At 33.5% G+C, this 70110-nt stretch overlaps 10 protein-coding genes and 1 pseudogene across 10 annotated transcripts in view; 6 read left to right on the forward strand and 5 right to left on the reverse strand.

Annotated features, from left to right (window-relative positions):
* The first annotated feature begins 1837 nt into the window (after positions 1-1837).
* LOC145561815 (cytochrome P450 97B2, chloroplastic-like) lies at positions 1838-11971 on the forward strand. The gene is made up of 14 exons (XM_081621935.1): positions 1838-2091; positions 3007-3184; positions 3680-3787; positions 4833-4917; positions 6333-6565; positions 8988-9161; positions 9486-9533; positions 9654-9713; positions 10007-10093; positions 10211-10299; positions 10382-10473; positions 10823-10884; positions 11332-11481; positions 11566-11971. Exons 1-14 carry the CDS (start codon positions 1952-1954, stop codon positions 11788-11790), a joined length of 1731 nt encoding a protein of 576 aa, XP_081478061.1. The 5' UTR covers positions 1838-1951; the 3' UTR covers positions 11791-11971.
* Positions 11972-15158: 3187 nt separating this feature from the next.
* Positions 15159-19820, reverse strand: LOC145561824 (uncharacterized). Its single transcript, XM_081621946.1, has 10 exons — positions 19728-19820; positions 18529-19539; positions 18077-18161; positions 17820-17915; positions 17570-17722; positions 17154-17261; positions 16955-17074; positions 16687-16812; positions 16489-16572; positions 15159-15477 (listed from the first exon to the last, which is right to left on the reverse strand). Exons 2-10 carry the CDS (start codon positions 19491-19493, stop codon positions 15352-15354), a joined length of 1863 nt encoding a protein of 620 aa, XP_081478072.1. The 5' UTR covers positions 19494-19539; positions 19728-19820; the 3' UTR covers positions 15159-15351.
* A 3840-nt stretch (positions 19821-23660) lies between these two features.
* LOC145625225 (bidirectional sugar transporter SWEET7b-like) lies at positions 23661-25282 on the reverse strand (annotated as a pseudogene).
* Positions 25283-35768: 10486 nt separating this feature from the next.
* On the forward strand, positions 35769-39010 carry LOC145638485 (patatin-like protein 1). Its single transcript, XM_081689461.1, has 7 exons — positions 35769-35921; positions 36743-36924; positions 37053-37227; positions 37355-37504; positions 37746-38039; positions 38331-38506; positions 38935-39010. Exons 1-7 carry the CDS (start codon positions 35769-35771, stop codon positions 39008-39010), a joined length of 1206 nt encoding a protein of 401 aa, XP_081545587.1.
* LOC145625232 (pentatricopeptide repeat-containing protein At3g22150, chloroplastic-like) lies at positions 39003-44238 on the reverse strand. Its single transcript, XM_081678303.1, has 6 exons — positions 41505-44238; positions 41234-41424; positions 40782-40864; positions 40367-40502; positions 40196-40265; positions 39003-39466 (listed from the first exon to the last, which is right to left on the reverse strand). Exon 1 carries the CDS (start codon positions 44093-44095, stop codon positions 41615-41617), a length of 2481 nt encoding a protein of 826 aa, XP_081534429.1. The 5' UTR covers positions 44096-44238; the 3' UTR covers positions 39003-39466; positions 40196-40265; positions 40367-40502; positions 40782-40864; positions 41234-41424; positions 41505-41614.
* Positions 44239-44970: 732 nt separating this feature from the next.
* On the forward strand, positions 44971-47058 carry LOC145625241 (uncharacterized). The gene has a single exon (XM_081678310.1). It carries the CDS (start codon positions 45262-45264, stop codon positions 46759-46761), a length of 1500 nt encoding a protein of 499 aa, XP_081534436.1. The 5' UTR covers positions 44971-45261; the 3' UTR covers positions 46762-47058.
* Positions 47059-47764: 706 nt separating this feature from the next.
* Positions 47765-48876, reverse strand: LOC145625248 (uncharacterized). The gene is made up of 2 exons (XM_081678317.1): positions 48220-48876; positions 47765-48046 (listed from the first exon to the last, which is right to left on the reverse strand). Exons 1-2 carry the CDS (start codon positions 48592-48594, stop codon positions 47927-47929), a joined length of 495 nt encoding a protein of 164 aa, XP_081534443.1. The 5' UTR covers positions 48595-48876; the 3' UTR covers positions 47765-47926.
* Positions 48877-49809: 933 nt separating this feature from the next.
* Positions 49810-51231, forward strand: LOC145625255 (uncharacterized). Its single transcript, XM_081678321.1, has 3 exons — positions 49810-50022; positions 50269-50853; positions 50954-51231. The coding sequence occupies exons 1-3, from the start codon at positions 49923-49925 to the stop codon at positions 50983-50985; spliced, it is 717 nt and encodes a 238-aa protein (XP_081534447.1). The 5' UTR covers positions 49810-49922; the 3' UTR covers positions 50986-51231.
* A 4197-nt stretch (positions 51232-55428) lies between these two features.
* Positions 55429-56982, forward strand: LOC145561834 (uncharacterized). The gene has a single exon (XM_081621956.1). The coding sequence runs from the start codon at positions 55442-55444 to the stop codon at positions 56903-56905; it is 1464 nt and encodes a 487-aa protein (XP_081478082.1). The 5' UTR covers positions 55429-55441; the 3' UTR covers positions 56906-56982.
* A 2828-nt stretch (positions 56983-59810) lies between these two features.
* LOC145561853 (succinate--CoA ligase [ADP-forming] subunit beta, mitochondrial) lies at positions 59811-66615 on the forward strand. The gene is made up of 12 exons (XM_081621972.1): positions 59811-60046; positions 60588-60698; positions 61350-61461; positions 62031-62095; positions 63111-63188; positions 63334-63408; positions 63495-63647; positions 63731-63865; positions 64672-64836; positions 65027-65149; positions 65981-66052; positions 66165-66615. Exons 1-12 carry the CDS (start codon positions 59939-59941, stop codon positions 66240-66242), a joined length of 1275 nt encoding a protein of 424 aa, XP_081478098.1. The 5' UTR covers positions 59811-59938; the 3' UTR covers positions 66243-66615.
* A 577-nt stretch (positions 66616-67192) lies between these two features.
* The window catches only part of LOC145561843 (RCC1 domain-containing protein RUG3, mitochondrial-like), a 4804-nt gene continuing 1886 nt past the window's right edge, over positions 67193-70110 (reverse strand). The window contains exons 3-6 of the mRNA XM_081621965.1: positions 69591-69785; positions 68692-68820; positions 68430-68585; positions 67193-67817 (exon numbers count right to left, since the gene is read on the reverse strand). Of these exons, the coding sequence (XP_081478091.1) occupies positions 67618-67817; positions 68430-68585; positions 68692-68820; positions 69591-69785 (680 nt within the window). The 3' untranslated portion in view covers positions 67193-67617. The remainder of the gene's footprint in view (positions 67818-68429; positions 68586-68691; positions 68821-69590; positions 69786-70110) is intronic.

Consider the following 70110-nt stretch of genomic DNA (forward strand, 5'->3'; position numbering starts at 1 on the left):
ACCGGTTTACAACTTGCACGGATTTCATTAACTCAAGCCTACTACGAACATTTATGACAATATATAATGATCATATATGGTTCCAAACGGCATTATATGACCCCGAGATGTATCCCCTAAAATTTTAAGACTTTTCGACACCGGCCTTCGAAATCTCCAAAATTTCTCAAAAAGAGTGGATATTAGCCTTTAATTTTGGAAATTATTGACTTTTTTTCGCCCGAAAATAAAAATTGCCGAAATGTTTACAATGGTCCCTAATGTCCTTCGGGAGTCCAATTAGGTGTGTGGAACCATTGAATTTGCTTTTAAATGACCAATTTACCGGTTTACAACTTGCACCGATTTACCGGTTTACAATGGCCAATTTAATTAACTTGCACCGAACCCGACTTGAACCGAAATTGACCCAAACTCGTTTTAACCCGTCAAAACCCGAATTTAACCCGACTTGTTACTATCCTGACCTGTCAACCCGACCGGATTTTAACCTAACCTTTTATAAATCCGACCCGAAATCAACCCGACTTGTTATTAACTTGACCCAAATTCAACCCGACTTGTTGTTGATCCGACCCGAATTTTACCATATCTATTACTTAGTACTTACCCAACCCAAAAATTGAACCCATTTTTTTACTAACCCAACTCGAAATTTACACGACTTGTTATTAACTTGACCTAAATTCAACCCAAATTGTTCCCGACCCGAATTCAAATCACCTAAAATGCAATTTAGACCATCTTATTATTGTTGATCAAAGAATTTTGTATGTCTTGGGAGACCAAGTCGGTCCAGTCCAGCAAAAGAAAGGAGCATAATCCTCAAATTTAAGAGTTAAATATAGTATATATTTGTTGTATGGTCAAAGGAGATAATTATCTTCTTAAATTATAGACTATAGTTCCCTAGTATATTGCCATATATATTATAGTCGAAGGAAATAATTAGCTTGATAAAAATGATAATTATCTATTTATAGTTAGTTGAACCCGAATATGACCTGGCTTAAAAATGACCCGACCTGATTGTAGCCTGCAACTTATTGACTTGAACATAACCCGACTTGAATCCGAGAATGAGCCGACTTGGAAATGATGACCCAACCTGATTATAACTTGCAAATTATTGACTTGAACCGAACCCGACTTGAACCCAAGAATGACCCGACTTGAAAATGACCCGGCCTGATTATAATCCGCAAATTATTAACTTGAACTGAACCCGACTCAAACCCGAGAATGCCCCGACCTGATTCTAACCCGCAAATTATTGACTTGAACCGAACTCGACTCGAACCCGAGAATTACCCTAACCTTTTTTAACCTGTGAAAGTCCGAATTAAACCCGACCTATTGTTCACCTGACCCAAATGTAACCTGACCTGTTATTAACCCGACCTAAACCCGACCCAAACCCGATAAGAAGTATGACCCGATGTGACCCGACTCAAGCATGACCCAACCTAAACCCAACCCGCATAGGTTATGGAATTTATCTGAATTGACCCGACCCACTCTTACTCGAGCCATTTACTTGAATTGACAGCTCTACTATAATCCATACCTTCTAACAATATTATTATTTAAAAAAATAAAATAATGGACAACACGTGGCATGACATCGTCCCTTAATTGTGGTTTACATAATCACATCTTCATAATTTCCCTCCATTTCCAACGGTTACTCAATAATCATGCTCAAAATCTTCTTTAATCAACAATTAAACAAGCATTTCACCAAATAATACACTTCCCACTTCCTTCCAAATTCTCCATTTAACACACCAAAATAAATAAATAATTTTTTTTTAAAAAAAAAACACACTCACAAATACTCCAAAAACACTCACCATCTCAACAGAATTTCCATATCTTAGTATTATTTTTTTATTTTTATTTTTTGGGATTGGATTAATTTTATTTTTATTTTTTGCGGGTGGAGTTGCTAATGGCTTCCACCGCCGTCGCCGTCTCCTTCGCCGGCGCCTCAGTGGTGGAGTTTAATTCCGATTTGTGTTCAAAGCTCAAACCTTTTCTCTCTCCTCTCACTTGTTCGCCTACTTCCACTTACAAACGTCGTCGTTTCATGTACTTCTTCTCCTTTTTCTCTCTCCTCCTTCACCCTTTTAATATTGCTTTATTATTATTTGCTTTACTTTTTGTTATGGGATTATTAATCTTTTACTACTTGGAATTTTGTTATTGATATTTTTTTTTTTTGAATTAGATGTTTATATGCAAATTGTTTGATGATATTTGTTGTATTGAATAGTTTGTAATCTTTGTATGTTGATTGGTGTTACATGCAAGATTCATTTTATGCCGTAGATTTATTTTTTTAGCTCATGCATAAGACTGTCGCTTTAGGTACACCCGGGTGTATAATAAATTGTCTCGGTGTACTGTCACCCCAATTTACTTTATATGGAGTATGTTTACAAGAAGAAATCTATCTGATACCCTTCTCAGTTTCCTGGAAACAGTGATTACTCTGACAAATTTTCCAAAAGAAGAGAAATTATATTTCTTAATGTACCCTTTTATGGTATTTGTGTTATTTAATTCTACCATCACAAATGTTAAGTGTGATATCTTAGAAATTCTCAACCATATTAAGGAGATTTTTTTTTTTTTTTTTTGGAGGGGATATGAAGGAGAATTTAAAATGGCCAATATTGGCATATATTAGTGGTGTTGTGCTTGGATTGCACAGTGTAGTAATAATCTTTTAGGACAGTCAGTTTTAAGCATTGCAAGAAAGTAAGTAGGTGATTGATTGAAATGCATCGAGTATACTGTATATTTGTTGTTGCCCTTAGATGTAAGAGTATTTTATATGATCATATCTTAAATAATTGGCGATTGGGGAATGTGGTTTTGACCTGTATCATAAAGGGTTTCGAAATCAAGAATGTAATTAGTTTTATTAATGTGCTTATCAGAACTTGGTACATATTTTTGGGATTCTAGCAACTTTATAAGGGGACTCTACTTGAAATGTAGATGCCAATCCACTAGTACTGAAAAACCCAAGTCAAGGAACGTTTTGGATAATGCAAGCAACTTATTGACAAATTTCTTGAGTGGAGGAAACCTCGGGTCTATGCCAACAGCTGAAGGAGCAGTCTCAGATTTGTTCGGTCGGCCTCTCTTTTTTTCTCTGTATGATTGGTTCTTAGAGGTACTTCCCTCATTGCATTATGATATGTTTTGTTTCATGCATTAAATAATGTGTATATACTTTGCTACTTGGATTTGCAAAGAGTTTGTCTAAAAAAACTTAATTTGAGTATGGTGTGATACCACAATGATAAGGATGCATGTGGATTTTGTGCTCTGAATATCCTTTGCTAGGACTTACATGAATTGAAGGAATAAACCAATTCATACTAGAAGCTTTATTAGGTTTGTAAGTGTTTTAATCTCCTTGAGGTTCTTAGTGGCAGTACATAGACTAAAGGGTAAGGTTGGGCACATGGTACATGTGAACACATGATTTTAAATAAATGTTTGGCGCTGTAATTTGGTTGGTCAGTGTGAGGGCTAATATGAAATATTGGTAAGGATCTTATGGTTGCTCATTGAGATTGATCTTCATTTTAATTGTACAAATCTTTGTACTATTATTATTACTCTCTTATGCTCGTTTCTTCATCTGTGTTATTTAACCATGCAGCATGGATCTGTATATAAACTTGCTTTCGGACCAAAAGCCTTTGTCGTCGTGTCAGATCCTATTGTGGCAAGGCATATTCTTAGAGAGAATGCATTTTCTTATGACAAGGTAAATAAGGCTTCGTGCCCTTGACCCTTTAATATTTGCATTGTGTTCATGCAGCTAGGATTAGATTTGTTGCAAGAATGGGTTTGAATCTTCTTAAGAAGATTGTAGAATGGATCTTAACTGTATGTCTTTTGACGTACAACTTCAAATATGTCTCTGTATAGGTGATCAAGCAACCCACATAAGAATGTGGTTTAGCAATTTGCTGCTTCCAGTTAACAACCTTGAATTATAGTTTGATTGCTTATTTAATGTTTCTCATCACCTTTCCTCTCAAAAATTCTTTCTCATCACAATTTGCTGCTTCCAGTTAACAAATATGTATGCTAATTACTATACAGATTACAGAATCACAACTCTGGAAGCAAGAATTGATATTGTAGAAAACTAGATCTTGGAATCATTACAGACATGAGAAACTATGAAGGGAAGCAATCATGAAACAATTCTGAGCTTGACAATTCTGTCTTATAACAAGAACTGAACACTTCAATGACTCAAACCTATTTATCATTATCATTCTCGACTGAAACAGCTCTGGCAAAGTAGATTGTTCTTTGCCTTTGACATAAAGAAGAAAAATTTGTGAATGAAAAATATGTACTCCTGAAGCAGGATCATAAGAAGGTTAATAGCAGGAAAGCCTGCATTCAGTTTCTTAATGTGGACATCCAAGATTAGCTTTGGCATGGTGAAGGAAGTGAAAATTATACTAAAATTTCAGTTTTGATCCAAGTCTACTAGTTTTGTTATCTACCACATGCTCTTGTAATTTGTATCTTTAGTATATATGAAGAGGTAAATTCTATCATTGTAGAATGACCATTGAATTTATGAGGATATCTATTTGTTTGCTTCTGTAGTTCACCTGAGATGGATGTATAACCATGCGCTTGATTTATGTTTTCTTTTATTTCCTGCTTCTGGATTTGCTCTGATTGATATGAAACTTGAAAGAAATTCCATTAGATTAGTGTTAATAAAAGTATTTAACTCATTGACTCTGTCTTTCTGATTTCTTTGCTTTAATTCCAACTATCCATAGGGAGTTCTTGCTGAAATTCTTGAACCAATAATGGGTAAAGGATTAATACCTGCCGACCTTGATACTTGGAAGCAAAGAAGAAGAGGCAAGCATTCAACTTTTTTCTCTCTTAATTTTCATCATCATATTACATTCAGGCCTTAGGGTCTTATGTGTTCTGTAGCATGATTAGCATCTATGGTTTGAATGGTAAATGTAGAGCTTGGTTGATTTGTATATTTGTGTGGCAGTCATAGAAACTTTGTATAGATTCATATAAGTCTTTCAGCAGCTATTGGTAATTGATATTGAGGTTTCATTTATGGCCTTGAGCCCTTGATAGCATAGGTAAACCTGCTCTGCTATTACCTTCATTAGTCTGGCAGTGTAGAGTTTTAGACTTTTCGTTACTGTTTAAGGTTTTCGGAATTTCAGGCCATGTGATATTGTGATTCTTGAAAAAATTGCCTTGGCATATGATTATGTGCATGTGTGGGCACTTATAAGATAATCGTATTGAATGGCATGTATTAGATTATTAGATATATGGAGATGTCTTATGAGAAAGAATTCATGGATCAAAATATTCAGCCACATACATAACATAATAATAGGATATCAATAGCCTCAGACTTGTATAGTTATTGATGCCTGTTTGCATAGCAATATTTTAGAGGAAATGCAGCAATAGTATTGTAACACACCTTTTTAGTGGGGCTGGATTGTCCATTTAACAAAAAGTTGAAAGAACTTTTTAGGGAACAAGAAGCGGCTATATTCATTTTATACTTAACTACCATGCCCAAGTGAGTAATGGTGTAGATAAAGGCATCACGTGATACCTGTGACACAATGAGTAGCTTGCTTGGTCTAAAATTATGTTCAGAAAAACATATTTTGATGACTTATAGTTTTTCTGCATCTTCTTTCCTTTTAAGTTTGTTTCATGTGCCATCAACTAGCATTATTAGCAAATTCATTGCATAAGACTGCCTGTTTTAGCTTTTAGTTGTCGTCTAAGGTTATATACAAGAATTTAGGTGGTTTTGATATTATTGGCATATTTCTGAAATGAATTCTACACACCTCTTCATTTCTTTTTCTTTTTTTTTTTCATTGCATTGAAAAATTGAAATAGCAAGTGACAGATAATATTGAATGTACAGATTTGGCTGAATGATCGAATAATATGAAATGAGGGACTAAGGCTGTTTTGTTGTTTATCGAATAAATATGAAATGACAGGATTAATTACACTTATAACTATTCTTACAAGATACTTGGGTTTTCAATTTTGAGTTCAGGATGGATGTTGACACGTAATATATATTTATGCAATTTAGATAAAAAAAAAATGTATGTAAACTTTGTTCTTTGTGATTCAATGCATTCTCTTATCTTTATGATCTCTCTAATGAACTATAAGCGGAAAGATTGAGAAGCACCTCTGGTGGTCGTTTGTGAAAGTATAGTATAATTTTGTGATCGATCTCTTCAAAGTTTGCTTTTAACATTTTGCAGTCATTGCTCCTGGGTTTCATGCCTTATACCTGGAAGCCATGGTTAAGGTTTTCACTGACTGCTCAGAGAGAACAACATTGAAATTTGAAAAATTGCTTGAAGATATACAAGCGCAGGATACAATTGAGCTGGATCTTGAAGCAGAATTTTCAAGTTTGGCACTTGATATTATTGGACTTGGTGTCTTCAACTATGACTTCGGTTCAATTTCCAAAGAGTCTCCAGTCATAAAGGTTTGTAATGCTTTTAATTGCTTTAGGCCTTGTTTGGTTTGATGTAAAACACTTTCAATGAGAAAATAGTTTTTCATGGAAACATATTCAAGGACAACCACAATTGCAAATTAGTTTTCCTTTATCTGGTTCATCAAGAAAAGATTTAGAGAAATTAAAAATAGGGGTGGAAATGTGAGGAAGGACGAGAGGAAAGTAAAAAAGGAGGTAAGTAGGAGGGAAGTAAAATGTGGCTTCCCTTGTTTTATAAAGGAAAATGTTTTCCACCATAAAGGACATAATTTTCCACCATTGAGAAAATTGTTCTCCACCCCTCCACAAACCAAACAAAGGAAAATGAGAAAGATTGGGAAAATCTTTTACCATAAAAACATTTTGCATCAAACCAAACACGGCCTTAATTGATAAACAGATGTCAATCTCTTTATTTGCTCACTATTATTGTTGTGTTTTTATTTTAAATCTTGGATCATTGTTGGTGAATAGATAAACTCCGTGCCTTTTCTCATTATTTTCCTCTGGCAGTCGCAACTTCAGATAATTAGTTCAAGGGGTTTCCTGATGATTTGCTTAAGTATCAATAAGATAATGAAAGAACATAGTTACAATGATACAATATGTAGTATACTAGTATGTACCCTTAGCTGGTTTTAATTAGAAAAAGTCACAAACTTCTACGTTACTTTGTTAGAACATGTTACTATGTGAAATGCACTGCCGAATAATCTAGATTTAACATCTTGACATTAATGTTTCTCTTGTAAAGTAACATTTATAGGTATCTAATGACCGATGATTGTGCTTAAAATTTGTTTGCATGTTTACAAAAAGTTAATTCATTATGTAAAATTTAACTGTTTGGTTGACTCAACATATTGTGGAATTTACAAATGTTTGATTTGACTATTATAGTATGTGAATGGCCGTCAATCTTAGTCCTGGTAGTTCTTCAAAAAAAAAAAAAAATTCTCAATCCTGGTTATTAGATTTTGGAGTGGTCTTGGCTGCAACCATTGATCTGTATATGAAACTAAGTTAAGAGGGTGTTTCATGTATGCTTGACATTTGTGTGGCATATGATATTGTCACTTTGAACTATCTGTTGTGTTCTGGAGTGAAGACACAGTAAATTTGGTTCAGAGTCTCTACTGTGCCTGGTCAATCTTGGAAACTGGAGAATCTTCAAGTTTCTGTGGCTATCACTAGAGGTTACAATATGATATTGACAGTTTAAAGGCTAAGTGGATAGTTTCAACCACCTAAATGACCTCACGGGGTGTCCTAGGGTCCATGCAAAGAACCCCAACAACTTTTTTTTTTCCGAGTTTAAAAAGTCCAAAATTGTTCGAAACTGAAGGTTATTATTTACACCTTAGGACCAAATTTAGAGAATTTGGGACCCGGTGGCGAAAAACATCGGGATTGTAAGGGATGCATATCGGGGTCATATAATATTGTTTGAATCCATATATGACCACTAGTCGGTCATAAAGTCCCGTGGTAGCCTTAAGTTAATGAAGGGGGCATAAGTTGTAAACGAATAAATTGATAGTTTAAAGGAAAAATGGACAATTGCAACCATCCAAATGGACTCCCTAGGTATCTTGGGATCGGTGGGAAGTACCCCGATTGGTTTCCTTTCCGGGCCTAAAGAGGTTGAATATGTTCAAAATTGAAGCAATCCACGCTTTCAAGCCATTTATGGAGATTTTTTTCCAAATTTGAAGTGAATGCATGGGAGGCCATATAAGTTAGGTTTGGAACCATAAGAGGCCTATCAATAAGTCTATAAAGTCCCAAATATGAGTTTGGTTCAATTACATGGGTATTTTAGGATTATGTTGCATTGGTAGTGAAAAGTTGCAACACTTGCAAGAGATGGTTCTAATAATAACGAACATGGCCTCCTGGGGTTCTATTAAATTCTATGGAGTCCTTCATCTTCATTGGTGGTGTTGATTATTCCCAAATTTATTACTTACGATAACATTCCATCATGATGTTGATTTAATATTAAACCATAACATTATTGGAACAAAAGCTTTCTAATCTCAAGATGGAAAGTGTATAACTGCATGGTCAACATCCCTTTTATTTCAATAACACGAATATTATATACACATGTTGTATAACTATAATATTGGAAGCCTTTGTATTTTAAGATAGTAAAAGAGTATATACATATGTTATTATGTTATATTATAAATTGATTGATTTCAGATTGATTTCGATGATCAAATTTTGTTAATCTTAACCTCTTTTAAAATTGTAATAACAGTGAAGTTCGGCTATTCTCTCCCTATATTGATTCCGCTTTCTCTCCCTATGTAGGTTATAATGATACGCGAAGAGAGATTTTTTTTTCTTTTTACATGTTTTGACTTCATGTGATCCAGACTGACTTTCAGCTTGTTTACCCCAGGCAGTTTATGGGACACTTTTTGAAGCTGAGCATAGATCAACTTTCTACATTCCTTACTGGAAGTTTCCTCTTGCAAGCTGGATAGTACCAAGGCAGCGGAAGTTCCAATATGACCTAAAGGTCATCAATGACTGTCTTGATGGACTCATAAAAAATGCCAAAGAGACTAGACAGGTAAAAACGAAGCTGCAGATCAAAAGTGCTGTTTTGTCAAATCCTTAATTTCCTGGCTCTTCTATTTTTTTTTTCCTGTGTTTTTGTTTTTTTCTTTTTTCTTTTTAATTACTTTGATATAGAAGGTGAAATTTAATAATCCATCTAAAATTCTGCAAGAGAATGAAACACTTCTGCAGATCTGCTTTGTGATGTAGGCTGTTTGGGTTAAATGCTTCTGCCGTTTGCCTGCTTTAATGTAACCTGCAGTCAGGCATTATATATGATCTCTGTGAATAAATTAAACATACTCACCCTTGACATTGGGATTGTTTGGTGTGGCAGGAGACGGATGTTGAGAAACTGCAGCAAAGGGATTATGCAAATCTTAAGGTGGGTCGAATGGTGTTAGTTAGATTACACGAATTCTGTTTTCTTGTTAATTTAATACACTTTGAATTGTAAACTATATTTGTTCTCTACAAGATTTAAAATGAACACTAAAATTGGCAGGATGCTAGTCTTTTGCGCTTTTTCGTTGACATGCGAGGTGCTGATGTTGATGACCGCCAGGTAATTTTAAAGCTTGATTATTTATTATTTCTTAATTTCTCAATTTTCAGAATTTGAATCAATCCAAGGCCCATGCATTTATGCAACCCAAGTTCATTTGGGTGGTTCATATTTCAAACTGGCATATGACCTAGTTATGTCTGTGCACTGTTCCTTGAATGAGCATTTTTTTGATACTGCTGATAGCTTAAGATCAATATCATCTGTTAATCTTAGGATTCTACAAATATTTAGTTCAGGAAAGTAGGTTTGAGGAATCCTTCAGTACATGTTTGCTTTATCTGTTTTCACAGCTTAGGGATGACCTGATGACGATGCTAATCGCTGGACATGAAACTACAGCTGCTGTTCTTACTTGGTCTATTTTCCTTCTTTCTCAGGTATGATTAACCTATATAATCTTCCAGGGGTAAAAAAATTTTGAAACTGGATCCTAGTCTTGTTTTTGTTCCTTTTCTTTGCCATTGGTGCTGGTCTTAATTTTGGTTTTGGTGCAGAATCCTTCCAAAATGAAGAAGGCTCAAGCTGAAATAGATGCAGTATTAGGCAAGGGAAGAGTAACCTTTGACTCCCTTAAAAAATTGGAGTATGTACCAAGTCACCCTCTTATACATGTCCCACCTGGGTGATTGGAACTTGATACAGTTTACTGCGTTCTATGATATCAGGTACATCAGACTTATTGTTGTAGAATCTCTTCGGTTGTATCCTCAACCTCCTTTGCTCATCAGACGATCTCTTAAACCAGATACATTGCCAGGTACTTCTGTTAAGTGCTTGTATGAAAATTGAAAAGTGAAGTAGCTAGCTCCCAAAAATTTTACTTTTCCCAATTCTTGTCACTGATGAGGTATAGGTTGTAGTGTCCAATACATATTATGTATTATCAAATAGATACTAGTGAAGTATAATCTTCTAGCCACTATTCTGTTCTAACATTGCTGCTACAGATAATCACATTTAGTAAAAGCATGTAATTTACCCTGCTTTGGGAATGTGGCTTTGATGATTATCGCCCCAGGTTCTAGAGTATCTCTTTGAAAAGAAGCTAAGAAAGGCCTCAAAATTATCGAATTTAGCTGTACTGAAAACAATTTCTGGTTGTGCAGGAGGCTACAAGGGTCAAAAAGATGGATACAAGATTCCCACTGGGACTGATATCTTTATTTCCGAAAGTGGGTCAACTTATCCTCATAATGTTTGTGAAATATGAAATGTCTTTACATGGAAGTTTCGATAGCTTAAAACCTTTTGAAGTCTCTATAGCTGGTATGAAGTTAATCGTTACTAGTTAATCATATGCTATAATTGCTAATCTACAAATGTAGGTTAGGCTTAACCCACGTCAATACTTCTTTACCTGATCATATTAGTGGCTGCCCGTCTTTAGCACAGCAGACTTTTACTCTCTTCATCAAGGGTTACATAACTTGCATATATTACTTAAATGTCTCGCAAAGTACTTGTCCAAATTTTCTCAGTACCTTTCACTCTCTATCTCTACTTCATTACTCAATGAAACTTAATGAAACTTAACTACTAGTAAAATATATTAAGGGACCTGATGAATTTAAACTTAAATATATTGACTATATATGCATAAAAACTTTCCGTGCAGGTATATAATCTTCATAGATCTCCATATTTCTGGGATAAACCTGATCAATTTGAACCAGAGAGATTTTTAGTCCAGAGAAAAAGTGAAGATATAGAAGGATGGAATGGCTTTGATCCATCTCGGAGTCCTGGAGCTCTGTATCCTAATGAGGTAACTTGATGTTGTTGGATCGTCAAGTCCATTCATTTTTCTCTAGAGCATCACTAATTAATCGTTTGCGCTTGTAAATATCAGATTGTAGCAGATTTTGCGTTCTTGCCTTTTGGTGGTGGACCAAGAAAGTGTGTGGGAGACCAGTTTGCTCTAATGGAATCTACAATTGCTTTGGCCATGTTGCTTCAGAAGTTTGATGTTGAATTGAAAGGTTCGCCAGATGCAGTGGAACTTGTGACAGGGGCAACAATTCACACCAAGAATGGACTTTGGTGCAAACTGAGAAAGAGAGCTAATGTACAATAAATTTCGAGTAACGACCCATATAATGCACCTTGCATCTTCTAATGAGATATTTTGTAAAAGTAGTGTACATCATAGCCTTGATATTTACTATCATAAGATCATGGATTTTGTTGCTGGAAATCAAAATCGAAATTGAAATAACAGGTTTGATTTTAAGCATAATGGCTTGCTAGTGTATTCATCTTATAAATCGCAACATTTCAGCACTTTCAGATCATGGCACTGCCTTCATTGGTATACATGAGTACACGCTCACGGTAAATATGGTATAATACTTCCTATATAAGAAGATATTTTACTATCTAAGACAATGTTTTGTAACTATTACTCCTTCCGTTTCATAATGTCATTTTCAGTTACGTATATTGATATAAATATTTAAACGCAAATATCTTTATCTAGGTTAAAACCCATACATTGTTTTTAAATATTTTTGACAATATTACAAAATATAAAGTATATAAAAGATATTCAAAAATATTTCATTTGAGTATATATGAAATATGATTGTCAAATTAGAAATAAAATACAGTATAAATAGTTTATATAAAGATTTTACAATAAATAAATAAATAAATAAATACGAAAAAGGTGGGAAAATTTTTCACAAAATTATGACAAGTGTTATAGAATGATTTACTTTTAGTATAGGTTAATAATTAAAATTAAACTTTAAAGACTTGATCTTGATTTTATGTAATTAAAAAGAAAAAAATTGAAACTTCTAGTAAAAGGTAACACAGAAATATGGTATGTGGCGTATCCAATTTGTGATTTTTAAATATTAAGGATTTATATAAAATAAAAAATTACATGAAACTTTATAATTAATAAATTACGTGAAAATATATATATATATATATATATATATATATATTCAGTATTGGAATCAACCTAAGGATGATGTTTTGATTCAAAAGTTTCCTTATATTGCAATGTATAGTTTAAATCCATTCAAGTTAAAGGGGATAAAAGAGTTAAGATATATGAAGTTAAGTTCATATATGATCTTGACTCCAAATGTTTTGTAAATTTAAAAAGAGTTGAATCTAGTGATGATGATAAAGTGTTTCCTATGAATTAGAGATTGAGATGTGATGCACTCATGCACTGATACCTAAACTTTTGAATTTATACTAAATTGAAATTTGATGATGTTAGTTGAGATTTGATAATAATAATAATAATAATAATAATAATAATAATAATAACAATAATTTACGATCATGCATTAAAGAGGTACAAAATTGCCTAATCTTTATAATGTAAAATCTGGAAATTGCATGCTAAAATCAAATATTGGTAAAAACAATTATTTTGAATTTACTTTTGTTTTAATACTACCCGATCATGGGTTTTGTAGATTATAGAAAATTTGCGTGTAATCGATGAGTCACCGGTATAAGTTTTCGTGGAATACATTTTAATACGCAGTTCTCATTTCAAGAGATTGTCACTTTCACACTCTTATACTTATGTTTTAAAATATGACTAAGTTTGAAATTAGTTTCCTCATTCATATATCACTTTATATTACGTATTATTTGGGCGGTTATTTTTTTTAATTTTAATCTTTCATTTTATTTTTATTTTTTTTAATCTTTTATCACTAACTACTTGATGAGATTATACAATGCCTACAGTGTAATTTGACAACTTTTGACGAAAAAAGTACAATATTTTCTACAAAAGACAATTGTATAAAGTAAGTTGAGAATATCAAAACCAAGTTTTTTTTATTAATAAAACAAACTTCTAAATTTTTTTATGTCAAAAATTACTATTTGGTTGATGTGTTTGGAAAAACTAAATAAGAAATTAATTTTCATTAAGTTATGTTCGATTGTTCGGTCATTACCAAATTTTTTAAATGAACATATATGTATACGCTGATCACACATAACATAAAATTTTAATATCCAATTGGTACGGTTATTTGTCAAACAATATACTATTTAAATTTTCTTTTAATACCAAAATTTAGATTAAATTTATTAGTTGATAATTGCTAAATTAGCATTAAACTTATGCGACTCAAAAAAAAAAAAAAAAAATCAATCCTTTTTCAGTACGAGTAAATAGTAATTGCCATAATTTATATTGTTTTTATCTCACACTATGTGCCGTCGTTTTTACTAATATTCACCTACTATTAAAGCAGACATAAAAAAAAAATGACATGTTTCAATTTTTACTTCGTATATTATTATTATTTTTATATTTATGTTAGCTATTATCTAGGAAAGTTTATATTATGTATGGTTAGAATCTAGATTAAATATATCATGACCTAGCTGCAGTAGCATATTGACAAGTCTTTATGTTTGGATATCAAGTCTTTAACAAAAAAAAAATAATATATATCATGACCTACTGCCTTGATCCCGTTTTTTTTTTTTTTTTTTTTTTTTTTGCACCATAGGCACACTTTTTGTACAGTTTTACAAGTCATATGGTGCAATTAAAAGAGAAGGGAGGGAATATATGACTAATTAAATTTGACTAAGCTATTTGATTTCCTAAAAATTTAATGAGTGGTTCAACCATAAGATCGTCATAATTCTTTTGTAATATCGTGCGAGTCAATCATCAAAATGAGAACAAAATACTCATGGGTGTACGGTACACCCACGTGTATATAACAAGCTCTCAACATGTTTTATTTATCTAATGGCAAATGGGTAAATAAAAGGAACATTGATAAATACACACCGGACAATAGGTATTCACAATTGATTGAATTGCTAGAACAATAATATTGATCTTACTGATTAACATGTTTTGTTTAATTTATAGGACTAAGGACCTGTTCTGATACGATTATTTTCAGTTTAGTTCTGCTCAACTCTAATAAGTTCAGTTCAGTTCAGCCGGTTCAGCTCTGATAAGTTCAGTTCAATTCAGCTCCTAATTTCCTTTTCTTATATTCAGTTCAATTTGTTTTAATCAGTTCAGCTCAGCTCACTTCAGTCCAGTCAATGAGAACATACCCTAATTAACATGTTTTGTTAAGACGCAATTTGTATGTGGGTAATTTATAACCGTGGTTACATGGAGCAATATCCATGTCAGCCAACATCAATAGACAATTTTAACTCTCTAAAATTAAGACAATGTCCAGGGTACCCCACTTTGATATGGTCTTTGTGTTGATAAAGAAGATCAACTTGTATTTTTCTCATAATCTTCAGGCATATTTTCTCGACACATAACTTGTGTCTTTTCCCATGTTTATCAGCTGATAAGTAAATTTAGACGTCAATTTCTAACATTTTTAGGATTGTAATTTATTTGCCACTTAGTCTAGTTTATTTGTAATAATATATGTTGACTTAAAATATGTTGACATTCAGCCTAGTCAAAACCTATAAAATACAAGTATGGAGTATTGATTATTTAAAGCCACAAACAAAATACATCTTTATTTTTAAAATTCTTCTCAGAAACAACACAACTGGATTAATATCTAAAATCAAACAGAGGATGACAGTAAGTTTGAGGATGCCAGAAAGAGTATATCACACAGTACAAACGTCAAACGATGTGGCATATTATGTTGGCTCACTTGAGGAGCGTCTTCACGATGGTCTTCACGTTCAATTTCATCAAGTCGGTGTAAGACTGCCCACAGCCAACAAACATCACAGGAGCTCCAGAGATGTAAACCATGGACAAAGCAGCCCCAACCTAATAAATTCCATCAATTAACCATGTCAGGACATGGAATTAGTCATAATACATACAAAATACGAGTCCAAAATAAAATAAAGCAAAATCATATCTCCCCACAATCCCAAAATAAGTCATATACTGAGTTTTTTTTTTTTTGGTTTTTTTTTGTTTTTTTTTTTTTTTTTGGAGGGGGAGGTTTATTTGATTACAAGTGATTAAAAATGATTTTTAAAAAAATGTGTGATTTGATTAATTAAAAGAAAATATAAATATCTTTCTTCAATTTTTTTTTTTAAAGGAAATATTAATAAGGTGAAAATGTGACTACAGCTTCAATTAGGGAACGGAGATAGAATCTTAAATTAATCAAATTTAATCACCCAGTTTCAAACTATAATTTAATTGCCCATATTTTAATTTCTTTTTTTTTTTTTTTTTTTTTTTGGTGCAAAGGGTTTGATTCTTAAAAGGGGTAATTTACAGCTTGGGCAGGGAGGTAGGACATAATTGGGGATAATATTGATACCCCCAAAACACTGGAATGGAGTCAATCCAATTCAAGTCATTCTATTCCGAATAGCCCAATGCCCCGACCAAACGCTATATGACATGCTTTGACAAAAGGTCCTTTATTAGTCAAGTCATTTCTATCCTCTTTGGCTCTTTCCATCAATTAGTCTTAGTCGTGGCATATTATTAATTCCAATATATATCCACTCTTATGAGGGAGGTCGTTATATACACCCGGGTGTACCTTACACCCATGAGTATTTTGTTCTCATTTTGATAATTATTTTTCATTTAATCATCAAATGAAGAACAAAAACTAACCTTGAGTTAGTTAGGTGTACGGTGCCCCCGGGTGGCCGGGTGTATATAACAAATTTTATTCTTATGATACAGGGTGACAATTTTTTCAGCAATCCTACAGCAATGTGACTCTAAATTCAGCCGAAGGGAGTGTGCGCAAGTATATATGCAGTATGATTGGCACAGTGAGATGTCAGAGGATGATAAAGGGCCTACCTTGTCATCGATGGTGTCAAACTTGGTAAGGAGGATGCCATCAATCAATCTTGGATTTGGTGAGTTTGAAAGATCAGCAAGTTTCTGCATCAAAGTAACAGATGATGATCAAAATAACCTTTCAAGGAAAATCCAAAGAAAAAAGTAAAGGATATAGAAGGCAAAATAATGGGCTGACAATTAAATCCCAGTACAAACCTGATTGAATTTTGAGAGCTGGTCCACAGCATCATTACCAACAAGCGCTTCACCAACAAAAAGGACAAGGTCTGGATTGTTAAGGTTGATAAGCTTTGAGAGTGCACGCATCAAAGGTTCATTGTCCTGCAAGACAAACCCCCAAACGTTAAAGATAGAACACAAGAGAGTGAACAAAACCGTCAAACATGATACACGAAAAAAGCAAATTACACCAACATTTTTTTTATATAAAAAAAAAAGGAAGAGCTAAAGAAGGAAAGAATACCTGCATTCGACCAGCTGTATCAACAAGAACCACATCCGAACCATTGCGGGTGGCCTCTTGGATTGCTTCCTTTGCCACAATAGCAGGATCCTTCTCATAACCTTTCTCAAAGATTGGAATCTGAAATACCAGTAAGTTCAGTTTTCAGGCAATTGCTGATATATTTTTAGCACTGACAATTTTATTCAGACGCCCATACCTGAAGTTTGCGTGCATGCGTACGAAGCTGCTCAACAGCTCCAGAACGAAATGTATCACAGGCAGCCATCATGACACTTACTTTGTGTTGCAACAGCCAGTATGCAACCTGTCCATTAACAGAAAGAACATGAGTAATACAACACCTGAAAATCTAAGAAATATGATCCCTTTTTCTAAAAGAAAGATTTTAATGCTATTGATAGAAATTAAAGAGTTGTTAATTACTGATTTACTGCATTTATATTGTATTGACAAGATATCTTAACTTGGTTCTTAGCCAACAAGTAAAAAGTGCCTTGAGATTTTAAGTGAGATAATAGGTAATAAAAATAAGGCCAGGCCTTAGGAGAACTGATAATCTGGAGAAAAAAAAAAGGGGGAGGAAAAAGTACAAAAACTTTAAGTATGGATCACCTTGGCAAGGTTGGTAGACTTTCCTACTCCATTGACACCAACAAACACAACAACATATGGCTTCCCTTGTTCTTTGGCAGCATGAACATCCCTAAGTATGTCAATAGAGCGTTTAGGAGTAAGGATGCGAACAAGGGCATCTTCCATAGCAGCCTGAAATTGCACAAAAGAAAATGATAAGTAGATGAAAACTAATAATGAATATTAATTTTACAAGATAATTACTGCTACTGTAATAATTCACACATACCTTAACTGTTGATGATATCAACGTAAATTTTTCCATCTTTTTACCTTCGAGGCTTGTTGCAACTGATTCACAAAGTTTCTCTGCTATCTCCTCAGCCTGCCGTTATCAGAAGCACATAAGAAACAAAAATACCAAATAAAGAGCATAAAAATCTATAATCATCAATATCATGGGATTCGCCCACATGGTTCTTGAGACACATTGCCATAATGTAATCAACAAATAAGCACAAACAACTTCGGAAAAAACTAACATACCACATTCTTAGTCATAAGCCTATCCTTCAGACCTTTCAAAGCCGGCTCAAGATCAGCCCTCTCCAGATTGGCCTTGCCTGCAATACTGAGATCCAAAATTTGCAAAGTTATGTTTCCGTCGTAATATCATATTTCCAAAAAAAGAGGTGCAAGAATAATGATGTATCAAAAATGTTGGATTTAGTATCATGGGTTTCCACAAGTAATGTAGCAAAAACGAAAATTTTCTCAAGTAGTACATTGCATCCTAAACTGAAATTTCAGAAAAGCTAACCAAACAGTGTCTCATTTTAAACAATTTCCAAACCAAACTTCGCATAAAGCTATAAAATACTACCATCATCTCAATAATACACATATAACATCAATCTTATTCTCTAAGATCTAGGGCAAAATTATAAATCAAAAATCTATATAAAGGTAATTCAACTTAAAGGGGTAAAGGAACAAACCTCTGAAACATTGAAGAAAACCACCCCTTTGATTTTGTCACAGATTTAGAGCCATCCACAACTCGATCATCTTCTTCCTCCTCACTGTCACTGCTGATAACCTCTTCTTTATCCATCATACTCTCACCCTCAATCTCTGCTGCGACGTAATTCACATGTTCATCCCCATTCTCAGTCACAGGATCAGTATAATCCAGCTTCACATCTTTCGGTTTATTATCATCCCACACTCTATTCTTTTTCGTAACCTTTTTCTTAGATTCCGGTTTGGAACCCTTACTAACTACAGCAGCACTATCATTCTTCTTCCCAGCCTTTGATCGTAACTTCTGAAGCTTATTTACATCAAATGCTCCATTATTAGAACTCAAATTCTCTTTATCATTTACACTACCGCGATTTTTAACCTCCTCACCCCCATTTACATACCCATTCATCGACTTATCATCAGCACCATCCCCACCATTCTCACTCTTCAAATTCCCACCACCATTCATCTTCTTCCCACCCTGATCAAACTTCGCCTTTTGCACCAATTCCTGCTTCTTCCCAACAATCCTCGCCCCCACTTTCGACGATTTCTTGATCTCCTCAGCTCTAGCCTCAGCTTCCAACCTTAATTGCCTATAAACATCATCGAAATCGCCGTAATCCGTCCTAGTCGGATCATAAACAACCGAGAATTCGCGCTTAACCATCGAAAGCAAATCATCAACATACAACAAATGCAGAATCTTTTGATACACAGCAACAAAAACTAATCCCAATTCATTGTGGAAAGTCCATTTAAGGGTGTAAGACGCACCCGGAGCGTCGTAAACGAACGACGCTAACCCAGATCGCTCCTCCAATAAACACGATCGAATCAAAGAATCGATCGGAGAACCTTTAAGAGCATTACTGAGCTCATTGCAGGTCCATAAGATTAATCCTCCTCTACTGAAAATCAATAATTGTTCTAACATCGCTAATCTAAACCCTAATTCAAACCCTAATTATACAAAAACAAATCTGCAAAATCAAACCAATAAACCGTTACAAATTGAATAAAATTGAAACCTAGACAATTCAAACTTAATATTTAATGATTTACTACAAATCTCATAAATTTGTAACATAATTTTTTTTTTTTTTTTTTTTTTTTTAATGAGCAAATAAATCAAAATAAGCAAGGAGAGAGAAAGAGAGAGACGACTTACGTTTTACGGAATTGTCGGAATTACGGACTACCGCGTTGTTTTATTTTTCTTTTATTTATAAAGAGAGGGGGCGTTGGGGTTTTTATCGGATGGTTTTTTTTTAATCCAATTTTTTTTTTTTTTCCTTTTTTTATTTATTTCCTTCTTTTATTTATTCCTTTTTTTTTTTTTTGACACATACTTTCCAATTTCCATATCTATCATTCTATCTATCTATGTTGCGTCAAATAAAGATCTACTTTGTATATATCTATGTGAGGTCCCGTTCTCCTCACCTTAAGTATGAATAATTTCAATTCAATAAAAATAAGTTCCGTTTAGTAAAAATTAATTTTAATTCAGTAAAAATAACTTCAATTCAGTAAAATGTAGTTTTCTTTCTTAAAATAATTGCTACATTAAATCATTGGCTTGCTCGCTTCTCCTCTCCTCCTCTTTCTAGGGTTTCTCCAAAACCTTGGTTGTTTAGGCCGGAAATAGTCTAATTTCTTTGCTATTTAGGTTTCAATAAATCTACAGAGGTAGTGTAGATATTCGTCCATCTCCCTATAGTGGAGTGTCTCCCTATGGTGGAGTCGTTAGGTTTTATTAGTTTAGTTGTTTGTTTATATTCGTTTAGGGTTTGTTTGTGTGTTAGGGTTTATCAAAAAGGTAATATCTTTTGCCCTATTGTCAGTTCTTTGTTAATGATCTGTTCGGGATCGCAACGGTTGTAAAGTTTTCAAATGCATTCAAGCGAATCAGATGAGAATTATCCTTACGACTACAACAAATCGTTAGACTGTCTCTCTGAAAAGGTTGTATATTCCAGCAATGTGTAGATTTTTTCAACGATCGTAGCTTTGATGAAGGAAACCATAATTTGATTCAATTTTATGTATTTGTTAATTTAGATTTCATTTGTAGATGTTGGATGACTTTTTATTAATGAATTGATTTGTTTCACAAAAAAAAAAAAAAAAAAAAAAATATATATAGAGTTTTCATAGATAATAATTATAATAGAAAATCAGTAAAATAATTTCAATTCAGCAAAAATAATTTCAGTTCAGTAAACATAATTTAAGTTCAGTAAACATAATTTAAGTTCAGTAAACATAATCTTGTTCTCAGTAAAATAATTTTAGTTCAGCAAAAATAAGGTGAAGAGAACGGAGCCTTAAACTTTATTCACCCAAAAAATCTATGTTAATATTTAAAGGGTTTTTAGAAGAAAAAAAATACTTATTTTTCAAGCAAAATATTTGTTAAAAAAATAATACATATTTTATAATTGTAGAGTAAATTCACCACAACTCTCAATTCTCGTGCTTTCTCACACTTTTTTTGGAAATAACTTATAAGTAGCCACCACAATTTCAAATAAACATGAAAACAAAATCCATAATTTCCTTTCTCGAAAAAAAAAAAAAAAAAAAAAAAAACTATAACTTCCTCTTATACTATCTTTTTCCTAAATTTATATATATTACGTGCATTAACACGGGTACAATGCAATCTAGTAGTTTCAATTATCGAGAAAAAAAAATACAATAACTACTAAAAAAAATTGATGCTCCATAACTACCAATATTTTTGTTAATAAATTGTCCATTGTTCTATTCTAGCGAGGTATCATCTTTACTTATACAAAATAAAAACCTTCAAATAAATATATATATATATATATATATATATATATATATATATATATATATATATATATATATATATATTGATGTCCATTACTCAAATTTTGCCACGCACGATCCTTGATTCTTCTCCTCCTACAACTACTTCCCGTCCCTACAAAAATAAAACACAAACTATTGGGTGTGCTTTGTGCAGCAACTAGGTTTCTCTCACTTGCAATTGCAATATAATCACAGGCTCATCACACCACAATTTCTTTCTCCTCGTTTCAACTATTATGTTCGACCTTTGATTCAAAGAAAACTAGTGTGTGCCCCGGGCAATACCCAGGTTGCTAGTTTGTTTATGTCTTTAATTTGATAATTGTAGAGTAAATTCACCACAACTCTCAATTCTCGTGCTTTCTCACACTTTTTTCGAAAATAACTTACAAATAACCACTACAATTTCAAATAAACATGAAAACAAAATCCATAATTTCCTTTCCCGAAAAAAAAAAAACTCTATAATTTCCCCTTATACTATCTTTTTCCTAAATTTATATATATCACGTACATTAACACAGGTACAATCTAGTAGTTTCAATTACCGAGAATAAAAAAAATACAATAACTACTAAAAAAAAAATTAATGCCCCATAACTACCAATTTTTTTTGTTAATAAATTGTCCATTGTTCTATTCTAGCGAGCTATCATCTTTACTTATACAAAATAAAAACCTTCAAATAAATAAATAAATAAATATATATATATATATATATATATATATATATATATATATATATATATATATTGATGTCCATTACTCAAATTTTGCCACGCACAATCCTTGATTCTTCTCCTTCTACAACCACTTCTCGTCCCTAAAAAATAAAACACAAACATTACTCAAATTTTGCCATGCACGATCCTTGATTCTTCTCCTTCTACAACCACTTCCCGTCCCTAAAAAATAAAACACAAACTATTGGGTGTGCTTTGTGCAGCAACTAGGTTTCTCTCACTTGCAATTGCAATATAATCACAATAACCTCATCACACTACAGTTTTTTTCTCCTTATTTCAACTATTATGTCCGACTCTGATTCATAGAAAACTAGTGTGTGCCCTGGGCAATACCCCAGGTTGCTAGTTTGTTCATTTCTTTAATTTGATAATTATGTTCAACTATTTGAATATATGTATTTATATTCTAGTCTTGTGAAAAATAAATGAATTATATTACCTGTAATTTACTTAATAAATAAAAGAAATATATGATATTATATGAAATTTGAAACATTATTAACAGTCGGTTGAGACTTGAGATGGTAACACTGTGTGGCCAACTAAAGAAACATATCATCAGTCACACCGTGTGGCCAGCTAACAAACGAGTAACCCCCGACCAATTAACCTAGCTTGATTGTTCGAGTAACTCCTGACCGGGTGAGTAACCCATGACCAAATAACCCCGAACATTCTTTAATATATATATATATATATATATATATATATAATGTGGTTGGTAATACTGTGTGGCCAGCCACATATGAAAGTTTGTGTTACTTAATTATAGTCATATCATCAGTTTATATGTTTGGTTAATTATTCAATTTTATATTTTTTTGTCTAAAAGTTTTAAAGTTATAATTATCTTTAGTAATATATAAAGTGTTTGGGATTTTGGATGATAAATTTAATTTTCCCAAATTACCCCTTTATTTTATTTTCTTATCTTACCAAAAAAAAATATCATTTTATAAAAAATTTATATAACTACCATCTTCACAAAAATAAAAAAAATAATAAAAAAAAAAAAACCTTTTTTTTTAATTAAAATGAGATAAATATTTTTTTTCAGGAACAAAAAGAGAATAAAGGAGTTATTATATTGCACACTGTATGATTTGAGTTTTTTTTTTTTTTTTTTTTTTTGAAACCACGACATATGGTGTTTATAAAAAAAATTACAAGTCTCTCCATTAGATATATGGTCTACCTAAAATGAAATGATTATATATATATATAAAGGCCTAAGTTTTGATGAGTTAATGAAAAATAAAAACTTATCCAACGAGTTCAATTAAAAATACTTCGTATAATGCATCCCTTAACTTTTCTAATTAAATTTATGTGGTATGTACTGTAATAGTGTGGTATCAAAATTTTCAACTAAATTTAACTACAAAATAAATAATTCTATTTGTATCCTTGAACCATCTCATGCATAAATAACAAACGCTTGAATATTAATAACATAATTGAGTACTAAAATAAATTGTATTGAAAACTTCTATAAATTTAAAAATTCCCTAAAACATCCTGTGCAAAACTCTTTTCTAATAAACTACAATTGTATTTCTAAAAGAGTAAAATTAAGACAAAAATTAATGACATTAAACTTAAACTTCTTCAACTGATTTGCTTGTTGGGAGTTCAACTTGTGAAAGATTCACAACATTCAAGTTGCTTGGTTTTGGTGTAGTCTTGTAGTAAGTTCCATACAATATTAGCTGAATTATTCCAGAAATTGCTCCCAACCCATTTGGAACCTGCCAACATAATCGCAAAAGTAATTAATTATTAATTATCTCATAAACAAATAAATTTTAACTTGTTAGCTAGATGAACATAACTTGCAATGTTGCCACCTATAAAAATACGGGGTGTTACAAATTTTAATAAAAGGTGAAGAAACGCTAGTAGCGTACCAACATCCAAAGGTCGATATGGATGAATGCATAGGCGGTACATCAAACACCATTCAAGAAACCCGATAGGGTTAGAAAGAAGGGCATGTATTCTACACTTTTAGTTCTCATCACTTTTTTCTGTAATTAAAAAAAATCATGTATTAGTCTCATTTAATAAACGTTACAAAATCGTTGAAATACTTCAATTATTTGAAAACATTATAAATCTTAAAGGATGGATTAGAAAACGTACCATGATTGTCAGTGGTGAGAAATACATTGAAACATTGAAGACGACGCAAAAGGCTCCAACAAAGATAATCCTCTTATCAGTATTGTGGAATATCAGTAATGTTAAAAGCAATATTACCCCAAAAAAGAGAGCCTCTCCAAGCAAAACCAAAGAGAGAAATTTCTGCAATATACAAATATGTTAAAATACATTAATATTCAAAAGAGTGCAACCCTATTGAAATAAACTAAATATGTACGAATATTATTATCACATTACATTCTTTAATCAAATAGAAAAAGTATATAAGAAGTTTTACCCTTTTAGAACTAGAGGCATAAGTAAGAAAAATGGCAAGGTAGATGAGCTAAATGCCCAAGCCAATGTCATTAATAGTAGTTACAAGGATGTTATTTGGATGGACGAAGGGAAGACCATATAGACACCAAAATAAACAGCTTATAACCGTGCATAGGTATGGATCTGGCTTGAACTCTTCCACGGATTTGTTTTTAATAATTCGCAAAAATGTAAGGGCCTGCAATTGATTATTCAAACACATAAATATCATACGAGTATAATAATTAGAGAAGTTCTATAATTAAATAAATTAAAATTAGTCAAACACATAAAGAGTTTTAAGTATGAAACGTTAATGTGTGAGAAGTATTTTTTTTAGTTCCTAATCTATGTTTTGAAGAAGAATATTAATTTTAGACAATTCAAAATAGACCAATAATAATAATAAATAAATAAATAAATAAAATAAAAAAATAAATAAAAAACCTTACACGGGAGAAAGGAACCGTCCAAAAGAGATGATGTTTCCTGCAATACAAAGTAGATAGTGTTGTTTGGTTAGATTTGAGCGAAACACAATAATTTGGTAAAAAAGATCAAGTAATATTATATTAGTATAATTGTTGAATGAAATTGAAGGAAAAAAGGGTAGAAAAGAGAATACATATATACCTACAAGTCCAAGGGTGTTTCTGATTGCATTAGGGCTCATCATTTTGTAATAATTTCAGCACTTGCTCTGAATCAAAATCACAATTAGAAGAGATTTTTATGATTAAAAAAAATAAAAGGGTTGAATTATCTTTAATTCACTTTTGTGAATTAGAAAATATCAATTGTATTGAGACTTTTCACGTATCAAGTAATAAATCATAGAATTGATTATGCTAAAAACTGATTGAATTAGTGAATAATGATTGTGCATTTATCTAATAAACTAGTTTTTTTGGCCCGGGCGATGCCCCGGGTCATTGTTTGTATATAAAATATTATAACAAAACAAAGTAGTGAAATATAAGTTATCTCTCTCCTCTCATCTCCTCTCCTCTCCTCCTCTCTTCTAGGGTTTCTCCAAAATCTTGACCATCTAGGCCGGAAATAGTCTAATTTCTTCAGAAATTAGACTATTTTCGGCCCTTTTCCATAAATCTACACAAGTAGTGTAGATATTCGTCCGTCTCCCTATGGTGGAGTCGTTAGTTTTCGTTAGTTTAGTTGTTTGTTTTTGTTTAGGGTTTGTTTGTGTGTTAGGGTTCATCAAAAAAATAATCATCTTTTGCCCTATTGTTAGTTCTTTGGTAAAGATTTGTTCGGGATCGCAATGGTTGTCAAATTTTCAAATGCGTTCAGGCGAATCAGATGAGAATCATCCTTACGGCTACAACAAATCGTTAGACCGTCTCTCCGAAAAGGCTGTATATTCCAGCGATGTGTGCGAGAGATGTACCACAGTGCAAGATCTTTTCAACGATCGTAGCTCTGATGAAGGAAAACCTAATTTGATTCAATTTTATGTATTTGTTAATTTAGATTTCATTTGTAGATGTTGGATGGCTTTTTATTAATGAATTGATTTGTTTCAAAAAAAAAAAAAAAGTGAAATATAAGTTGGTGGCTTTATAAAAATAATATCGTTTGTTAAATATTTTAAATATAGTTGAACATCAAAATTCATTATTTAATATGCAGCAACCTAAATGATATATTGTATCAGTTTGTGTTATTTGTTAAAGTGATTTTTTTTTATTATTATTTAGCTATCATAATAAATTATTCCTTCTAGTAAACATATTTTGTGGTTAAAAAGAAAAAAATCATTAAAATTGTTTTGCATTTTTGGGTTATATATTTTAATTAATTATAATCTACATGAATTATGGTTGAGTAACTAATCAAAGAAATGAAACTAATTTTGCAATCACATTGTTGTTAAAATATACACATATAAGTTCACAATTAAATTTTCAGAATTTATGGTTATGGGTTCAAATATTAATGCTAATAAACTATAAATTTTATGAGAAAACATTGATGTATAATTATTAACTAGTTTTTTGGCCTGGGCGCTGCCCCGGGTCATTGTATGCATATAAAAATACTATATTAAAAAGGAAAAATTAGAAAAAATAATCCCAACTTTCATTTATTCTGGAATAATCCGAACTTTGGGGGGTCTTCTTTTTCTTCAATCCCAAATACCGGTTACCGGTTGAATGGGTTATTTATTTATTTTTTTAATTAAAGTGACACGTGTCACGAATCAATTGGCTAAAAAAATTAAAAAAAAAATTTAAAAACAAATTAAGAACAAAACCCACCAGCCAAAGCCCAACCACCTAGCCAATCCGGCAACCGCCCATGCCAGCCACCTACATACATTGGTGGTTTTATAAAAACAATATCGACCATTTGTTAATTATTAATTAATATGAAGTAACTAAATATTATATCGTATCATTAAAATTTCTTCTAGTAACAAATTTCTTAGTTAAAAAAAAAACCTTTATTTAAATTTGGGTTACACATTTTAATACTTAAATATAAGTGTATAACTTATACTAAAGATTGAGTAATGGAAAAAAATGAAATTAATTTTATAATTATATTGTTGTCAAAATATACACATATAAGTTGGCTATTAAAATTTTTGTATTTATGAACATGAATAACTCTTTTTAATACAACTTTATTATCATAAGATTTGTTGTTGGAGTAATGGTTAGAGTTTAACTTTAATGAAGATGAGGTCATGGGTTCAAATACTATTGCTCACAAATTATTAATTTTTGTGTGGAAACATTGATGATTGGTAATAGTATGTGACATGGCAACACGTGGCGAGATTGACAACACGTGGCAAGATTACAATGCTTGCCTTTGAGTTTTAATATATATATTGATAATAGGTGACATGCATGGCAACACGTGGCAAGATTGGCAACACGTGGCGAGATTACAATTCATACCATTGAGTTTTAATATTGATGTATTGATGTATTGATTGATAACTTATTTGGATTATATATGTTTCTTAGTTATTATTGGGATGGGCATTTAAGTGAAAATTATAGCAAGAATTAGTAGGAAATTATTACTTAAATATGTTAATGTTAACTAGCCTTCTAACCCGTGCAATGCACGGGTTATTCTTATAAAATTGTATTGAGAGATAAGTGAGGAAATATCAATAAGTCATTAGAGGGTATAATATGTAATCGGAAACATGATTAAAGAAATTAAATTTTAGAACTTTAATCGAAAAAAAGGCTTAAATAGAAGGTGGAAGGGCTAAAATTAAAGAGAAAATAGGAAAAGGTTTAATTAAAGGGGAGAGATGAAGATGCAGAGATGAAGTGTGTATGAAATATGAAGTATAAATTTAATGAAAGAATTAAAAAAAAATGGTGTGATAAAAAAATTAATAGTGTAAGATGACATGTGGCACTATGGTTAGAGAAGTGTAATAGAATGGATGAGGACATGCGTCTTTCTTAGTTTCTTGGTTATAGTTTTTAAACTAGGTTAGATCCCGTGCCATGCACGGTGATCTATATTTATAAACTAAATTAGCCCCGTGAGATGCAAAACATAAAAAAATTCAAACCATTAGTTGCAATGGTATTTAAATCTAAATAATTTTGAATATAGTAAATATTTAACCAAATTATGCAATACATAGTACTCTTAAATCGGGAGTAATTATATCTAGAAGCCAGATAATATATATATATATATATATATATATATATATATATATATATAATAATTGGCTTCAAAAAAAATATACTCCGTATATATTTTAATAATTTACGGTAAAAATAAGAAGGTTTAAAAACAAAAGTAAAAATAAAAATTAGAATATGATGTCAACAATTGATTTAGGCGGGAATTTTTTTTACCACAGCTTGACATCCGTACAATTTAAATAGGGGATGATGTCAGCGGTTGTTACTTTAGTTATATTTATAGATATTGATAAAGTAAGTATTAAATTAAATACTTCTCTAAGAAGCTTTGGGAAAAAAATAAAAAAATAAAAAAAATATCTTTTGGAGGGAAAATTTTTAATCAGGTTATGACAAGTGTCATTTCTGGTTTTTCCTTTAGTATAAGTATAATAATATATATTGATGATTGATACTAAGTATAGATATATATATTTATTCTTGGGATCCGTTAAGTACGAGGTAGCATAGCCAGTTGTATTCTCTTGAAATCCAAGTATAGTGGCTTTTTCATTGGATTGTACAAGGTAGTACCGTAGTACTAGAAAATTATCACTCAAATATAATTATAAATTACAATTGTTTATTAAGAAAGAAAATTTATCTTTCTAATTATGAATAAGTCAAACACGTCCAATTTCAAATTTCAATTAGGTCAAGTCAATAAGAATAAGATTTTTTTTTTTTTTTTTTTTGACGAGAAGAATAATTAACTAAAAACAAATTAATTCTTTTTAATGGATATATGTTTCTTTAAAAGTAAAAAAAACGAAAATACTAATTGCCAGTGATTTGTCTTTGTATCTTCATAAAAAAAAAAAATATTGCATATAAAAAAACACGTATTTCATAATACAATTTTTGTTTGCACAAAAAAAAAAATATAATTTTTGTACCAGATAAACATATATTATGATGATTATTCTATTTGAAAAAATCAAATTGAAACAAGATTAACTACAAGAACATGCTTTTACTTGTATACAATTATACAAACCACAAACTACATCAAAATTTTCTTACTTTTTTTTTTTTTTTTTTTTTTTTGACAAAGAGTACTATAAATGAAAAAGCAAGATTACAACCTAAACTAAGCACAAAAGGCAATATTACACGATAAAACATTGGGGGTCAGACCATACAACTTCTTATGATTGGGAAACCAAGTATACCCGATGGGACAAGAAGCTATTCTCTTAGAGCCGCTTAACCTGCAAGACAAAGAGTTAGTAAAAAGCACAGGAGACCTACTTTGCAGAGTGGCGTATTTCCTTCTAAACCTGGAACGGGGAGACGAGACAAAACCCAACAAATTTTCAGAGGAGGACGTTGTTGGGTGAACGGAAGCCTGCAAAGGGGAAGAAACCGACGGACCTGGTAGGAGTGTCGACGTAGCCTCACATGATGAATCTTGATTTGCCATACCTATGGCTGGATCTACTTGCATCAGAACTGGAGTCGTTTCACACCTATCATGCCCTTCCACAGGGGGGTGACTAAGCTCCATTGGTGTAGAACATTTTGAGTTTCACCACTATCCATCTTTCTCGAAGGATTGGCTACTCGGATGGTAATAAAATTCTTTTGGGAAGAACAATAGTATTGTAATGTTCTCCCTTTGGAAATCACTCCATACATTGTTGGAGTGAGATGCAAATAGGAATCATATTGCTTTCGGCTTGAGAACCGAAAACTTAACCCTGTCAGATTTTAGTTTTTTGTTTCTGAAGTTTCCTTCAGGACACAATTGTTATCTATAATGTTGGGCCTAAGATCTTGGTTGGTAGGGTTGACTTTACCCTCCAAATCCAAAGAATTGCCGTCAACATTCTTATCCATGATAGTGTTGTCTGTCACACCTGTACACCTTCGGACATTACCATCACCACGACTATCTTCTACCTTTCTTTTCCCTTTTTTTCTTAACTTCTTACTATTATCTTCTTTCCCCGGATGAACATAATCTCTAAACCCATCATTATCCCTTGTTACTGCAAGTGCCTCGTCAACGAAATCTGGAGCCCAACCCAATAAGGATATCACCTCCTTTAATTTTTGTTGGAACTCAGTGTTTTTAGGATCTAATTTAAGGGCTTGTACAAGATCCATGAAAGCTAAGGAAGGTTTATTAAGCTCTAACGCTGCAATCTCTCTTATGAAGTAAGCTTTCACATTAGTAGTATCAAAACACAAAACCGCTGAACATAATTGACCCACTCTGTCATAGTCTTTAACCTTGATGAAGCAAGCACCCAAGTTTAGATTAAGGGACACAGCTATGCTCGAAAACAATAATATATCCTCATCACTACAAACTGAAGCAAAGGACAATATTTTTAGAGCAAGAGAGTACTTCGCAATAGCAGAACCTATTTGGGTTTGCTTGTAGAGATGGTTTCCCTCATCTTTTAAACCCTTAACAAAATTGAGAATACCAAAAGGATTCTCCAATTGTCCAACTAAAAATTCCAACCCATGAGAAGAGACATCATTCTCTTTAACATGTGAAATACACAACATCCCCCTTAGTTCCTCAAAGCTAGCCATTAAAACTTAAACACACTTGTTAAAACACCAAAGACAAAGCTAAACTAAACAACTAGGCTTCCCTTAATTACACAAAAGGGTAGACCATACCAAGACAAAGAGCAGGCCGACGATAAGGAAACCCGAACTCCACTTCGTCGGTGGGACAAAAAGATAACCGGTGGCTCAAAGACGACGCTGAACTACCTACGAACCTTGAAACAAGTCACCAAAGGTACCGAAGAAGAAACCCCCAATAGAAACCCTAACCTACCAAAACTCCGAAAAAAACCGAATAATATGGATTTGTGGTAGGCGAAACAAGTCTAATCAAGCGCAACCCTTCAGAGACTGCTCGCCGGCGACCTTATAAGAGCAGCGACGCTCAGGTCACTAGCGGCAGGAGAAAATCACGGGGTGTGGGTGTGGCTCTGTTTTAAGGAGAGAAGGCAAAGCTTTTTTTAGAGAGAGAAAGTTGCGGTAACTATTGGCAATTTAGTTTAAATTTTCTTACTTTGATAGCATGAAAAAATACCAATAGTCTTATTTAGGTCAAACTCAAATATAGATTTTTTTTTTATGAACGATTGAGAGAAAAAACTACAATTCGTAATTACAACATTGAAACAAGAAATCATAATGTATACGAAAAAATTGATCTTGAGAGGAAATACTACACTACGTAATAAACTAATAACTAATGACATTATCGAAAGTTCTAAGTGATGAAGAACAAAAAGAGAAGTTGCAATTACATAACTGAATGAAGAGAAAAGAGAGCTTACCAGACTCTACGAATTGTTTTTTGAGAATTTCGATCTGAATTTCAAAGATTGATATATTGTGTGTTTAGATTATGGCCTTATGGTCGATGAGCATATGTATTTATAGGGCTTTGTATGACACAATTTTGGTGAAGTTAAGTTCTTTTACAAGTCATACTAAGTTAAATTGGCTTAGGAAAACACGTTTTGTATTGCTGATCAAATTACCTGGATTATGGAATTGAAACAGATATATTATAAAATTGTAATAATTGGTTAAATGCGTATGATAATATTTATTTTTATTATAAAAAAGGATAAATATAATTCTTTCCAGTGTAGGATTATGTTATCCAATCAAATACAACATGTTAGCGGATTAGTTTGTTTGGCTTTATAAATATAATTAAACAGCTTATAACAAAATCGGAAAGAAAAAATTAAATTAATATTGATAGGTATTATATTTTGTTATACCTCGTATCCTTATCAGAATAGGATTACGACTCTTGTAAACTACTATATATAGGAATCAATGATACACACTCCAATCTGAGGAGTTTTCTCGAAATCTAACAAATATATTGAATAAGAACATAGGAATATGCATATCATAGCCTCATAGGAGTATCTATTATAAGTATCACAAAGTTTAGTATCTTTCGTATTCCTAGATCGAGTTATCATCCATTTTGGGATTATATCTTGCTCGTTAAGTTGTAGGTTTTGGGATTATTATTGGATTAATTAATGACTATTTTTTTTAAGGAAATTGGATAAATGACGTTAAAAGCAGCCTTAATTAGTTTAATATCTTCAAAAAATAAAGTTTAATTTAATTTCTTCTTAGATTTTTTTCCCAAGGATTCAATTCCTTCTAGCTGGATATTATGAGTCGTGAGCTTTTTAATGTTGATTTGATTTGAAGACCCCCTTGAGACAGTGTTTATGAATATGCTAATACACATCAAATTGGATATTGCATTTTATTTAATTTTTGAGAAAACAATATGCAAATTAGTCAACCTTTGTTCTACGTTACTAATTTAATGCTCTATATATATAATCATTCCTTTTGTTGTATTCGTAATTCGTAACTATTATATGTACCTACCACAATGGCTTGCTCCTCTTTTGCACAAAAAATAAATAAATAAAACCTATTTGATCCCACAATCCCACTATTCCCACATGCTACAAGGCCTAGAACTTTGTAATATGCAAATCTTTCTATTAGGTTAGAATAAACATACCGGTGCAGGAAATATGAAAGTTTATATGAAAGTTTATATGTTGGCAAGTTAGAATAAACTATTAAAATGCATAAAAATATATGAAAACGTTTATGAAAATTAATGATAATATATATAGTGGATTGTGAAAAATATAAAAGTGTTTTAAAAATCACTTTGTATTTTAAATTATTATATTTTAAATTATTAAATTTTTGTGTATTATATTTTAAATATATATATATAAATAAAAAGTATTCTTCAATATTTTACTGTAGTCAATCGTTGCTTATTGTACACTACATAATTTTGTTCGTTTACATGAACTAGGGATTCCATTCACGCACCAAGTTGAAGTCATGGGACCAACAGAAGATCATACTATGTACGATGATAACAGAAAAGCAGCTAGGGATATTATACGAAACCAAATAACTGATCAGATATGGGAGTCAATTCAGAGGAATGCCGAGGTAATGGAGCAACTTAATGAAGAAGAAGAAGAAAACGAAGAACTAACCGATTATGAAAGCTAGTAACTGTTGTGTAGTACTCTCATTTTGTCAATGAGTTCAACTATAAAAAAACATGTGACCATTTTGAACGACGAATATAATTTAAAATAATAATAATAATAATAATTATTATTATTATTTTTATTATTATTTTATTATTATTATTATTTTATTATTATTATTGTTATTATTATTATTATTATTATTATTATTATTATTATTATTATTATTATTATTATTATTATTATTATTATTATTATTATTATTATTATTATTATTATTATTATCGTTGTTGTAATATGCTAAAACATCTAAAACAAAAAAATTAACAACTGAGCTGAACTGAACCGAACTAAACTAAACTGAACTGATTAGAGCTGAACTGAACTGAACTGAAATGATTGGAGCTGAACTGAACTGAAATGATTGGAGCTGAACTGAACTGAAAATAAGTAAATATGAACAGGCCCTTAATGGATTTAAATAAGGTTAGTGAGGAAATTGGAGTATTAAAAATTGTAAAATAAGATAGTGGGGTAATAAGGGTCTGTTCATATTTACTTATTTTCAGTTCAGTTCAGTTCCAACCAGTTCAGTTCAGTTCAGTTTAGCTCAGTTCAGTTCAGTTCAGTTTTATGCATTTTAATTTTTCAGTTCAGTTCAGTTCAGTTTTATGCATTTTAATTTTTCAGTTCAGTTCAGTTCAGTTCAGCTCCAATTAGTTCAGTTCAACTCCAATCAGTTCAGTTCAGTTCAGTTCAGTTCAGCTCAGTTCAGTAAATATGAACAGGCCCTAAGTTATTGAAAAGTAATAAAGTGAAAAGGAATAATAATAAAATAAAATAAAAATTAGTAGTGGATTTGAATGGGAACCTAAAAAGAAAAAAAATACTATATAATATTTAAAAGAGAAAAATGCGAAATTACCAATAAACTAAAAGAAGCCGAAATGTTTTAATTTTTGTTTGTCGAGTGCCGCGTGTTTTTATATGGGTAAACATTGTACACTAATCTATATATACGGGTAGGAATCTAATTCGTATATCTATACAAATACGGAAAGTTTTAAAAAAGGAAAGTTTATTATGTTATCTCCTTTTAATCACGTTAAGAGGAGATATTTTTACCGATTATTTCATTAATTATATATTAATTTTTAAAAATTTATTAGTTTATATTGATTATGTGATATTTTTAGAAAGCACATCAACAAAATAGGAATACAGACTTGTAATTAAGGGACAGAGGAAATTTTAATGTTTTATGGACCTTGTAATTTGTGTCGCTTCATTGAAAAATATAAATACGAGTGCTTGTATTATCGACTTTATGGTTTGATGTTAGGTGCTGTAGGCTAAATGCTTCCTTAACCTGGATTACTCAATAGCCAAAATTAGTTAAAAAACCACCAATAGTTGAGACTTGAGAATATTAGTGTTGAGTTAAGATATAAAGTTGAGAGTTTTAATTGACATATTCCGTTGATAGTAATTATGGAAGATAATGGCGATGAATTTATAATTAGTTTTGCACATTTAATTTTATTAGGTATTTATTTAATTACATGAAGGAAGTTCAATGTTACCAATAATTTGATTCACTTTCAATAATACTTAACATCTATTTATCCCTTGTCCAGGCCATGATTGAGGCCATGCATTGTTTCTTCCTCTTAAATTTCATCACCACTTGACCGTAAGTGATACACTAATATACATACATATACATGATCGATAAATTACTACCCCCGTTACATATTATTTGTAAAGATTAGACATTGTTCCTCTTTATTTTATGTTAAATCGTTGCAAATAATATGTAATAGAGGTAGTATAAAGGATATCACATGTTTGGAGATGGATTTATATTTGTCGATATATGTTCATTGACTTACGATTTCTTTTCCAAAAAATACTTGTATGTTTATCATATTAATTTATTATCAATAAACCACTTGTTATAATGTTATCTACATCCTCCAAGTCTACGTAAGTAACGTAAAGTTCTAAAGTCTAAATATAACCTGGTCTTTATCTAGTTTAGAACAGCACTTAAAAATTAGACGTGCACAAAGCCACCACCAAATTAGAACTTTTCTAAGCAATTATTATTCCTTTTTTATTTTGATAATATAAACAATTACCCTTATGGAGTATAATTTAATTAAACAGAACTATATAATATAATCTGACTAATCATTCTTAAGATGAACTTGTTTTTATAATAATTGTACAATTAATTAGGAACAGCTAGTAGCTTTAGTTTATTAGAGTCAAATTGTTAACCAAGCCATTTATTGGAATTTCATATATAAATGCATGTAACTTGTTAATGTTAGTTTCCATAATTAAAGCATAATTTCTTGCATCTTCTTCATTCATTATCTTCACCTCCAATTTCAATCTGGTTTTATTGTGTTGAAATAACGTTTATTCGAAAATGGCGGCAATGCCTCAAGCACAAGATCCTCCTTCAGTGATCAAATTCAACAACGAAAACAAGAAGCTTATTACCATCCTTAGCATGGATGGTGGTGGAGTTCGCGGTCTTATTCCTGCTATTATTGCAAGTTTTCTCGAGCAACAACTTCAAGTATGTCGTCTATTTTGCACTTTAAATGAACGTATGTGTGTATCACACACGTCCAATTCGATTATTCATGATAGAGTTATGCGATAGAGAAAGTTCAATTTTTTTTTTTTTTAAAAAAAAGGCTAAGTTATTGTGATCCATTACTACATTACTATTGATTAATTCTCTTGCAGATTTTATGTTAATTTATTTTATTTCAGTAATAAAAAAAAAATTAAAGAAAAAATATATCAATTAATTTGCATGAAATCAAAAAGAAAGTGTTGATGAAAAAAATTCAGATGTAATAAAATACCAATTTTGGTAGATAAAATTTTGTTTTGATAAATGTATTTTAGTTGTGGCGATGTTAAAAGCATTATAAGTCAACTATAGTTACGGATATTAAAGGTATAAGTCAACATAAATCTTTGTGATTGATAAGAATTGGTTTAATCTTTGAACAACAATTTAATCAGCAGAAAATAATTTTAATGTTTAGCTACAATAATTAATTAATAAGGCAATTCATTAGACAAGGATTTCTCAAAAAAAAAAAAAAAAAAAAAAAAAAAATCATTAGACAAGGAAATGGAATATAATTTTATTTATATATGCATGCCTACTACTTTTAGAAAATATATTAGAATAAATTTATGTACGTACAATTATTTTGATGGAAATCGGTCTCACCAAAAAGGGAATATATTCACACTAAAATACTCCGTCCCTTAATACAAAACCTCTTTTTAACATTTATTACTCAATTTATAAAGAAAAAAAAGCTTTTAATTTAGGAATGGAGGGAGAATGATTTTATTAATTAATATTTTTTAAAAAAGAAATTGGACGGTGAAGATGCAAGATTAGCATATTATTTTGATGTGATTGCTGGAACAAGTACTGGTGGTATAGTAGGTGCTATGTTAACAGCACCAGATGAAAATAATCGGCCTCTTTATGCTGCAAAGGATATCGTCCCTTTTTATCTAGAACACTCCCCGAAGATATTTCCACAAGAAAGGTGCGCATTATAAAATTATTTGAACGTTTGAAATTTTACGCTATTCACATGCTACTCTCATGGTCTAATGTGTGCTCGCACTACTTATATGTGTCATATTGATTGGTTTTCCTTTGGATGCATTGCAGCGGAGTATTTAGTTTTTTCAAATCAATGACAGGGCCTAAATATGATGGCAATTATCTGCATAATTTGCTGAGAAGAGATTTAAAAGAAATGAAGCTTCATCAGACTTTAACAAATCTCATTATTCCAGCTTTTGATATTAAATTGCTCCAACCAGTTATATTTTCTTCTTTCAAGGTTGGCTTTATTTTTCGTCTATCAGAATATTTTTGCTGCCATTGTATTGTTCATGAGCATAATGCACATCATACTTTCAGTGCTGTGTCCTTGAGTGCACAATTAACGATATTGTGTGATTCTTTAGATACCAGCTCAACCTTCTATTAATGCAAAGCTATCTGATATATGCATTGGCGGATCGGCTGCCCCAACATTTCTTCCCTCGTATCAATTTGGAGATCCAAGTGTTAGGGAATTTAACCTTATTGATGGTGGAATTGTGGACAATAATCCGGTATAGAAACAACTCTTTTTCATATCAATCTTGACTTATTGTACGTTATACTAATGATTTAGGTTGCAATATAATTACATATAGAGTAGTTCAACATTATATAAAGTATGCACAATAACCAGAATGCATTAGGTGAGACAGACTTACAATAACTTATTGTGAGACATTAAAAGTTAATTAGTATAAATCGACACATTTAAGATTTTGACAATTAACAAATATTTTCGTTTTCTTTGTCCAGACTTTGATAGCTATGATTGAAGTGAGCAAACAAATGATGAAGGAAAACCCAAATGCTCACCGAATGCATGATGGAAGGTTGCTAGTGATTTCAATAGGAAGTGGATCAGCAAAAAATGAGGAAAAATATAATGCTAAAATGACAGCAAAATGGGGGCCTCTTTCTTGGATTATGAATGGTGGATCAACTCCTATTATAGATTGTCTCTTTGAATCTGGAGCTGATATGGTTGATCTTCACAATAATGTTCTTTTTCAGGCTACTCAAACTCAAGACAACTACATTCGTATTCAAGTAAGCAGATCGACGCATTACACTGTATCAGTAATAGCTTTATACACCATGAGGCACTCGTGTACACACGGATGATCACGAGCTTGCTGGTATACTAGTATAATATTTATACACCATACACCATGCACCATGCACTTGGGTTTGGGCTGGTCTGGTCTGGTCTAGTCAAGTCGGGTCATTTTTTTGACACCACTCATGCATGTAACTTGAACTTAATGTGTTCATACACCATGCATCACACATTCACAAACATCATTTGATCATTGATAACATTCCTTTTTATGAAAACAGGATAATAGCTTAACAGGAGTAGCAACATCACTAGATGTATCAACAAAAGAGAACATGCAAAATCTGGTAAAAATTGGTCAAGAGTTGCTCAACAAACCAGCTTCACGAGTTGACCCTGAAACTGGATTTCTCGAAGCTATTCAAGACATGGGCACCAACGCAGAAGTTCTCACAAGGTTTAACCCTAGATATATTCCGAAAATTTTCAGTTCTTGTTATTTACTCGTACTTTGTATTGTATTAGATTAGATCACTGACGAAAATTGATAAACAAACCATCTTTTCTTGTTCGCTAATAGTCATATGCTTTAAGTAAAATTGGGACAATTAAATAAAGTTGTCAACTTTCTTGAATTGGTATTAATTCATAACTAGACAACCGAAAGTAACCCTTATCTAAATCAAATCTTGTACTAATTATACGAGATTCATATCATCTGATAATTAATTTCGGACCAAGGAACAAATTATTGGTACGTGTACACCTATAACGTGTTATATAAAAATATTACACCTTAACTCATGCATTCTTTAGCATAGATTTAGGGATTTAATTATATATTTATATCTAAAATTGTCAACTAATAGCTGGTAACATGTGCAGGCTGGCAAAACGACTCTCAGACGAAAGGAAATTCCGGAATACCCAAAAATTTGTCATTACAAAAGCACAACTGTAATGATTTTGCGACTTTATTTAAATATTTATATTTATTGAATTTACAGGATCTTTACATAATTATCAATTAATTTTGAAAGACAAAATGTTTTCTAGCTGGTGTGTATGAACTTTAAATTAAACCCCTTTAACATTTAAAACATTTTTTCTTTTATCATTCCGAATCTAAACAGCCATTCCATACGGAAACATGAAAGGACAAAGATGAGAATAGATCAAAATGATACTGAGATAATAACAGCCAGAATCATACACTGCTGAAGAACTTCTTTTCTCAGAGCTACTTCTTGGTCTGCTTTTATTTGACCTAGTTGTGTTGGTTGGCTGTGCACAAGCCAAACCGATGGCACAAATCACAGCACAATTCAGATTTTGCAAGGCAGAAAGAGCTGACTTCAGTTCTATTAACTTTTATCTTCAATTTCCCACTTAGATTCTGAACTTGGAGCTTGACTTCCTGAGAATAAAAGAGGAAAGATGTAAGATGACTTTTTCACTTCCTGAAACATCACTACAATGTTGATACAGACGATTACTTTCACTAACTATGGAAGAACAATATTCACAGAATGTCACATAAGATGAGTGGCATAAGACATCTCGGCTCTACACTACAAAACCAGTTCAGATAACAGCAATAAATAACAGTAATGTATAATCAGACGCCTGGCCAGCAGCAAATAACATAAGCTTTCATGATTTCATCAGAAGTCATATCAGAAGATCATATTGTAGATTGATTAGCTGATATCTAATACGAAATCCAAGAGTATAACCATAATACTCTCTTTCTGCAAGCTTTCATTACTCAAGTCCTAAGCCTTGCACAATTAAAAGTACCATGCTGCACTTAACTATATATATATCCAAGTAAGAATCACAGAAAGACGAAGAATTAAAGCACTAGAGTGAGATATTGGATGCATTTATCAATCCCGTAAAAACGAAGCTTTATGAATACAACGCAGGAAGAGAATCAGCAAAAATTCAGAAAATAGAACTCCAAAAGTCCAGACACTGAACACAATCAAATCACAATAATGATCCACAAGTATCTTCCAGAAACTCCACATATTAGTTTCCAAGTGCCAACAACTATAGGAAGTATGTTCAACCAATTATAAAACGAAAACAGAAGCCAAAAGACAATTGAAGAGATCACAAAGAAACTAGGAATCCTTCTTACTTTTTACAATGACGCAAGGTATCCACAGTGCTGGTGGCTGGTACACAAGCCTGCCATGACACATGCCTGCCTATAAATTGCAAATTAAAATCGAATTAAGTACATAGGCAAGTAGTACATTCAAACAGCCACAAACAGGGTCATCTGAACCATGAAGTTATAAAATTTAACCTTAAGTCCCTCAGAATAGATGTAGGCATGTAGCTTCAGTCCTGACACTAGAAGTCATATATGGGTGATGGGTCTACAGTACATCCACAAATTATACTGCCGATTTGTCTACTTGTTAATAGTCCCCTATCTAATCCTGGGAACAAGAGAAGCAGAAAGGTAAAGCTCAAAGGCTCAAAGCACCCAAAAGATTTTTTTTTTAAAAAAAAACAGAGAATCAAATTTGAATATGGAGGGTGCCAGAAATGAAATAATCGTAAAGCTGCTTACTAAACTTAAACTATTCATACAAAAAAGAGTGAGCTATAGACTTTCAGAATGAAAACTGAATAGAGGCCTATACAAAATACTGAGAGCAAGAAAACAGAAGTGCAGTACAGAGATAAAGCCTAAAGATGCAAAGAATGGTCAAAACCTTCAAGAAGTTCCATTTTGAATTTTCAATCTGCTGGATTGCTCTTCAGCTTTCAAGCCATTTCAAGGCATTCAAACTTCTACCTATGTACCAATGTCACAATAGTGTAGTCACTCAGCAATCAATAAAACATAACAACTTATTACTAATATGGATAATCAGTCGGCACCCAGCAACACCCTTCCCCCCCCCCCCCCCCCCCCCAACAACAAAAAAAAATTAAAAAAATAATAATAATTAAAATATTAGCTGCAAGAAAAATAGGGGATGGACTCTGGGAAGTCAGCTGAATAGACACCCAACAATTAAAAAAGCGGTTTTCGGAACATGCCTAGCTTAAGAGCTGAGAAAAAAATGTGCATATTGAAGGTTTCCCAGCCTCCCTCCTTTTTTAGTACCATATTGTATAGCTTTTTACTCTTTCACATTTGGTCAGACCACAATGACATTACCTTTTAATTTCCCTTTTTCTGAGCCAGAAAAAGACTTGCCATGTCCCAAAATCCTTAGTAACAGAAGCTGTATGAACACTGATCGTCCCTCAACACAACAAAGAAAATCAGCTTCAAGTCCAGCAAGACAGGAAAAAGTGGGCAGCTTACTACATCACTACTTGCATGAGACTTTTACTTTGAACCAGCACCTGAAATTATGTCATGGACATCAAAACTTTGCAGGAAGGAATATTACAGAACATACAAATTCCATAAGGCATAGAATTACTTTGATAGAAGCTTGTCTTGGAGCAGGGGATCATGATTAGATACTAACTAAACCAACTTAAACTGCATAACTCCTTCAATTCCATCTCCTCAATTATCACCATGAGATATCTAGTCCATCTGTGTATCACCGTAACAAAGGGGAGTGTATCCGGCATCCTCCATATTAGAAGCTAACTTTGCCAGCATCTCATACACATAATCACCTTCTTGGTGCTTCCTATCCTTAGACACAAAGTAGTTTACACGACCAAAAGTCTCTATCCAGCTGCAGCCAACTTCCTTCCTCTCACCTCTCTCTTGCATCTCTTTTCTGACTCTATCAGCAAGGTCCCAATATCCTTCATCTGAGTATAAGTTAGATAACAGTACATGGTACCCACTCCTACTATTTCTAGATTCCATATTGAGTAATTTATTGGCAACAATCTTTGCCAAATCATATTGTCTGTGAGTTTTGCAAGCTGCAAGAAGTGATCCCCAAGCTTGGATTGCACTACCTACCTCGCCCAATTGTTCAGCCAACTCAAAGGCCTCACTCAATCTTCCATCTCTTCCCAACATGTCCACCACACAAGCATAGTGCTCAATTGAAGGTTCAAGTCCATATTTTATCTCCATTGACTCCAGAATACTAAGACCTTCATCAACCAACCCAGCATAGCTGCATGCAGATAATACTGCAATGAAAGTGACTGCATCAGGTTTTACACCTGAACTCTGCATTTCATCGAATAAGGCAAGAGCTCTAGCTCCCATTCCATGTTGCCCATAGCCCAATATCATGTTAGTGTACGTAACAGGACTCTTAGTGGGAATCAAAGCAAACATGTTTTCAGCAGAAGCAATTGCCCCAAGCTTCGAATACATGTCTACTAAAGCAGTGCCAACAAACACATTTTGGTCTAGGGTGTGGCGGGTAGCAAAGGCATGGATTTGCTTACCCAATGCAATACTCCCAATTTGACTACAAGCTGGAAGAATTGATGCCATGGTAACGGCATTTGGAAGAACATTTCTCTTAAGCATCTGGCGAAATACAGCAAAAGCCTCTTCTATTAGCCCATTCTGTGTGTTACTAGATACCATGGAATTCCATGTTGCTTGATCTCTACTTAGCTCATCACTTATTTCAAATAGTAGTTGTGCCTTCTCTATTAAACCAGATTTAGCGTACATATCTATTAGATAGCTGTCCATGCCCTGAAACTCAATGCCTTTCCTTATTAGATAAGCATGAGTCTGCTTCCCGATGAACTCACTTCTGAGATTTGATGCAGCTGAGAGTATGGCTATAACTGTTACTGCATCAACAACAAACCCCTGGTTCTGCATCTCATAAACAAGCATCAGTCCTTCATCATCCATCCCATTCTGCACAAGAGCCGTAATCATAGTATTCCATGACACAGCATCTCTTTCAGCCATCCCTTCAAAAACCTTAAAGGCTTCGTGAATATAATTACACCTTGAATACATAACAATAACTGCATTTAGTACAGTGACAGACAAAGTTGTTGGATTCTTCAATACTAGAGCATGCAGCTGCTGACCAATATTCATTTGCTGCATTTGTGAGACAGTGTTTAAAGCTGAAATATAACTAACATTATCTAGTGAAACATGCTCTGAACTAAGAGCCTCGACGAAAAGATCAAGTGCCTCAATGAAACAGTTGTTCTGCAGATACCCACCAACCATGCTATTCCATACCTCAACATTCTTGTTCAAACATCCATCAAACAACTTCCTTGCTACATCAAGACAACCAATATCTGAGAACATAACAATTGCTGAGCTGACAGCATACAAGTCATCAACATATTCACCACCAAACTTGACAAGCATCCCATATAAAACATTGGCAAGCCTGTAATCACAAACACCCGAAACAGCTGGGAACACATTAACAAAGCTAACAGGGGTAGGTTTAATACCCATGATCATCATCAACCTAAAATACCTAACAGCCTCACCAAACCTCTCAGTTTTCACAAACCAAGAAATCAAAGTATTCCAAGCAACAACATCTTTCTTCTTCATAGTATTAAACACTCTACGAACAGGATCAACCTCGCTATATTGCGAAACAACAGTACTAGCAAGACAAGTAGAGTACATATTCAACAAAGAATTATACACAATTCTACTAGCATGAATATGAGACCTTATAACATGACAATGAACAGCCTTACCAGCCCTCAAATTCCGGGTATCAGCACAAGCCTTAAGAACAGAAGAGTATGTATAAGAATCACATTTAGTAGAAGAATTAGACCGCATTCGAGAATAAAACAAAAGGGCATCAAAGGGAAGATTGTTACAAATAAACCCAATAATTATAGTATTCCAAACAACAGTAGTTGGTTTAGGCAATGCGTCGAACACTTGGCGGGCAATATGGGGTTGACCATCTCTGCAAAGTTGGCTTAAACGGGTACGAATTGTTGGGGTTTTAAGGGCTTTTTGGGGCTCATCAAGGGAAGGTAGAAGTGGGTCTAAGAGAGAGAATTGTGAATTGGGTAGTTGTCTGTGAGGCGAGAGATTGTTGGGTGGGAGTGGTAAGGGAAGTGGAAGGGATGAAGTAGACATGGGAGATGAAGTTTTGAGGTCTGGTTTTTGTTTCTGGGTTTAAATTTTTCTGGGTTTGAATTTGCTTACTCCATTGATTGTTATGGTGTCTTCTTAGCTTGTGAGCCTTAGCCACTAGAGTGGTGTAGGATTGTGGATTGAGTGAGTAGCTGGCACCAAGTACGTAGTATAAGATATCCTTACAAAATTCCAGTTTCTTGCTCTTTTGGGACTTTAAAAAAAAAATGAAGAATAATTAAGGAAGTGATGGGGAGCCAAGCCAAACTCGAACCCGGGCAGCTCAAGTGCTCAACTCGAGCATGACCCGAGCTTGAGTTTGTTAAGCTATGAATTGATAAGCTCTAAAAGTTCGTTTTAAATAACTTAAAACTAGAAATGCTGCATAACATGACTCGTTGAACTTAACTTTATCAAAATTGACATGGTCTATACCAATTCGAGTTAGAATTTGTGAGATTAGATATTTTAATGTTGCTTTAATCCGCTAAAAACTTTGAAATAATGTGATCAGTTAAACGACTATACGTAACATGTCAATATTGGCTAACACTTGATTAGTGAGTCTATATTACCAAATTTCAACCTAGTTTCATACAACCCAAAATAACACATTAATTTGACATCAAATTATACGACCCTTTAATATGACTCGATCCTAACATATTTGAACGACCCATTTGTAACCTCCAACAAAAGGGTTTAACCGTTTAAGCCTATAGTGAAATCTGTCAGATAATATAAACTCCTTGATTAGAGTGATTTGATATGTATAGATATCAAAGATAATCTTATATAAAATATATCCTAAACCTAGGATGAGAATATTCTATGGATCTATCAAATACTCCTTTCAGTCCTTTGAACTCTAGAAAAAATTAACTCTCCTTCCCCGCGCTTTGCCGCACCTCATCATTTCTCTGACTTGCAGGAGCTATCAAACACGACAGCTAACAAGCTCTGAGTTTCCATGATCAGGTCAGTTTCAAATCAATTAAAGGTCAAATCTTTCTTTCCAATTTCGTTTCTGGGTAACTTTAGGTTTTGCTCATTTCACCTGCTTTCAAGTATTTCTCTGTTTATTATCATTCAAACACAAGGTTAAACCCTAAAACAGTTTAAATTAAGAACACCCTTTTATTAAATTTGTTTAATTCTCAAATTTTGCAATGAAAGTTTCTGGTTTGAGCAATTCCTCAATTCTGGGTAATTTAGCAAGAAAGAAACGGAATGTAATTCCAATTCCACATGGAACAATTCCTGAACCAAAAGGTCAAGACCTTGATTTTGTGAATGTAGCACATAGCCATCTTATACACTCTGATTGGGAAAAATTGGAGAAATTATCTAGTGGTTTTACCCCATTTAGATTTAAGCATGTATTATTGAAGATTAAGAAGGATTATGTTCTTTCTTATGAGTTTTATAAATGGGTTCAGCTCAAAAACCCCAAGTTTCATAACCTTGAAACTCATTCCATGATTCTCCATGTTTTGACCAAACACCGGAAATTTAAGTCTTCTCAGTCGATTATGAAGGATATACTGAGTTCGCGGTCTATTGATCTGCCACATAAGTTGTTTGAGGCTATATTGTACTCGTATCGATTGTGTGATTCGTCTCCTCTTGTGTTTGACTCGCTTTTTAAGACTCATGCCCATATGAAGAAGTTTAGGAATGCAACCAGAACCTTTTGCCACATGAAGGATTATGGGTTTCTTCCAACAATAGAGTCTTGTAATGCTTACATGAGTTCATTGCATAGTTTGAATCAGGAAAAAATTGCATTGGCTTTTTATAAGGAGATTCGGAAAAATGGAATTATGCCAAATGTTTATACTATGAACATGGTTATCTATGCTCATTGTAAGCTTGGTAGTTTGGAAAAGGCCTTGGAGGTGTTTCAGGATATGGCAAGTATGGGTATCTTTCCTACTGTAGCATCACATAATATACTTATGTCTGGGTATTGCAATAAGGGCCTCTTCACTTCTGCCGTGAAGCTAAAAGCCTTGATGGAAAAGAACGGATTAAAGCCGGATAGTGTCACTTATAACACCCTCATCAATGGATTTTGCAAGCAAGGAAAATTGCATGACGCGAATAAGGTTTTTAGTGAGATGAAAGCTGCACGTGTGCCTCCAAATACTATAACTTACAATACTTTGATAAATGGATATAGCCAGTGGGGTAATAGTGAGATGGGATATGAACTTTATGAAGAGATGCTGAAAGATGGGGTTAAGGTTGATATGGTGACGTATAATGCTTTGATATTGGGATTCTGCAAGGAGGGCAAGACTAGGAAAGCAGCCATTATGGTTAAAGAACTTGACAAGCAGAATTTAGCCCCAAATTCCTCGACCTATGCTGCTCTTATTTTAGGGCAGTGCACGAGAAAGAATTCTGAACGTGCATTTCAATTGTACAAGAGTATGATAAGAAATGGTTGTTATCCAACGAGTAATACATTTGAGATTTTGATCTCTTCTTTATGTCAGAATCGTGATTTTGATGGAGCAGTTCAGGTTCTGAGGGAAATGCTAGGGAGAAGTATGGTTCCTGGTCCAGAAATTCTCTCTGAGTTGTGCAATGGGCTTTGCCAAAATGGAAATGAAGATTTGGCCGTAAGCTTGCGCAACGAGGTGGAAGCTAGATGTCATAGCTGAGACTGAGGGGTTTGGAGTCGCCACAAGGTTCTGTTTGAAGTCTGAAACAAAATGGCTTTACAGCCTTCACCTGATGAGTTCCACTTTTGAGGTTTAATACAAATACCTCTCTTCTGTTCCATTTGCTCTTATATTTATTTTGGCAATTTTAAGTGTGAAGTTATTTTTTCTAGGTGGATGAATAAAACTCAATGCTCCTCCCCACACTCACAAGGATGTATGATTATCGCTTATTTCATAATATAACTATATTAAAGGATGAATCAAACCCTGTTGCCACCTTGTTCACATCTATCATCCAAATAAATAAAAAATAAAAATAAAAAAGTGAAAGAAACATTGGAGTATGAAATGGATGAAAAGTTATAAATGGAATCCTCTGTTTGTGTCATTCTTAACAACATTTACTGATATTTATCATTATAGGACATTGGGAGTTTTCGATGTTGCATTGTAGAACTACTAGAGGTCCATTGAGGTCCTTAATGTTCCCGGTGTCTATGTTAGGCAGGCAGTCGGGAGATTGTTACATGGCAAGTCTGTAAATGGATATAGCTCTACAACTGGGCTGACAAAGCAGGAGTTAATAGGAGTTAGGTCTAAATCAACTCTTCTTATGGGATCTTCTTTGAGAAAACTTTGGCTGAGGGAGCTGATTTTAGAGTTCTCAGAGGATGAGTTGTGCTATTGTATAAGAACCATGATCATCGTAATCTCTATGCAGTCTACCACAAGTTCACAACTCATCCGTCACCTATTGTTTAAGAACCATGCTCACCATCATTGGATTGTTACGAGTCAACTAAAAGGTACAGCAGGCCAGCAGCGTGTTTACCATTTTATCTTTATCTTTTTACAAGGAGGATGGGAATGTACTCAATACCACCCCAATGTTAAAACTTAGAACTATCAAGAGGTGGTTTCGATTATGACTTTGTAAGATGTTACAACTTTACTTATGTTATATTGTTACTGTGAAGTTAACCCTTCAAAGTTCATACTGGAAATACCCATATTGCATCAGACAAGAAATGAATGTAGCATATATTGAATCGATACCAATCTTACATTACAATTGAAATGAAGGGAGATGTGTAGATCATACAAGACTCAAACTCCCAAACCTTACTACAAACTACCTAGCATCTCCGAATCGTCAAAAGGCCTAGAAATTTTGAGACTGCAAAAAATCAGAAAGGGTGACCCTAGAAATGGGATGACGATGATGATTATCCTTCTTTTTCTTGAACTGTTTAGATGTCATCTTCAACACCTTCTTCCAACCCTGCATCCATCCGAACATAAGAAGTTAACAACAATTATAAAACACTCTCCTTTCGGCTCGATTAACTTAGAGTCTCAGACAGTTATAGTTTAAATCTCGTCTACATTACTATCTTTTGCGACTTCCAATACAATACTACCCAAATAGCTTAAGTGCAAAATCAAAGATCTTACCTTTTTGGAAGGAGGAGACTGAAACTCGGGAGAATCGTTGTTACACTTCAACATCTTCTTCTTTTTCTTATTCTTCTGAATTTTAGCAGTTAAATTCAACCCAAAAGTACAAATCTTCTTCTTAATATTACTTGACAATGAAATTTTCTCAAAAGAAAGCCTTCTATTCAAATCAGGGGACTTGGGGTTCAAACAAGAAAGAGAAGTAAAACGAGGGACTAATGGGGACCAAATTGAGCTTTGCGAGTAGTCGAAACCGAAACCGGAATAATCAGGGTATTTGCTAAGAAGATTCTTCGACATTGAAGTATCTAAGTATTGAATTACTATTGCTTCTTTTTCTTTGAATTCAGGTTCTTTTAATTCTTCTTCCATGATTTTTTTTTTTTTTTGCCTTTTGGGGTTTAATTTTTTACTTTTTTGAGGGTGTTTTCTTTTCTGCTTTTTGATTTTTGGTAGCCGTTGAATTGTTTGGGGTAGAAGATGAAGTGAGAAGTTGGTTGTTGGGGGATGAAACAGGGGAGTTGAGAGAAAAGGTTACCGTTAGAATCACGCCAAAATTGAGCAGTTAAAATTTTTAAAAAGGCGGTGAGTTCATAATCTAGATTTTTTTTTAGGAAATTCATAATCTAGATTCTAGTACATCTGTACTTGCATAGTTGCATCACTCATTCACTTGGATGAGATACACCCCCTTAGGGCCCTCATTTTAACTAGTCCCAACTCTCAAGTATGATTGTGCATCGGCCCACATCGGATTGGCCAGTTTTGCCTGAATTAGATTAGATTGGACTATTTTATAGTTCGTTAAGGTAATTTAATTTGAAAGTTGAGTTGTTTCATAGTAATATGAATCTCATTTGCTATATGATAAATTTAAATTGATTGATTATAGTAACATATGCTACAAGTGAGAGATCGCCTTTTGTAAACTTAACTACCTCCTTAATTATTAACTAAGTTCCTTTTCTACCTCAAAAAAAAAAAAAAAAAAAAAAAAAAAAATATGCTACAAATGTACTTCTTTAGTTACAAGATTATATAATTGTATGTTTTGAAATTTTAAACTATTCATAAATATTCATTGATTATATTTTGTTGTGTATACATATATAAAAAAAAATAATAATCATGTGAAATTTTTTAAAAGTCGTTTCGAAATCTAGTATCATAAATCTTTTGTTTTTTTAATTTTTAAATGACAATTAAAGCTATTATAATGATATTTGGAATAAATGATTTGCAATGAAGTACAAGTAATTTTTTTTTTTTTTTTTGCACACTGCACACTCATGAAGAGTCATGCCTACTGAACTACTGAAGGCATAACTATTAACTCACAAACAACATCAAAATATTCCAAAGTAGATTTATTCTAGTATATTGTACCATACTACTTTAGAGGAGATTTATAATGTGTTTGATGTACAAGAAAAGGCAAAAGAAAAAGGTAAAAATGGCCCTAATTTGAGTGAAATGCAAGCAATACATGAATCAATGAAAAATGCCAATTTCAATACTAGTATATAATTTAGATGTAAGTTCTCCCATTTCAAGTAAGCACATATTCCAATCACCATGCTAGAGGATTTGCACATATTATATTCTCCATTACAGTAATTTAATTTTCTCTATAAGGAGTGCCTTGGTCTTCTAATCCATTGCCTATTTGCCTTGCACTCCTTAAGTTGATTTTAATAACAATGGCTGTCTTGTTCAGAGCACGTCCAACTCGTCCTACCACTCTCAATTTTATCATCGTACTTGTGTTCATATTCGTATTTTCTCTCTTCAACATTTGCGGTATGATTCTTATTGCTTACTTTGAATTTTCATTTTTTTTTATTAATTGCTACGAATATCATGCATAAGTGTATCATGCCTATTCTAAGTAACATGATATAATTATTACATTGGTAAGAATGTAAATTAATTACTCATATATCATGAAACAGCAGTTGACGTGGTAAACCTGAACTATCTTAGATGTGGCATGACCTTTGTAAGTTGTAACTAACTTTTTAGTAAATTTTGATGAATTGATTGTAGATGCCGGAAGATCCCTAGAGAGATTTAAATTAATGACAGGATTGAAATTTTCATACTATCAAAATCCAGAGTCTGATACATTTGACCTACCAACACTTGATGCATATGATGATTCATGGTTAGCACCTTCACCCTTAGCTCCAACTCCCACAAACTTAATATCCAACCCACCAGACAACTCCCCTAGTCCAAGCCCATATGCAGCTCCTCCGATGTCGGGACCGCCTGTTAGCGAGGCCAGCCCAACTCCCGGCGGTCCGGTCGTGCTGCACCCTGGGCCTTCTCAGCTCTCATTACAGCCCGCTGGGCCTCCAAAACACGGTTGGGGCCAACCGGGCCATGAATACGCGGTTTGGTGTGTTGCTAGGCCCACAGTGCCTGAGACCATGCTCCAAAGGGCCATGGACTATGCTTGTGGAAATGGGGCTGATTGTGGGTCAGTTCAGCCCAATGGGCCTTGCTTTGTGCCCAACAATTTGGTGGCCCATGCTTCATATGCTTTTAATAGTTATTGGCAAAGGGTTAAGATTGCTGGTGGCACTTGTGATTTTGGTGGCACTGCTATGCTAATTACTGTTGATCCAAGTAAATATCTCAAATTCGTTCTTAAATTAAAATCATATTATACATGAAATTATAAATTTTATGTTTTGAGTTTTGATTTGTGAAATAATGTTCTTTGCAGGTTTTAATGCATGTCATTTCATATATAATTGATCGATAGTTGATGATAAGGTTCGATGACAAGGTCCGATACTTTCATATGTACTTAAGTATTTTTATTACAAAAGTATTTTCGTAGCACTTGAGTTTAGTTTTTGTGTGACGATATAAAGTATGTAAGCGTAATATAATTTACTGTTTTGTAACTTTACGGTCATCCAACTTTACGGTCATCCTTTTAGCGAGTGATAGTATTTGTACATGAGAAATACAATAATAGATTTAACGATACAAATTATATGAGTCAAATCAAATAAAATTATAGTTATTTGATTTCATGTCAGATGGAGTATATGTTTGGACTTCTCTTAATAACTTTGATCATAATATCAAATTATATTGTCGATTCTATATACGAGCGATAAGAAGGTAATAAGAGAGGTAGTAGGTTAAACAATTGACAAACCAATTGTTTTTATCGAGTTTTGCTAAGGAGACATTCACGACGAATCCACACACAAAAAAACAAGCCTACTTCGAGAATTATAGCTACAATTACAAATAGAAATAATAACACAGCATGGTATATATGGTCCAATAATTGATAATGGTGAATTTTTAATTTTAAGGACAAAAAAAAGTATATAAAATATAATCCTTGATTTAAGAAAATGGAGACAATCTAAATTACTATTCAACAATCAACACCACCTACCTAGAAGATGAGGCAAGGCACCAATTGTCAATAGAAAAGGGCAAACAAAATATTATCAAGGGTTTTGTCTTGTATCAATTTTACTTCAATTTTCAGAAAATTTATTAATATTGGCACATGCATATTCTATTAGGGAATAATCGATTGAACGACTTTTAAAATTAAGACGTGACCTTATCAAGTTGTCGAGTTTCATTTTCATATTTTCGTACCATTTACGATGAAATGGGTTGTTTTGTTCAATTATTATGGAGTATTGTTTAATTTTGTACTACTATAGTTATGACATTTAAAGAATATTGGATGTTTTGTAATCTATAAATGATGATACATACATGTTCTTCATTTTTAAATTTCTAAGGTTAAGAATTTAATAAAAGTTGACTACACAAAATAAAGTGTGAACTATTAAGAGAGTACGGTAGATGATGAGCTGAGCTGAGCTATATGGTGTTGCTCGACTAACGTATATCACTTACACTAAGCTAACATCCAAGCTAGAGTTGAGAATTTGGCTTTTTGAGCAAATTTTTGAAACCAATTGAGCTTAAAAATAGTTGTGTTTAGTTCATGAAAATCTAAAATTGAATTCTTTTCTAAAATACTAAATACTCTGTATAATAAAATCTAATTTCAAAATATTTATTTTCTTGAATTACATAGAATATCATAAAGCGTCAATTCACTATTTCACTATCAGATCTCTACTAATCATCAGGTAAATTGTCAATTCGCCAAGCATGTCTAGTATACAATGAACTATGTACATAAACCCTTGTCTAAATTCTCTTTGGCCGACAACCAAGCATGTCAAGTGTACAACTATACATGCAAAAACCCTTATCTGAATTCACTTATATTGTGAGATTATTAGTAATACTTCGTACAATATATTATGAACATATATGATCATATAAATAGCGATTTTCACTTTTTTTTAAGTACATGAGAGTGAGAAATAGATCAAGTGGTTAGAGTTTTCCTCTCAATTTCAACGGAAAATACACAAAATGACAAAGAAGAAGAGAAAAAAAGGGGATCCAACCTCCCCTTAGCTAACAACCACTAAAATTATAGGAAAGTCAAGTGACTATTATTTTGTTCAATTTGCATATTTGCATGGATATTTGTGTGCATTGGTGTTGCTTCACATGGCTTTAAGACTACAGTAATATGCTAAGTCACGGACTCTATTGTTCTTGTCTTTTAGATGCCATTAAAGGCACTACTTGCTAAAGTTCATATCTCAATTATTGAGAACATTTCACTAATTAAACTAGGGTGGCTAATGGAGCATATATATTTAGATATGTTTAGAGATTAGCCTTATGTCACAACTTTAGTTATTGGTGATATTAATGAGGGAAAACTTGTAAACAAATATTTTTAGAGATTTAAATATCCTCACATACACTATTCGTATGAGTTTATTAAAAGAGGCAATTAATATTAATAAGGGAAAATAAGTAAGAGTACAAAAACATTTTAAAGAATATAATTGTCCAAACATTATTAATAAAAGTTATCTCAAACTTTTATAAATTATTAAAGATAGGATCGTCGTAGACTCATAGGGAATTAGGGACTAGGGATATATTCTTTCCTTCTCAATTCATTTACCCCATTTTCCTTAAGATATTACGGTTCGTTTATGGTGTATAATTTACTTAGAGTATTTCTTTTTAATAAAGAATTATACTTGAATTAGATCATGTGCTAATCCACCCATTTTTCAATCTCTACATACATTCAATTTAATTTGTTATCTATATATAAATTGCAATGACTAGGGGACACGTAAATTGAGATGGATTGGGCATTTCTTTTGTCAAATAATACTTCGTATTAGGGCAGTTCATTGATCCAAGATCGAACCAGATCGAAAATTAGAATTTTAAGAACCGAAAACCGAACCGATTAAGCTAGGACCAAATCCGAACCAGACCGAAAGAATCGGTCCAAAATCCGGACCGGACCGCTTTGGACCGATTTAAGAATTTTTTTAAAAAAAAATTCTAATTTTTTTTTATGAAAAACTAAAAAAAGTAAAGGGAAATCTACAACTTTTTTTTTTTTTTTTGTATAATTAGTACAAAAAAGCTCATAAATTTAAAGTTTTCTAAGCTTATTAAGGATTATCTTAACCATTATCTAAGGTTTCGCGCATATTTCAATAAAAAAAATCGGTCCAAACTAACACCGGTTTTAATAGGGTTATGGACTGAACCGGACCGAAGACCGGGAAAATAAATTTCTAAACCCGAAGATTGGGAAAATAAATCCAGTCCCGGATCGGTCCGAGGTGATCCGGTCCATTTTTTCGGTCCGAACCGATTTATAAAAACCCCCACTCCGTACCAATTATTGGGTTAATTTTAAAATAGTAGTCTTGACTCTTGACTTGGTGAAACAAGAGTACCCCATTAGCAAAAAAATCCAAAAATTATCCAAGTTGTTGCCCGTCTTACTAATCCCTAGTCAATAAAATTGACAAAGCGTAATTAATCTCATATCAATGTATCATTGTTCCATATAAATCCAATGACGGCAAGAAAAGGGGCTCTCAAAAGAAAATTTACTTCTTCTAACTTTTTTTTTTTTTTTTTTTTTTTTTGCCAAGAGCAAATGTACATCACAGATAAAGCTAAGAAAACTATAACCATTTATCAAAACTAGGGCCAAATTTTAATTTGCTTTACACTAGCTAACGGATCCATTTTTACAGTGTTTGAATTGATATTATTAAAATCTCTATTTTTTTTCCCTTTAGAAAGTGTGAGATAATATTTGGACAACTATTATGTACCCTCTAAAATATTTATTTATAATTTACCCTTATTACTTATTAATTGTTTTTTTTAGGCTCCCTGCTGTTGATTTAGTTACTGTCAGAAGAGGTCCTGCTCTTAGCTTTGACGCTCAGTCTATGTTGTGTGCTCCTGAAGAATAGTATGTGGACATTTATCCCCTAAAAATATTTGTCTACATATTTTTTTCTCATTAATGTTTCCTCCATAAGACAAAATTAAAAGAGTTTTCCGCACATAACTAATATTAAGATAAGTAAAAAGTTTTCAAGGGATTTGTAAGAAAGTGAAATTAATTGGTTGGTACACATATGAGAGGTAAAAGCCGTAAATTTTTTCTAAAAAGTGTTATAAATAGAGCAAGTACTTGCATAGATCCAAAGGTACTTATAGTAAACCTCCTACGTATGGAGTTAAAACTTTTTATCTTATAAAATATCTACACACTTAATATAACTATAAAAATAATCGTAAAACAAGTTTGCAGAAGTAGTATATAAAATACTCGATAAACAAAAGTTACTGAATACAAACCAGTCTAATATCGTGAGATGGATGAAGTGTAGTTTTATTTATAGGATTAGTGTAAAGTTCAAATATTAGCAAATCTTTCAACTAACTTTTTTTAACTGCCCCTATTAAAAATTTCCTTATACTAGTATTATTTTCTTAGTATGTAGTAGTAATGATAGAAGTGTCGATGATAACTAAACAAAATATTACAAAGTACATCACACATGACACAATATCATTTTAACACACCATATCATCATTTTAAGCAAAAGATAGAAAGTTGGAGTAAACTAACGTTAAATTTCTCTTATTATTTCTGTAAATTGGTAACAAACTTTTGTACTTGTAGAGTTACAGCTATACCTCACTCCCTCATTCATTCATCTTGTGACTCAATTTCACGTTGGATTTTCCTATAAGAAGGCCACTCTTATTCTCACTCTTATCATTCATTGGTCATTCTAAGCTCTCCAATATGGGACCATATTCATTACTTACTCTTTTCCTTCTTTTTAATTTTGGTACATTTTTCACTACTTTAGCATGCCCTTATTGCCCATATCAACCACCTCCTAAGCCACCCAAGCCAGCTTGTCCCCCTCCTGAGCATCCACCACACTCGAAGCCGCCTCATTCGCCCTCCGGAAAGCCGCCGAGCTACCCTCATAAACCACCTCACCATGATCAACCCCATAAACCACCTCATTCTCCCTCCGGAAAGCCGCCGAGCTATCCTCACAAACCTCCTCATCATCAACCACCCCATAAACCACCTCATCATCCCTACAAACCACCTAAGCCGCCTTCCTCGAAACCACCTCACCATCCTTACAAACCACCTTACACACCTAAACCTCCTACAGGTTCACCTCCCAAGTCACCTCCTTACACTCCGAAACCACCTCATCATCATACCCCTAAACCTCCTGTTGTAACCCCACCTTACACTCCTAAACCACCTCACACCCCTAAACCTCCTGTTGTGACCCCACCTTACACACCTAAACCTCCGGTTAGCCCACCACATTACCCAAAACCACCCGTTGTAAGCCCTCCATACAGCCCACCTTACACTCCTAAACCCCCCACTGTGAGCCCACCATACACACCAAAACCAAGCCCACCATATAGCCCACCCTACACGCCTAAACCACCAAGTGTGAGCCCACCCTACACACCAAAACCACCAAGTGTGAGCCCACCTTACACACCTAAACCACCAAGTGTGAGCCCACCCTACACACCAAAACCGAGCCCACCATATAGCCCACCCTATACACCAAAACCGAGCCCACCATATAGCCCACCCTACACACCGAAACCACCAAGTGTGAGCCCACCATATAGCCCACCCTACACACCTAAACCACCTAGTGTGAGCCCACCTTACACACCTAAACCACCAAGTGTGAGCCCACCCTACACACCCAAACCACCAAGTGGTAGCCCACCATACACACCCAAACCACCAAGTGGTAGCCCACCTTACACACCAACACCACCAAGTGTGAGCCCACCATACACACCAACACCAACACCTCCAGTAGTAACCCCACCATACACACCAACACCACCAAGTGTAACCCCAAGTCCACCAACAACCCCGGTACCAACACCGGAAACACCATGCCCACCACCACAACCAGTCCCATCCCCACCACCGCCTTCGAAACAACCAACATGCTCCATAGACTCCCTAAAGCTGAACGCATGTGTTGACGTGCTAGGAGGACTAATACACATTGGCATAGGAAGTGGTGCTAAGGATGCATGTTGTCCCGTGTTAGGTGGTCTAGTTGGGTTAGATGCTGCTGTTTGTCTTTGCACCACAATTAGGGCTAAGCTTTTGAATATTAACGTTATTCTTCCTATTGCTCTTCAAGTATTGGTTGATTGTGGCAAGACTCCCCCTCCTGGATTCCAATGTCCTGCTTATTAGTTCTTTCTTTTTCTTTTTTTAATGTCTTTCTAAGTGATTAAAGTTTTGGTGAATAATAAACTTTATGTTATAGTTTACACTAGTACGTGTTATTATGAGCGGTTATTTGACAATCTGTATCTTTAATTATTTATGAGGTTTGACGAGTTACGTGTAGTATGCCAAAAGGATTGGATTTTATCTATGATCAGATTAGTTGATCATCATGATAATCGACATTTTGATACGAATTCAACAACATCACACATTTGATACATATTATATATAACATACAAGAATTTATGAAGTAAATTTTAAACATAAATCACCAATATGGTCAAATTCTTATGAATAATAAGGGCTTGTTTGGTTCGCCTTATTTTTGCTGGTCTGATCTGATCAGAATATCAAATTTGATCAAACTTTAACCTTGAATTTACGATAATCTATACGGAATAAATGTATGAAGTGAAGTATTGTTAAAAATTCGTAATAATGTAAATTCAAAAAAAATCGTAATAATGTGTATTTTTATTAATATGTAATTTTCACAATTTTTCATTATGAAATTAAAGATATTTAGCAATAAAAAACTGCACATAAAATGATGATCTGATCTGAACTTTTTTTTTTTTATTTGAACTTAATAAGTAGAAATAAGGTGAACTAAACAAGACTATAAGTGTGAGGGCTTTAAAAAAAATACTATAGGAAGGTATAATGTAGTACTTGTAGACTGGTAATATGGTACATAAGTAAAAGGATAATGGAACAAGTTTCATATATCGAGAAAGGTAAGGTAATACAAAAGTAAATGACTTTTGTATTGGTTAATTTGTATTATTATTCACGTGAGAGAATCTACAAATTAAATGTCAAGGGGTGTATGATTGAATTGCCAAGGCAATATTGTTATCCTTTTTCTAGCCTAGGGTTTTACTTTTTTTCTTTTGAGGTATGATTGATTGAGCATTTGAGCATGATAATTATGGTATTGTGGAGTTTTAAGAGCATCACATGATTGAAGTTTCTCTATATATCAATGCTCACTCGCTTTCTAATAATTACACCATAATATCGACATGTCATTGTTCCTCTTTCTTGTAGTTATTTACGAGTTTTGTATATATAACATTTTTTTAAATGCTTTTGTATATAATAAGTACTCCCTCCGTTTTTAAATACTTGCTCCATTATCCTTTGTATATAATAAGTACCCCCTCCGTTTTTAAATACTTGCTCCATTATCCTTTGTATATAATAAGTACTCAGTGGTTAAATTTAACATTTTTTTTATGTATATAATAAGTACTCCCTCCGTTAATATTTGTTACTCAGGTGGTTAAATTTAACATTTTTTTTATGTACATACATAATACATTAAAGAACATATTGTATGATGTAAAAAACATATAGTTCAAGGTCAAAAAACATAATGATCAAACTCAATAAACATATATGTTGCGTTCTTTAATGTCTATAATATTCTTTTTTTCGTCCATATTCTTTAAAATATGCATAATGTTCTTTTTTGATGCACCATACATCCAAGTGTACCGTAAAAATTTTAATGTTCATACACTTCAAAGTCAATATAACAAGTATGTTTAGTGTTTGTTATATATGGGCATATTATTATATTCAACCTATTACAACTATTAGAAAATTAGAAGTGAATTGAATTATCTAGTCATGTCCATGTGCGAGTAAATGCAACAAGTAACAACCGAAGAAAATTTTGGATACAAAAGGCGCACAAAAAGTGTCAAGAGGTAACTTTTGAGTAATGGAGTATGACCCTAATAAACAGCATCATTCAACAAGCCCAAAATATTAGGGACCAGTCCTTGTCCAAATAACTTGGGCCTCCCAGCACCATGCCATATATTTATCATTTTTATGGACCAAACTGCCTAGTCCGGTCCATTTTCATAAAAAAAAAAGCACTTTTTTTTTTTTTTTTTTTGACACACAAAAAAATAAAACAAAATAATAGCTCCTCGCATATAAAATATCAAGTATGTTGAAGATTGACCCGATTTGTAATACTTATGTCCAATCACAACTTGATTTGAGTGTATCTTGACCCTTGATTTTGTGAGAAATCGACTTCTTAGATCATTATTACATATATATTCATAACGGGGATTTTCATGGTTTTAGTATATGTTGAACTTTAAAGACATCCCTTGGAGCTATAGAATGAAAGAAGCTAAGACGGTTGTGTATTGTACATGATTTAATTTAGTCGGAGTTGTCTAGCTTACCTTTCACAAAACTATGTTCATGTAGATCATCCCATTTATGATTAAAAAAAAATAAGTACACTCCTGATTACCCAATCCCTATTCTTTAAACAACCCAATCATTTGATTCAAACATAACCTTATACGAGCTTGTCTCTACACGGCTAATACCTTGCACAAGGGCAAATTAGTAGTTTTTCATATGCATACTAACAACATAAAGTTAGTCTCACCACCGCATTACTTCAATAAAAAAAAAAATGTTAGGGCAGATTGGACTTAACTTCATTTTACAAGAATAACAATTAAATTGACATAAACTATATAGATTGTTTATGACATAGAGTCGCATATTCTAATTTATCAAATTAGACACCGAATTGTGCTAGGATTTCAAATCCTTACATCCTACAAGGATAAGGGTAAAAATTACCGTATTTTCGTTATTACAAAGTTACAGATCAACACATAAGTTTTTTTTTTTTTTTTAAGGAGTTACAAGGTCAAGTGATAAAATCCCAAAATTGAGAGAAAAGGCTTTAACCACTCAATTTAACCCTTACTCTCGCAGTCTCCCCAAACATAAGAAAATGAGAAAATATGGTTTAGACTTTAGAAGCTCGGACTAATCAAACCCAGGTCATTTGGGAGGTCAGACTAATCAAACCCATTCCTAAAAGTCCGTTGTAAGAAACACAAAACTAAACTAGGGTCCCAAAAAATTTCATTCTTCTTCGCACTTCACCTGTTCGACTTCTCTCACCTTTTTCTCTCCTTCCTTCGTAAGATCGCCGTCGATCTATCAAAAATGGTTAGAGGATCGCTCAAAAACCTCCTTTCTAAATCTCTCTCCTTCGCCGGAAAATGGCCGCAGCAGCAGCAGCAGCTCCGCCGTCTCAACATCCACGAGTATCAGGTATATCGCTTTGTTCGTCAATCATTTCTAATTTTTATTTGGATTTGTAATGATTTTAATCAGTGTTATTAGGTATTTGTTGATTTTAATTTTGTTTTGTTAATTCCATTTTTGTAATTTTCAAGAGTTTTCATATCTATTTTGGATGTATAAATGTAAGGAATTGAAGATATTAAATATATTGCGTAGTTGAATACAAGTTTGAATGTTGAATTTTGAGCTTGTGTACTTCAATGGATGATGTTGATTTGTATTTTGGGATGTTATGTTTATTTATTTTTGTAATTTGTAATACGAAGTATATGTTTGCAATTTTTAAGATTTTTCTATAACCTTTTGGATGGATTAATGGAAATGAAGTATAAAAATGTGGTTAGTTTCAGCAAATTGAGCGAAATAAGCTAGGGGAAAACCTAATTTAGTCGAACCGTGTGCTTTACTGGTGCTGAATGTGGGTAGATAACGATTTATGAACAACAATGATGATGATGATGATTTGTTCCCTTTGTGTGTTTGTGTACGTGCGCGATTGTGAATGCAGGGTGCTGAGCTCATGAGCAAGTATGGTGTCAATGTTCCTAAAGGAGTTGCCGTATCTTCTGTTGACGAAGTTCAAAAAGCCATCAAAGAATCTTTTGCAGGCCAGGATGAGGTAAGCTCTATGATTTTTATAGCCTTTTAGTCGAGAGTTGATTTCAGTATGCTTTGTGTTTGTCTGTTTGGATATGTTTATGCAATACGGAGTAGTACTTTGGTTTTGGGGGTGGAGGTTGCTATTGAGCTACTTGGGGATCCATCTATTTATGTTGTGTGCAAAGCTGAAGTTTTCAACCTCTTATCTTCGCTTTGAGTAGTGTCATTGTTTTAACAACATCAACATTATTCAACAGGCTTCTACTGTGGACAGGGTGAAGGGTGGTTATATTATTCAGTTTGTCCCTATTTTTTTGTATATGCCTCCACAACTCCACTTATATTTTGTGGTCACTTTCTTTTCCCTTTTCTTACATACCCTTCCTTGATCCCTAAGCTCATTCCGGATCATGACATAGATAGGCGCATGTTGTGTAGGTGGATTTGTAAAATAATAGATAATCTTGAAGCACATTACAATTACTTGTTTTTGCGATGTACATAGTATCTTGCAACGTTGCCATAATTTGGAGGCTGAGGAAGTTTAGGATGTTGAATTGTTACTTTGTTAGTTGATTGATTTCTATGTTAATTTTTCACGTCATTCTGGTTGTGAGGCCCTGATATAAATCATTCTATAATAAAATGGATTTCCTTTATTCTGGTGTAGGTGGTTGTTAAAAGTCAAATTCTTGCTGGTGGACGTGGATTAGGAACATTTAAAAATGGGTTAAAAGGTGGAGTTCACATTGTTAAGACAGATCAAGCTGCAGACATAGCTGGTACACACTAGCCCCCTTATTTTTCATTTACATGACCTATTACTTATTTGTGCTTTTGTCTTGTTAGTATGCATTTTGTTGTTTGTTGGAACATCTCCATTTTTGCATCTCATATGTTTCTTTATGTAAACACAGAAGAAGTGATTTACTTATGTGAAATTTATGTCAGTTGAATTCTACACTGCATCTATACCTTGATTATGGGTTTGGGATGATTTCATAGCATTGACCAGTCGTGTGATACTTTTTTATATAGTATATTAAAGCCTATCTATAGCTTATTAAAACATCTATAATTTGTCATGCTGGAGCATGGAGTCATTTTATTTATATATTTGAAGGAGCTACTTGAGTTCGATGCATGATTTTCATTTACTTAAGTTTGGCTGGAGTAGATAACATCCCTGTTTCTTATCTTTGGGAATCAAGATTATCTGTAGTTTTACTTATTGGATGGCTATATGGCATTTAATTTATCTTTTGAAAATCTGTGGAATTACTTATGCCTTTAATTTATCTTTTGATTCTTTTGATTTTAGATATTTTACATACGCTCTAATTATTTCCAGGAAAGATGCTTGGTCAGATATTGGTCACCAAACAAAGTGGGCCTCAGGGAAAACCTGTTAACAAGGTAAAGTTTTATCAACATCTTGGTCTCTAGAATGGGCTGAGGAGCTCTTGGATATATGAGAAGCTAATATGGTTGTTGAAATTTCATTTTAGTAAACTATCTCAGATTCTCAGACATTTAATTCTTTGATTTTTTATGCGCTCTTTTCCTGCTCCTGCCCCCTTCCTTCACCTATGTTTTCTGTCTTCTACATCTGATTTTCATTTTATGACTATGCACAATTTTGTTCGGTTATAACTATGTCATTTATTAACTTCTGCCAATCCCCTGTCCCTATATGTTTGCTTTAATTACCTTAATGGTCCGGTCCGTTCCTTTAAGGCTTTAAGTTTGCCCCATAACACAAATGGTTATATGTCTCACACCAACCACATTTGATCCCACAACTTTTCTCTCTCATCAACTCTTCCCAACCCAAAAAAAAAAAAAAAAAAAAAAAAAAAAAAAAAAAAAAAAAAAAAAAAATCTCCCCTATGGGGCAAAAATAAGGGACGGAGGGAGTAGTACATTGGTTGTCGATTTTATTATTCTCAGTTTTTGACAAGGACGTGCTTCTTTTATTTGTGCTATGGACTGATTGATAACTTTAAAACTTGAAGGCAATGCATTCTTTGTTGTTTTCTCTGTTTTTGCCTTACTTAGAGTGTGGCACATGCCGATGGCACTACACAAAATCTAGGCACATAATATATACTTATTTATGTTGATATATATAATATAGTAAGCTAGGGGATATATATATTAGCTGTGCTATGTTCTCGATTTATAGGTTAATGTTGTTACAGTGTTAGACTCTAAGCAAAGTAGAGTCACTAGAGTGCTTAAAAGATATGCGAGCTTCAGTATTATTTAATTTTCCAATGTATACTTGTCCTCCCAGGTGGTATAATATGTTTAAAATATGTCTATTTCATTGCATGTGAAGAGGGAGTAATTTTGTTTTCTTTGAACAATGATGGAGTCATGGAGTCAGTTCATATTTCTTGATCTCATAATTTACCTCCTGCATAAACAGCTTTATTTGTGTGAAAAGATGTCGCTGACTAATGAAGTGTACTTTGCCATCACGCTTGATCGTACTACTCTTGGTCCTGTATGTCCCTGAACTTTCTTCATTTCCTTAGAATATACAGTTATACACTGTTGCATAAAATGTCTTAAAGCACTTGTGTTATACTCGTATAATTTTAACTGGGATCCTCTTGATTATTTTTCCTTCTTGTGTTCCCTATTTGTAGCTTATAATTGCTTGCAGCAAAGGAGGAACAAGTATTGAAGACCTTGCTGAAAAGTATCCTGACATGATCATCAAGGTGCTGATACAATTGTTTTATTTTTATCCTTATATGGCTATCCTTGTGCCAAAATTTGTAATAATTTTGTAATTTTTCTGGTTAAGGTACCTATTGACGTTTTCAAAGGTATTACGGATGAAGATGCTGCTAAGGTTGTTGATGGTCTCGCTCTCAAGTCGGCTGATAAGCAGGCTTCCATTGAACAAGTGAAGAACTTATATAAGCTTTTCTGTGAATGTGATTGCACCATGCTGGAGGTATGCACAATTACATTTTGTATATAGCTGCTTGTAATTCTAAGGCTATATTCTTTACATGCTTATTCTCTTTCCTTGGACAGATCAATCCTCTTGCAGAAACTTCTGACAACCAATTGGTTGCTGCTGATGCTAAACTCAATTTTGATGACAATGCTGCATTTCGTCAGAAAGAGATATTTGCTCTACGCGACACATCACAAGAGGATCCTCGTGAGGTTTGTTTCAAGAATCATTAGCTATTATCTATTCAGCATAATTTATTGATTTATTCATTGTCCTTTCTGCACATGAAATGGCCTGTTAGAAGTTTCAAATTAACTGCTACAGTTGACTGTATCTCATAAATTTTTTATTTTGCTTAATATATAGTATTGAATTATTCCTTGGCTGTTTGTTGATGTACTTCCTTTTATGTTTATTCCAGTGTGCACTTGTATAGCAAGATCTTTCCAAATTGTTTCTATGCAGATTTGTGCTTTTTAGAAGTCGGCTACTTGCTTATGTGGGAACTGACTAAACTACTTCAGCAATTGTTTTATTGTTTATCTTTCTGAATTTACCTTATTGTAACTGCCCTTTAAAGATTTGGAATATGCTCATTTTCGAATGAAGTGTATCCATCAAGATTATAGTTATACACTGGATCTATAGATTGTGGGGGAAGCATGTATTTTTTAGGGTCATTGGTTTGCTACCTTTCATTATTTCTTGTGTGTCATGCTAGATTGCAGTTTTGTGCTTATTCATCCTAATGACACATTCCTTTTTCTGGATTATCTAATTTTGAGTGGGACGGGCAGCCTTTTATTTATTTATTACTACGTAGTAAATATGTTTTTACATTATGTTGTTCACTTGTCCTGTTTATTGCCACGCATCTACTAACTCTTCTCTTATATCTTTTGTTACTATGGGGAAACCAGTTAGTGTTTCTGTGTTATATGATGTCTGATTTGCTTAATTTTTTTATTTTTTAGGGGGCTTCTAACGGTATGACATAAATTCCCCACTTGTTTGGCAGGTTGCTGCTGCCAAAGCTGATTTGAACTATATTGGTCTGGATGGAGAGATTGGTTGCATGGTCAATGGAGCTGGGTTGGCTATGGCCACAATGGATATTATTAAGTTGCATGGAGGAACACCTGCCAACTTTTTAGATGTCGGTGGCAGTGCTTCTGAAAATCAGGTAAATGGTTTATTTGATATATAAAGAACCACAAAGGGCAGTGAAATAGATGAGATTCAATCTTAGGTCTTGGGGTACCATACTACCATTTATTTTTTGTGGGAGTAGGGTGGATAAATTGGTTTAGATGGCTGTCGTTGTTACTGCATGAACTCTTTGTCTAGTTATTAATTACTAATGTGTGGAACAGGTAGTTGAGGCATTTAAGATATTGACTTCTGATGAGAGAGTAAAGGCAATTATGGTGAACATTTTTGGAGGAATCATGAAGTGTGATGTTATAGCCAGTGGGATCGTAAATGCTGCAAAACAGGTAAAATTTCAAACAAAAAACCTTTTTATTTTTATATTTGATACGTGTGACACCATTTTGGAAGCTGTATTGATTCAAGAAATTTTGCCACCCTGATGTACTAATAATACCCGTGTGGCTGTGATCTGATCCCTATTCCCAAGTACTAGATGGGCTGTAGCCTGTAGAAGAGAGGTCTTGAAACTCACCACATAAACGATATATTAATCCTTTGTAGTTGGTGTAAAATTGAACCACATTAGGATGAAAGGAGAAATGCAGGTGGTTGACTTTGTGTATAGATTTAGATAGGTTTGTTTGTAATTAGCATGACTTCAAGATTTGACAGTTGGAACCCTTTTTAGTTTATGTAGTAGCCTTTTACAAGATGCTGAACCAGTTTGAGTTAAGTTTCCCCCCCCCCCCAACAGTGGTAGGATCTTTACCTGGCAGTTTTAGTTGTCTTGTCTTTGCCCGATGCAAATAGAATGTTACCCAAGAATTGGCCATATATGGCCTTTTGTAAGGCTGCTTCTTTTGAAGCTCTGATAATATACTACTTTATACTGAGCACTGGACAAGATTTTCCTGTTCCTGGTAGGATATGTCATTGTCTTATTCTGTAAATGCATTTTCATTTTCATCAAAATATCCATGATATATTTTCGGCAAATTATGAATTTTCTGATCTTTATTAGTGTTGGTGATCATGGACTAGAGCTGTTATACGTGTAATGTTAGGCGAAGGCTCAAAAAATGCTAAATTTTCTTGTTCAATGTATTGTTTCTCTACAAATAGGTTGCTATCTTGAAACATGCTTTTGAAGCTAACTTCATCTCATATTTGAATAGGTCTCGTTGAAGGTACCGTTGGTTGTTCGGCTTGAAGGGACAAATGTTGACCAGGGAAAGAGAATATTGAAGGTAAATTGATCTTGCTTTTTTAGATATATTTTCGTTTTTATTTTCTGAAACATTGAAGCAATTGGGGATTTGTATTCTTTTCGGGTGATCATGAATGAACTTTTATTTGCAGGAGAGTAATATGACCATCATTACAGCTGAAGACCTCGATGATGCAGCTGAAAAGGCTGTGAAAGCAGCTTCCAGTTGAGAGTTTTTCTTGATCTCCATAGTCTGACTTGGTTTCTACATGATTTCCAATAACTTTTTTTTGAATGTCAGCTCCAATTTTGGTGGAGAAAAATTGCATATAAATTGGCATTGGCACTTGTGAGGTATAAATTTGACAAGGAGAATCTCACAAGGATACGAGTTCTCTCAAATTTTTCTCGTGGTTGTGTTAGTAACAGGCAAATATCTGTATCTTTTTCAACCTTTTGTACCCCCCAGGCATCAACTTAATTGTAAAGATGAAACGAAGGGGTGTTTGCCCCGCCGACCAGGTGTTGTGAGTTTGATTCAGGACTCCATTGCATCTGAATAAATTGACATTTTAATGATTCAAGAAAGACATTCTTAGCAAATGGTGTAAAACTTTTACGGGGATTTGAGAGGAGTTTGCATATTTTAAGGAAAGAGTTCTTACGATGCCAGCGTATTGCTACTGCTTACTAATGCCCACAAGTAGTAAGTGAATGGTGAAGATATCCCAACCCCAGTTTCCTCGGTTCCTCGAAGGCATGGAACCATCGTGGGCTTCTTTTCCAAATCGTACCATGACTGTTCCTGTTCATGGGAGGATCTTTAATCCACCATGAAAGGCATGAACCATCTCAAATCTAACCGTTTAAGTAGTTATTTAAGCACAAAAAGCCTTCTTATCCAGATCTCTCTCTCTTCCACCACAACCACCAGCCCAGTCATAAATCAAACTTACCGCCTTATTTCTTCAGGGCCACTAGAGGTGCTGCCTCCTTTTCACTGTACTCCTTGGTGGCGCTTAGAAAATCCGGCTGCACTTTTCTGAAGACTTGGTATTTGTAAAACCTCATGTTGGTACAATTTTAATACCAAGTCTAAAAGTACCAATGGACGTTTGATATTGTCATTAGTGATGAGAGTAATTATAGGAGACTTCTCCATACTGTAATACATACATGCTTATACCAAGAGGAAAAAATAAACAAAATAGTTTATCACAGACCAGCAAAACCCAGATTGTGGGAGTAACCGAGTAATTCTAGAGATTTACAGAGATGTACGTTATTACACAGATAAAAAGTGCATATTACAGCAACAGAAGCCCTTAAAATCTTGTGGCTTGGCTGCTTATCCTTTCACCCAGTGTGGGGAAAATGCCAAAATCAGACTACATACAAAAGGAGAATAGAGAGAGAGGCCGAGAGGGGGTGGGGATTAGGGCGCAAAATTGCATGTTCAACCTTGAATCTAAAACCACTTAACTTTGATGATTAAATTATCCTAAGCAATAACAATTTCCCTTTTCATGTCAAGGACCCTACACAGATTTTTTTGCTTATTTTGCTATCCATCAAGAACAAAAAACATCTACCAGAGTCCGTATTTCATTCTGTGCAGCTTGATCTCGAAACTAAACACAAGGCATGCGATGCTCCAACGGCAACAGAAAGAACATTGTGGGGCCCCAAGCCATCATCTTCCATCAGAAAGTTCACTTCAACAGGAGATGGATTTATCTCAGGTAACCCAGGAACCCCTAATTGAGAATCCTTTGCGTTTCCCCACATGAACAGCTTCCCTGTCGCTGTTTGAAAACATCAATGTCAGTTTCAGTATCACCGAAGCAGAAAACATGAAAGCGAATGGGCGTCTTTCTCTGGCCTCTATAGCTGAACATTAAAAAAAATTATAAAGCGCAAACAGATGACTCAAAACTGGAGTCTCCAAATACACAACCCACCTTCCCTTGAAAAACTAAAATTAAATCCACCAAGCACATATAAAGTCACATTGACTCGCTGATCAATTCCTGATTGGGACATTTCCAGGATCTCCCCATCAAAGATAACAATTCTTAAAGAACTTAAAAGTTAAACCTAACTTCCCAAAGTGTTAAATTTGCTTATTATTTCTGGACAAAAGCAAGTATCAGAGGAATAGAGTTCCACCTCTCCAATACCGAGTTAAAACAGAGGGGCAAAAGGGTTTGAGAGTTATTTTAGTTACTTTGAAATGCTTGTCAGCAAGGAGCCAAGGAAAAATGCAACCGTCTTAAGCAGTATAAGCACAACAACAAAATTTAATTGTACAAAGTATTCAGCTCAGGCCCACTCTTTTGCAAGTTACAACCCCCCACTTATCTCCCTTTGTCCTTGACCCCTGATAATATAAAAAGGAAGCGTATGCAAGTTATTACCTGTTACAGCTGCTGAAGCCGAGCCTCCACAGGCAATTGAGATAACACACTCGTCAGCCAGAGCCTCGATCATTGTAGGCACCTTCTGATTTTGGATAGAAGCATGACCCAGCTGACCGTGTCCACCGTGTCCCCATGAAAGCACCTTACCACCCTCTGGGATCAAATACTACATGTATTTAGATACTATAAAACAATATTTAGAAAACAAAAAGAGAAAAATTAGAGCGACATTATAGCAGCGTAAGATTCTTGAACTAACCAGTCAGAGCAAGAGAATGATATCCACCACAAGCTATTTGAACTACACGCATGTCTTCAAGGCTAGAATTAAGTCTTGGTTTCCAACTACCCACTTTATCACCTGTTCCAAGCTCATAGTTGGAATTGGCTGCCAGAACAAAACAAAAACATGTAATCTAACGATATGACGTATAGTGGCAGGCTAGCAGCAGGATCATAAGTTCTGAGCACATTAGGATTGTACATCAATTATATCAATGAGTACAAACAGTGAGCATTCAGTAATTTGCAACAGCTAGAATATCTGAAAATCATTTAGGTTTCTTCTTTTTCCTTTCGCCCTAAAAGAGAAAACAAATGTCACATACCAAACTTATACGGAGTATTTTATATTGTTCCCTTTTTAAATATAAAAAGAACTTTAATATTCGACTACGTAGAGATTGGACTAATTTTCATGAAAAAAGCATGTAATACTACTGAGTACTTCACATTATAAACCCAGTAAGATGGAGAACATCAATACAAGCCAGTTGAATGGACAGGACAGCAAACTAGCAAATTGAACACTTCAAGAACAGGAAAGACAGTGGAATACAAAGCAGGCATATTAAAGTATCCTTAACCAATTAACAGATGTATCTATGTCCATTGTAGCAAATCCAATGGTGAGCGAGCAGATAATGAAATCAAGAATGGACAATGCTTTCACTTTGATGGGAAATCTATAATAGAATAGCTATCAATAGAAAAAAATTTGTGGATGTGTAGTGAATCATTAAAACTAGATCATAATAAAGAGTAATCTGAGTCCAAGATAATGTCATGTAACTTTCATCAGAAGTCATACAACTCTATATAACAGAATATGTAAATAACAATAGCCTGAAGTCATCTAGATGAGAAAAAAGAAATTACCTCCCCAACACCAAAGTTTCCCTTCTTCTGTCAGTGCCATTGTGAAAAAACCCCCACACACCACAGCAGCAGCAGGAACCGGCATTCCTTTTACTTTGCCTGGGACGCTAAGCCCACCTGTTTGGTCAGGGCCACGTCCAGGACCGCGACCTAATCTACCGTCTCCTTCTTCTCGACCCCAAGTGTATATCCCACCTGTAATGAAGAATGAACATCAAGAGAGCACGTAAAAACTAAATCACAACCATGCCCTCTTTGCAGCTAGAAGCAAAGAAAAGCAAATTCAGATTATTCACCATCTAAAGAGAATTATCAAGATAGACAAATAAAGTGCATCGCTGTTTTTACGTACAAGTGGCAAACCTTGAAAATATCAAATGGGTCACATGTCAAATTAAAGTTATCAAATCAAGAAAGGAGAATCTATTGCAATACCTTAAATAAGATCTTGTGGACAAGGTATCATGCAAAATACAACCTCATATAACACTCCACAAAACTCAAACAAACAAAATAAATA

The sequence above is a fragment of the Chenopodium album genome, chromosome 1 (assembly GCF_948465745.1).
Source record: "Chenopodium album chromosome 1, dcCheAlbu1.1, whole genome shotgun sequence".
Taxonomy (NCBI): domain Eukaryota; kingdom Viridiplantae; phylum Streptophyta; class Magnoliopsida; order Caryophyllales; family Amaranthaceae; genus Chenopodium; species Chenopodium album.

What these genes read in the sequence shown, in the direction of transcription:
- LOC145561815 (XM_081621935.1), top strand. Translation starts at nt 1,952, where the DNA reads ATGGCTTCCACCGCCGTCGCCGTCTCCTTCGCCGGCGCCTCAGTGGTG. An exon ending in ATGCATTTTCTTATGACAAG is followed by an intron (nt 3,788 to 4,832) that starts GTAAATAAGGCT and finishes AACTATCCATAG; the next exon opens with GGAGTTCTTGCTGAAATTCT. An exon ending in CTATTTTCCTTCTTTCTCAG is followed by an intron (nt 10,094 to 10,210) that starts GTATGATTAACC and finishes GTTTTGGTGCAG; the next exon opens with AATCCTTCCAAAATGAAGAA.
- LOC145561824 (XM_081621946.1), bottom strand. Translation starts at nt 19,493, where the DNA reads ATGTTAGAACAATTATTGATTTTCAGTAGAGGAGGATTAATCTTATGG. An exon ending in GGCTTATGACTAAGAATGTG is followed by an intron (nt 17,916 to 18,076) that starts GTATGTTAGTTT and finishes TGATAACGGCAG; the next exon opens with GCTGAGGAGATAGCAGAGAA. An exon ending in AGTCTACCAACCTTGCCAAG is followed by an intron (nt 17,262 to 17,569) that starts GTGATCCATACT and finishes GTTAATGGACAG; the next exon opens with GTTGCATACTGGCTGTTGCA.
- LOC145638485 (XM_081689461.1), top strand. Translation starts at nt 35,769, where the DNA reads ATGGCGGCAATGCCTCAAGCACAAGATCCTCCTTCAGTGATCAAATTC. An exon ending in ACAACTACATTCGTATTCAA is followed by an intron (nt 38,040 to 38,330) that starts GTAAGCAGATCG and finishes TTATGAAAACAG; the next exon opens with GATAATAGCTTAACAGGAGT. An exon ending in AACGCAGAAGTTCTCACAAG is followed by an intron (nt 38,507 to 38,934) that starts GTTTAACCCTAG and finishes TAACATGTGCAG; the next exon opens with GCTGGCAAAACGACTCTCAG.
- LOC145625232 (XM_081678303.1), bottom strand. Translation starts at nt 44,095, where the DNA reads ATGTCTACTTCATCCCTTCCACTTCCCTTACCACTCCCACCCAACAAT.
- LOC145625241 (XM_081678310.1), top strand. Translation starts at nt 45,262, where the DNA reads ATGAAAGTTTCTGGTTTGAGCAATTCCTCAATTCTGGGTAATTTAGCA.
- LOC145625248 (XM_081678317.1), bottom strand. Translation starts at nt 48,594, where the DNA reads ATGGAAGAAGAATTAAAAGAACCTGAATTCAAAGAAAAAGAAGCAATA. An exon ending in AGTCTCCTCCTTCCAAAAAG is followed by an intron (nt 48,047 to 48,219) that starts GTAAGATCTTTG and finishes GGATGGATGCAG; the next exon opens with GGTTGGAAGAAGGTGTTGAA.
- LOC145625255 (XM_081678321.1), top strand. Translation starts at nt 49,923, where the DNA reads ATGGCTGTCTTGTTCAGAGCACGTCCAACTCGTCCTACCACTCTCAAT. An exon ending in TTCTCTCTTCAACATTTGCG is followed by an intron (nt 50,023 to 50,268) that starts GTATGATTCTTA and finishes AATTGATTGTAG; the next exon opens with ATGCCGGAAGATCCCTAGAG. An exon ending in GCTAATTACTGTTGATCCAA is followed by an intron (nt 50,854 to 50,953) that starts GTAAATATCTCA and finishes TGTTCTTTGCAG; the next exon opens with GTTTTAATGCATGTCATTTC.
- LOC145561834 (XM_081621956.1), top strand. Translation starts at nt 55,442, where the DNA reads ATGGGACCATATTCATTACTTACTCTTTTCCTTCTTTTTAATTTTGGT.
- LOC145561853 (XM_081621972.1), top strand. Translation starts at nt 59,939, where the DNA reads ATGGTTAGAGGATCGCTCAAAAACCTCCTTTCTAAATCTCTCTCCTTC. An exon ending in TCAAGCTGCAGACATAGCTG is followed by an intron (nt 61,462 to 62,030) that starts GTACACACTAGC and finishes AATTATTTCCAG; the next exon opens with GAAAGATGCTTGGTCAGATA. An exon ending in ATCCTGACATGATCATCAAG is followed by an intron (nt 63,409 to 63,494) that starts GTGCTGATACAA and finishes TTTCTGGTTAAG; the next exon opens with GTACCTATTGACGTTTTCAA.